The sequence below is a fragment of the Helianthus annuus genome, chromosome 15 (genome assembly GCF_002127325.2).
Source record: "Helianthus annuus cultivar XRQ/B chromosome 15, HanXRQr2.0-SUNRISE, whole genome shotgun sequence".
NCBI classification, from domain to species: Eukaryota; Viridiplantae; Streptophyta; class Magnoliopsida; order Asterales; family Asteraceae; genus Helianthus; species Helianthus annuus.
This window is the reverse complement of record NC_035447.2, coordinates 103,808,619-103,879,915: the sequence shown is the minus strand read 5'-3', so window position 1 is coordinate 103,879,915 and position 71,297 is coordinate 103,808,619. Positions and strand designations below refer to the sequence as shown.

At 34.6% G+C, this 71,297-nt stretch overlaps 2 protein-coding genes and 1 long non-coding RNA gene across 5 annotated transcripts; 2 read left to right on the top strand and 1 right to left on the bottom strand.

The window, feature by feature from the left end:
- Positions 1 to 19,904: 19,904 nt before the first annotated feature.
- Positions 19,905 to 20,591, bottom strand: LOC110913971. The gene is made up of 4 exons (XM_022158783.1): positions 20,519 to 20,591; positions 20,404 to 20,459; positions 20,223 to 20,300; positions 19,905 to 20,127 (listed from the first exon to the last, which is right to left on the bottom strand). Exons 1-4 carry the CDS (start codon positions 20,589 to 20,591, stop codon positions 19,960 to 19,962), a joined length of 375 nt encoding a protein of 124 aa, XP_022014475.1. The 3' UTR covers positions 19,905 to 19,959.
- A 9,682-nt stretch (positions 20,592 to 30,273) lies between these two features.
- On the top strand, positions 30,274 to 34,852 carry LOC110912085. Of its 3 annotated transcripts, XR_004882387.1 has the most exons (5): positions 30,275 to 31,799; positions 32,429 to 32,802; positions 33,773 to 33,973; positions 34,172 to 34,391; positions 34,509 to 34,852. It is a non-coding gene; the product is annotated as an uncharacterized LOC110912085 (long non-coding RNA). The 3 variants fall into 3 exon arrangements; XR_002577680.2 differs by having other exon boundaries at positions 30,274 to 31,799; positions 33,773 to 34,391; positions 34,509 to 34,814; XR_002577681.2 differs by having other exon boundaries at positions 30,277 to 31,799; positions 33,773 to 33,888; positions 34,172 to 34,813.
- A 3,501-nt stretch (positions 34,853 to 38,353) lies between these two features.
- On the top strand, positions 38,354 to 39,016 carry LOC110913972. The gene has a single exon (XM_022158784.1). The coding sequence runs from the start codon at positions 38,354 to 38,356 to the stop codon at positions 39,014 to 39,016; it is 663 nt and encodes a 220-aa protein (XP_022014476.1).
- Positions 39,017 to 71,297: the final 32,281 nt, after the last annotated feature.

Below are 71,297 nucleotides of genomic sequence, written 5' to 3'. Positions count from 1 at the left end.
TCACCACAAATGGTGCAATAATCTTCCCTACAATCATCCTCCTCATAGGTGTAGTTGTAGCCTCCTGAGTATTGATCCATAAGAATCACTCAGCAGACCACAACAGAGTCTCGAGACCAGAAAACATAAATAAAAACGGAAACAGAGGCTGGACACGGCCCCGTGTTCAGTGGGCACGACCCGTGTTTAGATTCTGTATCTGGGCGTTTGAATTAAAGTGACTGGTTTTGTGCAGCACGGGGGCGTGTTCAGTGAGCACAACCCCGTGTTCAGACTCTGTATCTGGGTGTTTTATGAAAAAAATGCAGCACGACCCCGTGTCCAGTGAACACGGCCCGTGTTCAACCTACTGTAAATGCAAAACTAACTAAAATGCAGAAAAATGTGCGCGCGTTCTTAAAAAGGTTTTGAAAAATTGATTAGGCCGTCGATTTTAAGCTTTCTTAAAATCCTTGTATCCCCGGCAACGTCGCCAAAAACTTGATGCGCGTGTGGTGTGATATATTTTTATATATATTTTTAGCCCTTTTTAACCACTTTAGTCAAGTTTTCAATTTGTAAAACACAATATTTCACTAACACCAAACACACATATGGGCAAGTGCACCCATCGTGAGCGTAGTATAGTGTTGGTAAGATACCGAGGTCGTCCAAGGACACAATAACTTTTAATACCGGTTTATCCTCAACGTCTAATCAAATCAAAAATTTAGAAAAAAGGTTTTAAACTAGAAAATAAAAACTAAAATGCTGAAAATAAAAATAAAAACAGATAGACAAGATGAATCACTTGGATCCGGCTCGCCTTTAGTGTAACCTTTGATTACTTTCGCACTTTTGCAATTTTTAAGAGATTATCTTAGTTATAGTGGTAGGCCCCTCTTTTGAAGGTGACGTTACCCTCAACCCAGTAGTTTGAGTCAGCAAGGATACAATCCTAAAGGGTTGGATTATTGAAAGATAATTAATTAAGTTATTAATGCGTAATGTGGTAGGCCCCTCTTTTGAAGGTGACGTTATCCTCGGCTAAGTAGTTTGAGTCAGCAGGGATACAATCCTAAATAGTCGGGTTAAAGTTTTAATAGTAGTTTACATATGAGGGGGTCAAGGAGTTCGGACCCCCGCCATCCAATACCAATGGGTATTGAAGGAGGTCCTACTAAAGTTGACCCAGGTCCTTGCAGGATCTATACACTGAACAAGGCAAGACTCTTACCAAACCATTCCCTTAACCCCCAACCAGATAGCCAACATATCTCCATATAGACCATGGAGATATGAATAGTGAAAATCTTTTATTTTATATAGACAGTAAAATAATGCCAAGACACCACGGACAAATGATAAGAAAGATTCACCTTCAATATAAGAAACTAGTTATTAAAGTCATTAATACATAACCAAATAAAAAGTGTGAAAAGATTAAAAATAAAAAGTATTACACTAAACATTTGTCTTCACCAAGGGATGTAAGAGACTTAGGAAAACATGGTCTTTGATTGTCAAGAACTCTTACGATCAATCTTGGATCCCGAGACTACTCACACACTCTATGATGGATGATGGATGATGGTGGTGGATGTGGGTTGTGATGGTGGTGGTGGTGGTGGGTGGGTGAAGTGTGAGAGAGGTGGTTTGCCAATGGATGGTTTACAAATGAGCCAAGCACCCCTATTTATAGTCTGCACAGAAACCCAGACACGGCCCCGTGTCCATTGGGCACGCCCCCGTGTCCACCCATCTTCTCTTTCTTCATTAATTGCAGTTTGTCTGCATTAGTTGACCACGCCCCCGTGTCCGCTGGGCACGACCCCGTGTGAAGAAGCGTATCTGTACTATCAAGATTTGCCTAGATTCTGCGAATCTTAGAGTTGACCACGACCCCGTGTCCGCTGGACACGCCCCCGTGGTGGGTGATAGAAGCTTCTACAACTTTGTCTTTTCTGCATACACTTGGGCACGCCCCCGTGCTCATTGAGCATGGGAAGTGTTAAACCTTCTGTTCTCTTGTTTCTGCTTGGGAGGATGCTGTCAAGGGGTCAGGCATGCCACGTTTATTCATTTTCTTGTATTCTTGTTAGATTTAGCTGGCTTTTTGCTTCTTTTGTTCATTTAAGCTCATTTAATCCTGAAAATATAAAAGGAAGACAAAAGCACACTTTTTCCAACATTAGTACTAAAAAAGGGTTAGTTTTATGCCACATTTGATGTAATTTATATGTTGCATTTTACGCACATCACAGTGGGTGTTGCCTTTTGTGCTTGTAACAACTGTTGCAGCATTGACTTAATATCTGCAACAGATGTGTCCAATTTGTCAACCTTCTCCGTCAATTCCTTGTACATTAAACCATCACCCAAGTTAATGGGATCATCTGATTTCCCACTGGCAATGGTTGTATCACCAGTTGACTTAGGGAAAGTTTCCCAAAAGTCATCCACAGATGCCCCTTTTTCTTGGTACTGGGGACTTCTTTCCTTAGCAATTGACATCCTTTTAATAGAACCAGTGGTTGGAATAAAGACACCAGCGGATATCACAGTTGCTGGAGAGGAAATTGCCTTCAAGGGAGTCTTATTGATGAAACAACTGGCCAGGTGTAGATCAGTGGATCCAACATCTGTAGTTGTTGCTCCACTTGAACTACTGACAGGAAGTACTTGTACGTCCTACAGTGTAACCTCCTTAGTTGTTGGTGGGTTAGCAATGATTGAGACACCATGCCCAGTCACTTGTTGAGGTATATTTTCATTAACAGGTGTTTGAGAAGAACTGGTTTATGTCTGAGCTAAATCAACTGCATCCAACAAAAGTTTTGTTTGTGGGGGAATTTGAGAAGTGAGGATAGGTGTAGAAAGCGAATTTGCCCCGGGCAGTAGGCTGTGGATGATGGAATCAAGTGATTCTAGAGCATCATAATTTGGTGTCCCTGTTCTTACAACCTGTTCTTTTTTAGAAGAAGCAGGAGGAGTTTGAGGCTCAGGTTGAGATCTTTCTTCCAACTGCTGTGAGGAAGTAGCAGTAGTGGTTATTGGTGACTTTTGTGTTGTCACCGGTAGTTGCTCTGGGATCTCATCTTCCAGAGTTGCCTTTGTTTTGGGTTTGGGGGGCTTTTGTGATTTTTTCTGTTTTAGTCTTTTGGTCGTTTAGGTGGGGGTTTCACAACAGTTGTTTTGCTGCTGTGATCACCTTGAGCAGTGGGCTCAATAGCAGGTGCCTTAGGAGCAGTGGTAGCTGCTGAAGTCTGCTCAGGAACCGCTGCTTGTGTTTTGGAAAGTTTTGACAGCCTTGTAAAGGTTTCAAAAGTGAGGCTCTTTATTGAAAAAAGGATTGCCCTGGATAAGCACATGGGCATTATCATTTGAAAATTTATTTTTAAAATAGTAACTTAAAAACCTTGGAAAGAGCAAAAATGCCTTTTTATTAACATTTGTAACAAGATAATTGAAGATTTCTGGGAATAGTTAAAATTCTCACCATGCAAGATGGCATAACCCAAATATTGAATCTTCAATGGGATTTCATTGTAAGCAGTGGTCTTGTTTGAGACACACATCAATAGGGCATGAAACAAAAACCTTGTGGCAGGAGGAAAACTGCCTTTTTCTAAAGTGTCTTTTTTCATTTCCTCTTCATAACCCCTTTGAAAGAAATTCGTTTGATACTTTTTTTAGGGAAAGATGTTTTACCTTGAAGATCATCGAGTTCAAAAACCTCCGAAATGGTTTGAGGTGTTATTGTGACTGGAACACCCTTTATAGAAGAATTGATGGCTAAGGGCTTTCTATCCTTAGTTTCCTACTTAGCATTTTTCCAGAATTCTTGCTGGGTATCCATGTAGATCGGAGCATCACAAGTCAACAAAGTTTTGTACTTTGAAGACGACAGAGCATCAATGATGGAATTGAAGGTTTCGGTGTGACTGGGTTTTTCAAGTAGACCCAAGTAGTTATATGTGGATTTGAGTGGGAGAGACATCGTGATTTGAGTATGATTGCGAGAGGAAGAAGACGATGAAGAGGATGAGTGATTTTGAGAGAAATGGATGATAACTGCTTTGAGAAAGGAATTTTGAATTCGATTCGACAGTAAAAACACTGTTTGGGGGTTTTAATCAGGGTTTTATAGGGGGGGGAAAGTGAATGCTGACGTGGCCGCAGTTACTAAAAGATCTGACCGCTATGGGTACTGTCCACGTGCCAACCTCTGATGATAATGGAGGACAGCTGGTAGGAAACCACTGATGGAACAATATCAGTGGTTTGCAACGGTTACAAATGAGAACAGTGACTGACTTTAAGCTTGCAGTGGATAGCCATCAGTGGATTAAAACACTGATTTTGAACAACAGTTTTTTTTTATTTTTTATTTTAACTTTAATTTTTATCACCAAAACAATATTCGAGGAACTCTTATCTCATTGGAATGTAACGATTAGGTAAAATTGTAATTTCATTGTAATTCTAGTTTTCATTTGATAATTTCATTCTATAATTAATTAACCACATCAACAATAAAAATGTGAGCAGTGGATGTTTTTTAGAAAAACCAATGATTGTCAATATCAGTGGATGTCATCAATAAAAATGTGAGCAGTGACTATTTTTTAACTATCAGTGGATAGCCAACAATGATTGAAACACAGATGTTTGGTCAATTAGTGGTCAACATGAAGAATGAAGAAACAGAGGTTGGCTTTCAGCAGTGGATAACATTTAACAATCAGATGTTTGAACCAAAACAGTGGTTGTAACAGACTTTTAAGGATTAATGAAAACTATCATTTTTAACTATTTTGAGGATGTTTGACCTTAAACAGATATTTGTCCTTAAACATCTGTTTGGACATAAACAGATGTTTGCGCTTAAACAAATGTTTGACCTTAAAAAGAAGTTGGCCCATAAACAACTGTTTGCAAGAAAAGACCAATTTCTAGAATACTATACCCAAACAATCAAAATGAGGAGCTTAATAATCATCCAAGTGTACTTCATTTTTATTTAGTAGTATAAAGATCAAACCACTATTCAATTTATAGTACAGATCAGTTAGCATGCTGGGGTGATGTGATAAATACAGTTACATATAAACATCTCAGTGATATGACATCTAACAATCTAACAGAGTATAAAACACTGATGTGATAAATACTGTTACATATAAACGCTGTTAACATAAACAAAGGTATAAAACCTGTTTGGAATTCGAAATGGCAGTTAAAACCCTGTTTGGGGTTTTGATCAGGGTTTTATAAAAGTGAAAAAAGGATACTGACGTGTCAGCGGTTACAAAGCGTGGACAGCTAAGAATTGTCCACGTAACAACCTCTAATGAAAATGGATGACAGTTGTTTAGGGAAACCACTGATGGTCAATATCAGTGGATGTCAACTATAAAAATTAATGCAGTGGCTGTTTTTTAACTATCAGTGGATAGCCAACAGTGATTGAAACACTGATGTTTGGAGTTAAATAGATGTTTAACCTTAAACAGATGTTTGCAATAAATAGATGTTTGGCCATAAATAGATGTTTAGCCTTAAACAAATGTTTGACCTTAAACAGATGATTGCCCATAAACAGATGTTTGGTCTTAAACCAAACATCTGTTTAAGGTCAAGATCTGTTTGACTATTGGTGAACCTCGGTTTGACTTTTGATGAACATCTGTTTGACTTTTGGTCAACAATTGGATGGAAACCCATGTTAGATTAAACAGTATGAATGAATAAACACTGAAGTATCATAAAACTTTGAATGAAAATCGTGAAAAGTTAAATGTGATACAATAGTTGAGAGGAGACCTTTGCATTTTAGGCTTGTTTCTTATTTTGATTAACTGTTGATGATGTTGAGAGTTTTTATTGACACTGACATTTTAAAATATGTTAAGATGGATATTGAGATTATTAAAATAAACTATTACATAGAAAAATAGAAATTTAATGAAATATTTATAAACTATTACACGCTAGAGTTAACACTTGTTAGGATTTCGTAAACTCTGGCCTTTCTCCATGTGATTTCATGCTCTCTTTTGTTTTTCAGATCAGTTAGCATGTTGCAGATTTTCTGATCCTGTTTTAGAAGTTGTGTGAGAAACTCTTCTGCATTTTTCTGGAAATCTGATGGAGGAGAGTGGAGGACTTCATCAAGCAATGCTATGCTGTTCCAGGTTTTCTTGTAATTAGTGTCATTGATTATGTCGACTTTCCTGTTTAGTTCTTCGTCTGTTCTTTTTTCTTTAAGTGACCACATCAAGAATTGGGTTTTAACATCGCTGGTGTCTGACCAGTGGTAGAAGCTGAAGTTTGCGATGTAGATTTTTGTTGGGTTTTCTGATGTGGAACAATCTTTCACAGACAGTGATTTGTAGGACAGTTTGTTGATGTTTTGAATCAAAAGTAATTATCGATCTTTTATAGAGTTTAAAAACGTGTCTACATGGTAAATGAAGAGGTTAATTGTAATTATGATAATCTACTTTTGTTCTTTGAACTTCGAAAATTTGTCCCTTGGGTTTCTTGGTATTTAATTTTAAAGTTTTCCCATAAAAGTTGGGGTTTGAAAAGGTTTTTGCATTAAAAGACTACTGCTTTGAAATATACATTAATATGTTTATATTAAATCTACACGTTTTGATTGATTAAGTATATAAAGTCATGACCACTTCACCTGTTTTTCATCACGATTTCCGACGAAGATATCATACTTACAGGAAAGTCGAGTAATATAGTTTATTAATATGGTGTCATTCACTACTGTAAAATCAGATGATTTAAAGCAGCATTTTGTCAAGCATAAAGAAGAACATGTGTATGAAGATAGGGCTACTCTTCAAGAGCTGAAGAGATGTTTTGATGGATTGCAAGTTGGCCTGTTCACGAGGGAGCAGGTTTCCAGAAATCTTATGTGAATACCTTCAACTCTAGTTCGTGAGCTTTGTGTTGTCAGCAATATAGAGTGCGGTGATAGAGACGTGGAGTTCATGGCGATGCTGAAGGACATACATCGAGAGGTTCAGCAATCGATGGAGCTGAAGCTGACATTTCTTAATTCTTATGGTTATTGTTAAATTTAAAAGTTTAGTTGTTCAGTATATTATGTAATAATTGGACTTTTAAGATCATGAATAAATGAATAAATTTTAATCTTATGAATCTATGTTGCGTTTGTAGGAAAAAAAGAGAGAGAATGTCAATTTTAAATTACCATTTTGCATATTTTGAATTTCAAAAGTTATGGATATTGTCAGTAATTACTGATTTGAAAGCAATTGTCATCATGACATTTCTAATTTTTATTTTAACTTTAATTAAGAGAAAATAACCGTCAATTTGAAATTCCCATTTTGCATATTTTCAATGTCCAAAGCTCAAGAAATTAACATTAATTACTGATTTGATATGCAACAAAATGTCATCAACAGTTATTTTTATTTTTTATTTTAACTTTAATTTTTATCACCAAAACAATATTGGAGGAACTCTTATCTCATTGGAATGTAACTATTAGGTTAAATGGTAATTTCATTGTAATTCTAGTTTTCATTTGATAATTTCATTCTATAATTAATTAACCACATCAACAATAAAAATGTGAGCAGTGGATGTTTTTAGGAAAACCAATGATGGTCAATATCAGTGGATGTCAAAAATAATAATGTGAGCAGTGGCTATTTTTTAACTATCAGTGGATAGCCAACAGTGATTGAAACACTGATGTTTGGTCAGTCAGTGGTCAACATAAAGAATGAAGAAACAGAGGTTGTCTTTCAGCAATGGATAACATTTAACAATCAGATGTTTGAACCAAAACAGTGGTTGTAACAGACTTTTAAGGATTAATGAAAACTATCATTTTTAACTATTTTAAAGATGTTTGACCTTAAACAGATATTTGACCTTCTATATCAGTTGTTTGGAGTTAAACAGATATTTGACCTTAAACAGATGTTTGGACATAAACAGATGTTTGCGCTTAAACAAATGTTTGACCTTAAAAAGAAGTTTGACCATAAACATCTGTTTGCAAAAAAAAAGACCAATTTCAAGAATACTATACCCAAACAATCAAAATGAGGAGCTTAATAATCATCCAAGTGTACTTCATTTTTATTTAGTAGTATAAAGATCAAACCACTGTTGTATTTATAATATAGATCAAACCAATGAGGTGATGTGATAAATATTGTTACATATAAACACTGTTAACATAAACAAAGGTAGAATATCTGCTGTTGATGCTGAACCACTGTTGTTGTTGGGCAGTGGTTCGTCTTTGGGTTTGTATAGGGTTTGTCTTGAGAGATAAACTCTAGCGAACCACTGCTATACTAAACACTGTTACATAAGAAACACTGATACATAAATACTAAAGTTGAATCCGCTGTAGACGCTCAACCACTGCTGCTACTGAGCAGTGGTTTTCCTTTGGTTAATCAAGCACTAGGTACATAAGTGCTTGTCTTTAACAGGGCTTTGTCTTCAACAGTGGATAGGCCTCATCAGTCTTTAAGTCCATCAGTTTTTATAAGGAGCAGTGGTTAGTTATAACAGTCCTTAGCATGATCAGCTGTTATAACCACTCCATAACCCTTTGAGAGGAAGCAAGTGTCGGTCTATTTAACTGAGAGGAATGATTGCAGTACATCCCTGTTGAAAAACAGAGTCGATAAATTTAGGGAAAATGAGATTGAAAGATGATAAGCCAAGAGTGGACGATCTCATTCTATAGCTTCGATAAATTCAGGGGTATTCTCAAATAATACTTCCTAGATGCTTCCAAAGAAGCAACACTTTGGACATTTGTCGGGTTTTTAAACATCTATTATCTATTATCTACTATCTATTATTTATTATCTATTATATATAATAAATGAAAGTTGATTGCTCCACATGGCCCAAAGTGGATCAATCAACTTTCATTTATTATATATAATAGATAATAGATAATATATATTAGATAATAAATAATAGATGTTTGAAGACCGACAAATGTCCAAAGTGTTGCTTGTTTGGAAGCATCTAGGAAGCACTATTTGAGAATACACCTGAATTTATCGAACCTGTAGAATGATATCGTCTACTATTGGCTTTTCATCTTTCAACCTCATTTTCCGTAAAGTTATCGACTCTGTTTTTCAACAGGAATGTAATGCATTATTACCTTATTTAAGATACATTCAACTGCATTTTCTGATAAATCAACATTCATTTCACTCAAAAGATACGTTCAACTGCATCTTCAATCATGAACTATTTAAAGAAATTGATGAAATCATCCAAAAATACCCAAAATAAAACTAATTCAACCATCCAACCATAAGATACTTGCCGTATTATAATGGCCATTTTTACCTTATTTCAACAGGGATGAAATCATGAACTATTAGAATAGAAATTTTTACCTTTTTCACAAATTTCATAATATGAAAATAAGTAAAACATAAAAAAAATGAAACCAAACACCTGATATTTGTCGTCCAAATCTTTTAGTTGGTCCTCATAGTCCTACAACCTTTCGAAGTCGTTGGAGTCGGTCGGTGATGTCAGTAGCCTAATTAACAAACAACAATAGCAAGTCACCAAACAATCGACCTGAAAATCATATAGAAGCCCAAAAATAAAACAAACCCTAACCTAAAACTCAAGATGGAAAAATGAAAAAATATATTTATAACTAACCCTAAACCTCAAATCTATTACAACATAACCATTCAATCGACCTCAAAATGATATAAAAGTCTAAAAATAAAATGAAAATTAGATAATTGAACATCAAAATTGAACAGCAAACCTGACCAAAAATTAACCAAGAGAACTGCAGGCCGCAGAGCCGACAACCTCCGATCATCTACGTCATCAAGTTACCAGCGGAACCCTAGCCAAAGCACAACAATAAGTAAAGAAGCATGAAGATCGAATGAGTGAACAATCAAAACAAAGATTGACACTTATAGAACAGAAGTTATTGATAATCTGACCTTGATTCGGAGCATTGATCTGAACATCGATCGGAATAGAGCAGAGCAGAGGGAGAAAGAAAGTGGGAAGCCCTAAATGAGTAAATGAGGGAGGAGATAAATAAAAGAGGGCAGTGGTACTGTTGGGTGGGAAAAGGGGAAAAACGATGCCCTCATCTACTAACACGTGGCTCAAATCACTTTCATTTATTATATACTAGTATTAAGCCCCTGCGTTGCAGCGGTTGTCATAAAATTGTGTTAAGTAGTAGCAATACTATACCATTGTCAGTGACCACCAACATCGGAAAAGCTCGTCTAAACAAAATAAATAAAAACGGGAAAAAATAACGTCGAGCGAAAAGCAAACGTAAAATCTTTGAATGACGCACGCTTGTTGCTGAGAAATTAAATTGAAACGTAAAACATAGAAAAAAAGTAACTAAGTCCATCCAGGACCTACGTGTTGGACGAACTTGTCAAACGCAGAAAAATAGATGTGACGCGACGGGCCAGTCAAACGGAAAAAAATATACGAAAAAATGTTGAACCCCACACGCACGTTGCGGTGCGTTAACTCACAAAATTTAGAATGAAATGACAAACTTGGGACAGATAAAAAGTATGGTGGACCAAAATTGAAAATAAAAAAGAGTTGGGATTAAATTGTAAAAGATGAAAAACTTTGGTTAAAAGTAAAAAAAATGGTCTAAATTGCAAAATTAAAGTTATTTATTAATTTTAGATAAAGATAAGGATAAAAATAAGTTATATCTATATATTGGTTATTAATTAATATTAATATTAAAAGAAATTTATTAAACAAATATAAATAAAATTTATAAGGTTGAAGGAGAGAATGCCATGTGACATTATATGGAGTCTTTTATTATAAGTTAGATTAGATTAGATAATAGATACAATATAATTAATATTGTTAGAGATCACAAGTTTTAATTTATATTTGACTAGGTTATAACCCCGTGTATTACACAGGGTTGAATAAATAAATTTTATATACTAATAATAAAACAATATATCTTTAAAAACCTCATTTCTTTAAAACCACGTGTATTACACGGGTTGAATAAATGTAATATTGTATACCAAATGATAAAATAATACATCTTTAAAAAACCTCATTTTATTACACGGGTTGAATAAATGTAATTTTATATACCAAATAATAAAAAAAATTACATCTTTAAAAATATGCGCATTACACGGTTTGAATAAATGTACTTTTCTGTACTAAATAATAAAAAAATATATAACCTTAAAAAACCCCATGTATTGTACGAATTGAATAAATCTAATTTTATATATCAAATAATAAAAAGTTATATCTTAAAAAACCTCATGTATTACATGGGTCAAGTAAATGTAATTTTGTATAGTGAAAATAAAAATAGTTAATATATTAATACAAAGTTTGGTTTTCGTGATAAAAATAGATTATTCTGTTGTTGCAAAATTTGTTGACGAAGTCTCAATAAATTTGACTCTTTATTTAAAACTACGTAAATGTATAAATGATAAATAATATTAGTTAATTTTATGTTAAGTTTCGTAAAATCTATTTGATACCAAACTAAACAAAACATTCAAATATAATTAGTTCAAATAAATAATATTATAAAGAGTAAATTACGATTTTGGCCCCTGTGGTTATATCACTTTTACCCTTTTGGCCCAAAAAAGAATCTTTTAACATCTGAGCCCCGAACGTTTTTTTCTAACCCTTTTGGCCCCTAAAAGTAAATGGATGAGGTTAGTGTTAGGGGCCAAAAGGGTTAGGAAAAAAGATGTTGGGTGCTCAGATGTTAAAAAAATTTCTTTTTGGGCTAAAAGGGTAAAAGTGATATAATCATAGGGGTCAAAATCGTAATTTACTCTATTATAAATGAGAAGGAGATTAAACTAAATAATAATTATCCATAAGATATTAAACTAATAATATTTAGGAGGGTTATCTATAATATAAGATATTAAATTAAATAATATTTAGTAGGAGGGTTATCTATAATTAATTAGAAGAGATTAAATTAAAATAATAATTATCTATAAGAGATGGCCTAATATGATGACAAGTGTCCCTAAAGTGGTTTCTTTTATTATATAGTACTAGCAATAAGACTCGTGTGCAAACACGTGTCGTTTCTTAGAAAACCATGCATAGCCCATATTGACAAAGAGTAAAAAAATAATTAGTGCAGACTTATAAAATTAATATACACTAATGGTCAATAGGTTTATTCAGCAGCAATTCCATTATGTTTATAGCAAACTACTGTTGTCTATTAACTGTTAAAAACTTCAGTTGCTTTCCAACAGACTTTCCTAAAAAATGTTATCCATGATCTCCAACAGAGCTTACCAGATGGATAGCTTAAAGTGAAACCACTGTTTTCAAAACCATCTAAGATACTATATTTTATTAACTTTAGATCGAAGACAATTCTTGCAATAAGAATGAGAAATATACGGTACTTGTAATTTAAATTCAAATAAAGTTAAAACCAATTTTTGCAAATAAAGTTGACCAATTCCATTGATGATTTCTTAAAGTGAAACCACTGTTTTCAAAAAGTCTGTTTGACCAAAGTCAAACCACTATTGGCAAAACTATGATTCTTAGTGGTTCAAAATCTGTTTGACTTTTGGTCAACATCTGTTTGATTTTTGGTCAACAACTGTTTGACTTTTGGTAAACATCTGTTAGACTTTTGGTCAACATCTCATTTAGTATTCAACAGAGAGTAAAAAAATAATTAGTGCAGACTTATAAAATTGATATGCACTAATGGTCAATAGGTTTATTCAACAACAATTCCATTATGTTGATAGCAAACCACTGTTGTCTATTAACTGTTAAAAACTTCTGTTGCTTTCCAACAGACTTTCCTAAAAACTGTCATCAATTATCTCCAACAAAACTTGCCAGATGCATAGATAGTAAGTATCAGATGTTAGAAAACCATGCATAAAACAGATTGATAGAACATATAGATATATGTATAGATATTGTACCAAAACGTGTTATCTATTATAAGTAAAAGACAACTATAAATATGCATCATCAGTTAATATAGAAAATACATATGAGTATTTCCATTGTCCTATCCACAAAAAAAAGTAGCACCCACTCATTGACAATGAAAGCTGTTTTTAGACATAACTACATATAGAACATGTCTAAGAAGCAAAATTAGTACCACTGACGAACCAAATGTACAACCACAAACAATCATGACATGAAACTAAGAGGACTTAATCTTTGTCATGGTATGCACAACTTTTTTTAACTTCAGCAATTGAGTAGACTTGTGAAACTCTAACGAAAGTTCATCACCAAAAGCAATATTGCAAGATCTCAGATAAGAAGACCATCCAACAACGGCGTAGTTGAATCCAGTATTGGTTTTTTGAGATGTTGTAAACAGTTCCTTGACTTCACATTTGAGATTCTGGATATTGATAGGCTTAGGATTATCAGTATGCAGATCCAACGCAGAAGATACATCTGATGGCAGATGCTAAAAACAGAAAATTGAATAGTGAATTTTATAAAATACTGATATATAACTGAAATTGTTGAAATAACGAAACAAAGCAACGACTGCAAAAGCTTACAAGTCTATCTTCAGCATGTATGGTGAAGTGTAACACTGATTCTGAAGTGGATGATACTAAACGAACCTTTCGAACTTTACATGGTCTATCAACAGCTTGGTTATCCTCTACAGTTGTCTTGCCACAAAGTTTGTGCATCTTATCCACCTAAGTAAACTAATTTAGAATATAACAACTCTAAATTCTTGAAATTTTATAACTTTCTTCATCAACACAAACTATCTTCTCAACTCAGCTTTGAAGTTTAAGACTCAATCATACAGAAGAATATCAATATATTGAGACAATAATAAAATAGACAATATAAAACTAATAAATGCGTACATTAGATACAACACTTGAAGAGGCAGAAATGTCACGAACAGGAAACTCTTTAGACTGTAGTTGAGGATCGTTAACATCATCAGCTATTTTTACAGAATGATCTTCAGGCTACAACAAAATTAAAAAAAACCTTCTTATTCTTATTATACAATAAAATATATGCGTAGAAAATTACAAAATTACAGCATTTTTAACATCTGACTCGTCAACCAGACGTGCAATCTTTGAATCAAATAGCCCATCATCAGCAAACTATATTTATAAGAAGGATCATATATAAGAAACCATATTTTAAATCATAATAATATATAAATGTTACATGTATATATATACATTAAAAATATCCTCAAAACTCGTAAACTGCTTAGAATTACCAACTGAAGCTCCAGTATCCTCATCATCCAAAGCAACTTCCCCAGAATCCAGAAGCTGTTTGTGTTTAGCCTACAAAATGAGATTTCAAAAGATATTAACATAATATAATAAAAGTTACTTATCACCGTCATGTTATCAAATAATGTATTTTATCATCAAAATTTTATACCGCAGCCAATAAATCAAACCCATCATCTCCATAAACTGAATCATCCAAAACAACTACATCAGCTTTCTTGAAGGAAACCTCAGTTCCAGTCTCGGAATGGAAAACGGAAAGCTCAAACGTTTTAGATGCAATCATGGTGAAAACCAACCAAGATTCAACTGGTATGGGAACTTCTTCAATCAACTTTGACCATCCATCAGTAAATCTGCATCCATCAGTCCATCCTTTCATCATCACATTCCAAAACCTTTCACCAACATAGATAGTTGCCATCCCATACTCGTAATTTTTACCATAGAATTGTTTCCAAAATTTGTCAGCAATTAGCTATAGAAGAAGCAAAGGAATATTTAGCGCAGACTTACAAATTTGATATGAACTAATGAGCAACAGAAGTTACAACGGATTAGTAAACAAAAATTAAAATGAGAATTACTCAACAGGGTTAGTCAACGGTAGTTACAGTATTTACACACAACCTAACCACTATTTGGCTATCAACTATTACATACCTCTGTTGCTATCCAACAGAGGTTTCCTAACAACTGTCATCCATTATGTCCAGTAGAGGTTACAACGTGGACAAATCTTAAATATCAGATGTTAGTCAACCGAGGTTAAAAGACTTAGTCAACAGAAGTTAAGATTATAGGGGAACATACGTTAAAAGGGCAAACAGATGTTAGCAAGCTGTTGAGCTAGCATAAAATATTTAGAGTAAGTAACAAAATAATACATCGTTACTTACAGTCATGCCAACTTCAGGGCTAATATTTGTTGAAATGTAAGAGTTCTCATAGACTTTTTCTTTAAAACATGAGACAACGAATGACAAACGTCCAATAGCTTTCACCAATATAGCATCTTTCGTTTTCAAACAACAATCTCTAACAAACTTTGTCCATCCATTCGTAAATATACAATGATCATCTCTCTTCCTTACTCGTACTAACCATGATTTGTCACCATCAAGTAACTCTACAATTCGCCCATACGGGACCTCCTTGCCCCACAACAGAGTCTGAAAATCAAGTGGTATATTCTGCAACAGTAGTTAAAAAATATCTTACATCAAAAATTAACGTAGAATCCTAATAGTAGAAGGAAAGTTAAAAAACATACCAAAAATATAAAATCATCTTCATTAAGGAATTGTAAAAAGGATGGTGTTTGATTGGATAGATTCATATCTGCAATAAACAATTTAAATTTACAAGTTATAAAAATGAACAGCATCCAACAAAAGTCATAGACAAACAACATTATAAAATTGACATCACTAACATCCCTTAAAATAAATCAGTACTTAAAAAACAAAAGTACCCAATATTAACCGGACTATTTGTATAATCACACACTTAAAGTATTATAAAAACAAAGCACAAAACGAAAATCATCATCTCTCACAACAATTAAGCAAATGAGCAACAAACAAAAATTATATAGTTGATTTATCAATCGTAATGTAGAAGACAACATCACGAAGATGCATTCACAAATTATCACAGAGAATGTTATCAGTAACTTCATTTAAGTTAATGTAGTACTTAATCGATAAAAATATACCGGATTACAGCAACTATTATTTGCTTCAAGAGAGAATATGAAACGCCGTTAATGACAAACACATACTCATAACATCAAATAATGATTAATCTAACATATATAATACAAACAATAAATTCAAAGAAACAATACTTGATTTTATAGCGTGTAATCTATATTATGCAATAGAACCTTGCCAATTTTGATAAGAAAGTTATTTGAGAAAACTTCCGCATATGTTTTCTGGAGCTTATATTCAATAAGGGAGATGGAAAGTATATTAAATTGAGTTAATATAGATGTTACATTTACACTGGTTGGTTGAAGTTAAGTTTTGTAAAATTTATATTTTACCCCCTTTACATTAAAACAGCGCAATTTTTGCACAGCTATAAACACTGTTTGACTATAAATTTAAAATGTTAAATACGAAAAACTTATCTATTAATTTAATATATTTATATTTATATAATTAAAAATAGTTTTTAAATCCTGATATTAAAGATTATTATAAGTTAAATAAATAAACAATTACAAGTTAATAGATAAATATTTTATTTTCAACAATCCCAATACAATCTCACCTCTTCTTCTCCGGCGAAAAAACTCTAAAGTTTCTTCTTCCTCAGACTCGATGATCAGAAGTTTAAAGTTTTAGATCAGGTATTTTTTTTTCTCTTGTGTATTTTACAGGTATACTTTGACATGTTCCTTTCAGTTTCCTCATTTCAAATTATATAAACATCAAAATCATAATCTACTGATGTTAAAATAGATAAACTTGTGTGAACTTGTTTTCTTTATTTTATAATAAGATTTATATCAACCTATTTAGTTACTTTTTGATTCATTCAATCTAAATAACAATCTGAAATATTATTGTTTAATAAATATTTGGTTGTAAATTTTACGAATGGTTTTAGAATTATTGTATGAACTGCCATGTAGTCTTGATACATTTGTTCTATCAATATTAATTTTCATAAAATATTCTGCAATCAGTTTATAGTACTCATATGTCTGATTTGTAAACGAATATAGCCGTGTTTGCTGAAAAAAACTGAAGTTTGAAGTTGACACAAACATGGATATTTGAAAAATTTATTGCCATATAATACTTTTTTATTATACAAGAATAAAAATTTGATCTTACACAATATTAGATTCATATCGTTGGTTGTAGGGACCATATTGAAGTACACAACATATAAGTTTAGTCCTACAGAGTGTTGGATATTTTTTTATACCTTAAATAGAATACTTTTCAGATACAATTGATTTTATATTTTAGTATTTAACTGTTATTGTATTTTTTACTTTCAGATGGAGTTTATGATAATTATCAAGGTAGACCTAAATGAGGGATTGGTAAGCTATATTCTTAGAACAAATTAGCTCAAATCACAATTGTATGCTAAAAACTGTATTTATATAATTAAAGATATATTAAATGTTGTGTATTTTATATACATAGATACTTCCAAAGATAATGGCTAACCAATTACCAAGAAAGTGTGAAGTGATAAAGTTGGTTGATTATACGGGTTTTAAGTATAAGATTACAGTAAAGAGCATCGGTCATAAAAGTAAGAGGATAAACGGGCCAGAATTGACTCGGTTTGTTGAAACTTATAGAAATAACAACATAGACAAGCTGTGTTTAAAAAAATTGAAGGAAGCAAAATTTGAGATAAATGTTTTGGACAATGAGGGATTGGTATTAGAAAAGATGAATCGAACAGAGATTATATTCATGGATGCTTGATACAGGCTGAAGAAGAAACATACTGCAAGCAGGTTAAAAATTCCTGATTATTTTTATATATTGCCAGTGTATCTTTTGGACTGTTACCAAAACTTCTAATTTATATTTTGTATCCTTTATAAAATCTAATATGACATTTCTAAAATTTATGAAAATTATAGCATTTACCACACAATTTGCTGAAGCTGTTGTCGCAAAGGAGATTAAAAATTGATAACTTGTTTGCCAAAAGTACATGGACCAAAGCAGAGTAGTAAAGTTGATGTCCATTATGTTTTCTCTCCTGAAAAAAAAAAGGATTAACTACTGGTTTTATGGGACCAGGATGGACAACTTTTTGCTTCGAAAATTATATTGAGGAAAGCTGCCAACTGATGTTTTAATGGATGGGAAGTACTCCTGAAGACGACTTTAACTTTACTGTGAAGGTTTTTAACAAAGATGGGATTGCACTTTATGGAGAGACAAAACATCACTGCAGCCTTACCAATCACCAACACCGCAAAAGGCGTCCACATTATAAAAACAGTTTGAATACCATGTTTTATAGACACACAGCTTGGTATTTACATATCCACTTTTTATATAGTTGATTTTACTTATAATCTTGGACTATCTGTTATTACTTAAAGTATATGCTGTTTTGATGAATAACTAAAGAAAAAATTTTCCTTTATAGGCAATACCGAGGAACTTTGTTCAAGAACACCAGCTAAATGTTTACCGTAGAGCTGTGCTGTCATTTGGTCATGTGAAGTTTTTGGTACAACTGGTTGTTAGGAGAGATCCTAGAACACCTGACGACAACAACCATCTAGTGATGCATACAGACTGGCAGCGTATCATGGATGAAACGGGAATATCTGTGGGGAAAAAACTGAGGTTTGAGATAGTCGAAGTAAAAAAGTGTAAGAGGAGATAAAATACACTTTGAAGTTTGTTTACATGATCTTTGAACACCTTTTCAGCCTTGTATAATTTATGTTTTAGTTGACATGTTTGATGGACAAATTTCTTGTTTGGAAACTAACTTATGAATGAAGTTATGTAGTCTTAGTATATACTTTCAAAACTGTGGTTTTACCTTTTTATATTTTTCAAGTAAACATTACTATATTTTGCACTTAAACATTACTATTTTCCATTACATTTCCCGATCACTCAACAAAAAAAAATATAACACTCAAAATTAATAAAATAGTATACAACTTGGAATTACAAATAACAGTGTTTTAAAAACTGCTCCTACCAAAGGGACAAACTCAACATCTGTTTCACTAAACTTTGCAAACCAAAACATCTGTTGATGACAACCACTGTTAAAAGAAAAGTCTGTTACATAAACGAAACAACCTCAGCACATGAGCCAAACAAACTTTGCTGATGAACCGAAAAGCAAAGGTCTGCTAAAGAGAACATCAAGCAAAATGTATAATGAACCTAAGTTTTGTTGTGCACCAACAGATATTACAGAATTCAACAAAAGATCTATAATATAAGATCTTTAACAGATGATGATCAATAGCTCATAAGGTCTGTTGAAGCACGCTATAACAGTGCTTACCCTTTAACAGATCTTTAACAGTGCTTAAGGGTTAACAGATGTTAGCATGTTATAGCACGCTATAACCTCTGCTGATGAAGCAAGATGTATGATGAACCTAAGTTCTGCTATGCACCAACAGATATTACACAATTGAACAAAAGATCTATAATATAAGATGTTTAACAGATGATGATCAACAACTCATATAGTCTGTTGAAGCACTCTATAACAGTGCTTAACCTTTAACAGATCTTTAACACTGCTTAGGGGTTAACAGATGTTAGCACACTATAACAGTGCTTAGCCTCTAACAGATGTTAATGTATCTCAGACCCCAACAGTTTTCCGACTAACCAATTGATTAAATTTTCATTCATCAATCTAACAATAATATACAACCCTACTACTTATCCAGTCCATCAATATCACCAAACATGTATAATAAAGGTTAACCTTACTTGATATTCAACCCAGAGACATTACATAACATATTCATCATTGTAGCCCTTACAAACAAAACTTTTAACCACAGTTTGTTAAAACAACAGTTAACATACATAAATAAAAACCACAAGGATTCTTCAAAAATAAGTGGTTTCTACTTATCTCTCATAAGAATTGTTTTTTTCATAAGCATCTAATTGTTAACCTTAGTCAGCTTCTTCCGGGTTCTTCTCACATTAGTGGATAGCTCACCAACGTTGGCAACATCAGCATCTTGAGCCATCCGCTTTCCATTGGGACTTGATCCAGAATCCTTTTCAACTTCAACGACTGAAGAGTCGGCCGTAACAGAGACAGCATCCTTCCAACAGATCATAAAACAACTATTGATCTCATTTAATAAAATAATGAACTCTTTTTAAACGTACTAAGCATACTTTAAAAATAAATACTCACCCTTGAAGTTCGTTCAGCAGACACCTGAGAAGAGTCTGAAAGGTTAACGTCTTTAACGTCAGCTACCTCTTGAGTAACCTAAAGGATCATAATATATGAGATCATATAAAAAAGTACACAATCCAGTGTTTAAAACTCAAAAGAAAAATAAATAGATTGAAAGAGTAATTTTATATGCTACCTCATCAGTATTTTCATCACCATTACCATCTCCACCAACCAACTCAACAATTATTACTGGATCATCAGTTGTTTTTTGCACAGTATAAACACAATAGTCATTTTTAAGATTGAACTCTGAAACATCAATCTTAAAAGCAGCCTTCTTATCAACCAATCGAAATATCTCATGAGGGAATCCAGTATCATTGGCCTTAACCTGCCTCTCTATTATGTAACTCGCCGCTAATCCAAGAAGCTTCTGAACATCTCTATCAAACATAACAAAAGAAACACTACCACTCTCATCCTGCACCCGCACTTGCACCTTGAACCTGAAAGATACACAACTAACTAAGTAAACTACAAAACTATATTCAAATATGAGTCTTAGAATGTTACTTATATAAATATAACGCTAAATAATCATCATTGCTTACTTTGTGGTGATCGATGTACATTCAGTATGACATCTGATACAAACCAAAGAAGTCGCAAGCAATCGAAGAATATCGTCTGAAACATTCTCAACATTCTGCAAGTATTCACTTTTACCCATCACCTTCTTGAAACACTTACGACAGGCAGCATAAAACCAACCATACTCTTCTTGCACAATCTTAATTGTCGCAACCACAACACAACACAAGACATTTCCTGTAAAAACACAAGACACTTCCTGTAAAAACACGCAGGTGACAAACCAAACAAATAACCAAACTATATACAAAGAAGTGAAACCTCTTCTATCTCGCTAATCTCATCAACATGTTTCTTCACACCTTCATTACAAATTCTTTATGTAATGGAAAAATACTCTGAGACGATAGTATCGTTTGAGAAGTAGAACTACTCCCTTGTCTAAACTTCAATATACGCCTTTTGAATACCACAAATGATTATAATTAGTATACAAATGACATGAAACCAAGTATTTGACTTGAACATCTATATACAATAGAAATTACATTGAGAATTACCTCCTCCTTAGCTCATCAACTTCATCAATTTCTTGATTCAGAAAAATTCGTGTTGCAAACTTATCACTTTGAATAGTATATTCACCTACATGGAAAAGTATATAAATATTTAATGTATACCTGTCTTTATATTGCCAAAAATAAACAGTATAGTTATGATTTGCAGAAAGTAACAAAAATACCTTTCCATTCCTTACACTTTCCATGTTGTATAACAGCCATCACATGCTCATTAGGTGGGACTTTAGAAATGAAGTCCTTAATCTGCAGAGCATAATCATTCCACACAGTACACCGCAAAACCTTACCACTACATGAAAAGAATATTCATATCAAAACAACATTGAATGAATAAAAATAGAAAATAAATCAGGAAAACTATAACATTTATTAGAGTAGCAAATGAGCCATAAATTAAGTACTATATTCACTAAGAATAAACTGTAGACCTTATTTATTACCATGATTCAGCATTACATACAAACAATATAAACATCATCTATTACCATTACATGATCCCACATTAAATACAAACATTCTTCATCTTATTTATTAACATCATTAAATATATTTTATGATCACTACATGACTGAACATATAAACAACAACGAACTCCAAATCTTCAATATCGAAATTCATCTTCTTAGTCTCCTTTGGAGGTCGATCAAAGATTTCAAGATCTCCACAAGAAATCACAGATCCAGCAACATCTATATGATCACATTATACAAGAATATAAGTAAAACTTTCTGATATTATACAAGCAAGACATGATTACAAAAATATACACTACCAACACTCAAAGCGTTTAACGCCTCTCCTTGAAGAATATCTTCATAAACTCTGAAATTGAAACCATACTCAACACCTTGCCAACCTCTCACACGAGTAACAGTTGTGCATCTATAAAAGTTGATTTTATAAGGCTGCACTACTACTTTATATAAATCTTTATTCTCACCAGCACCAAATTTCGACAGAATCGCAACAGCATCTTCTTGCAGCTGTCCATCAAAAACAGGTACCAGATGACTCTTAATACCTGCTTGAATCTTAGCACCATGAAGAACATTTAAAGAAATTATCTTCTTAGCATACAACACTACATTTTCTAAAATAAAACGGAAAAGCAGAGATACAAATTACCTTCTCATCAATGAAGATGAACTCCATCTTGTAACCCTGATTCCATTTTCGAATAATTCTCGCCTTCATGTTCCACATATCCTTCCCAGGATTCAAATCGTTAACAAAACTAAGATTATTACTGTCAACTGATATTGACATGCTTCTAATTCGGAATTCGGATTGTGATTAAATTTCAAATTTCAAATTTCAAAATCAGAGAAGATGAAAGCGTGATGAAATATGAAGAGGGAAATGAGAAGAAAAGCCTTATATAAGAAGGATGATTGACAGGAGTTTGAATCTGAGTGACATGCATTAATTGCTAATTACTTATTCCCATGCATATTTGAATTTGAATTTCCCGGTAATTAGCGTCAAACATCTGCTGATCTAAAAGTATTACGGAAGATAACAACAACTGTTGCTGCTAAGTATACGTTTGCCAAAGGAACCAGCTGCTCCTTTCTCGTAGATGGGTGGTGGTTTGCCCTTTAGAATGTGGGCCAAACCTTTAAAATTTGAAAATACACAAGGCAGTGGTTTGATAGAGCATTAAATGTATTTTAAACTGATTTATATATTAGGTATTATGATGTAATAATGACATAAGAAAAGCCTTGTTAGATATGCTCTCCTGCTGACACATCAGTTTTTCTTATGTCACTTGGATTTCTCCTTTTATAGAAAGTATAGATAGATTTAATGTTTATCTTTAAATAATATAAATGTATCAAATATTTTTTTGTATATATGACAACAAGTGATTTAATATATATTAATGTCACACCCCCAAAATCCACCATGCGGAGTATCACCGCTTGGAGGTGTGACATGACCAGGATCAAGCCACCAATCATATTGAACAACGTAATTAAGATAGATAAAATCCAACCTCACAATATAATTGGTGATCAAAATCTAGTTAACCAAGTTCAAATTAAACAGCGGAAGCATAAAACGTGAAAACCAAAACATAAGTCTTATAAGTTCATAAAGTTCAAATATTAAGCACGGGACATAATAGTCCATATCCCACAACGACCTCCTCCTCGTGCAAGCTCCATAAGGATCTAACGACCTGTAAGGCATGTAACAACGAGTCAGCAACAAAGTTGAGTGAGTTCACGGTTGGTTGTTTAGTTTTAAGTTGTTTTCGAAAACATGGTTTGTCTTTTGCTGGCTTACTTGTCGTGGGGGTTACCCCATAGTTGAAAATATGATTAACCAGTTCCTTCTTTATTACCCAAACCATATCCATGATCAGTGGGGGCTTCCCCATGTAAACCACTAGACCGTTACCATATCGACTACTAACGAAAGTAAGTTGTGCCCTACGTCAATGTCTATCATCATTGACAGTTTTCCATAGTCCATTAGTACACGCCCGTCCGACTGGCACGGTGTGAGGTTTGTTAAACCTAATAGAACTATTAACTAATGACCCGCTCGCCATTGGCCTTGGCGATTAAGTCGATATAAATTGAGGGACTTAATGATAGAGTTTTGTCTAGTAAGTTTTAAGGTTGTTGTCCTACCTAAGGAGGACGAACGTACGTATTCTACCCAAGGAGAATACGCAGGATTTATATTGGCATCCTACCCATGGAGGATGGCGGTACATATCCTACCCAAGGAGGATATGTAGGTTCCGTTTTAATTCTTTAACCCATGCCCAACCACCGGGAATCCCATGCTTAGTGAACTCACATTGGTTTGCTCGGTTAGATTAGTTACTCTAATAATCAGAAATCAAGCACGTCCTAATAAGGTACAGATAGCAATCAGTTTTTCGTGCATGCATAACACGTATCCTACGTACGGTTTAGCTACTCATTACTTCTATCACATACCACATAATTCTAATGTCAAGGTACTTTGTTAAGTTAGATTATTTTATCCTAAAATAATATAACTATCTCACAAAATAAACAAGTATCCACACAAGTGTTCTAGTATAAGATATATATTCTAAACATATATTTATCCATTTTTATTTACAAAACCAACCTCCGACACTTTGTATTTTGTTACAAAAATTATGGCGAAGTTTTTATTCGAAACCCAAGTTATAAAATATACTTGTAACGCTTGTTTAGAAAAATATTTTCTAAGTGTTGGAATTTTTAGAAAATTTCGCCAGAGTTTCCTTTGTAAACGGAGGTGTCCATGCTTATTAGCATATCATTTTCTTTTCAAGAATTCATCCAAACAATCCTCAACCAACAATATAAAATCTTTACTTATCAATCTTTGTAAAAAAAAACAAGCATTAATTTCTATATCATGAACTTGAAAGTTTATAAAAATGTGTACTAACTTACTAGTGTATTTAGTAAGTCTTGTACCCCTTTAAAGTGTGATTGCTTCTTTAAAAACTCCATTTTTAAAGAATATGGATCTTTACAACTTATGTTCATATTTTCTGAAAATGCTTCTTCAAGTATTTTTCTTGTTACACATGTGTTTACCAAAATGATGTATATTTATGTAAGAACCAAGATTTAGTAAAACTTGTATTTTAACTTGGTTTCTTTAAAAATCATTCATAAATATTTAGATCCATGTGTTTAACAACTTACTTTGTTTATTACTTTTCAAGAAAACAAGGTTGTTCTTTCAAGTTCAAGACTTTAGTGAGGATGATCCATAACCTTTAACATGTTCATCCTCTCATCTTGCTAGATTATGTTTCTAATCATGATCTAGCAAGACTACATGATGATCAACACCATTTCCACAAACAAACAATAATCAACAAGCATATCAACACTAAAATAACATGGTTTCTTCATGATTTAAGCTTATGTAAAGGTTTTATTCTTTTGATTCTTAGTGTTCTTCAAGTTTAACATCATGCATTCTACTTTAACCACTTTCATAAGATGTAAAATGAAGGGATTCAAGTTCTTACCACTAGCTCAAGGCTAGGGAAGTTCAAGAGAAGAAAAGTGGTGGTTAATAGCAAATAGAGAAGGTCATTCAACTTCCGAGAACACCAAGCTTCGTTGTATAACCCTTAACACCTTTGTATGGCCTTAGAATGGTTGAAGAAGATTGAATGATGGAGGATGTATGGTGGGTTGGTTTCAGCCGAGAGCTCCCAAGGGAGAAGAAGGATTTCTATGTGTTAGTGTGTGTGTGAGAATGAGCTTATGATCTCAAGTGTATTACTTATAACCTTCCTAACCTTTTAACCCTTGTATAACATGTCATTTAGGGGGGGAACAAGATCTATTAAACAAATGAAATAAAATCAAATGTGTAAGGGCCATGTTGGCCGTAGACTAGGTGGGGGGGTCTAGCTTAGGTGCTAACCAATTTGGTTACAATCTAGTTATAAATCAAGTGTTAGTTACATACTTTAGTTAGTAGATATTTTTAGGAGGTGTTATGATGTTCGGGAACCATAACTAGTTCAGAAAAATAAAAACAATGCTTTTAGCATTATTTTGGTGTTCCGGGTAATGTCCGGTTGTTCGGTTAGATATCGGTTCGTTAAGGTGTCAAGTTATTCTGTTTTGTGTCCTATATATATCTTTTTGTAACATTTTTAATTCCCAACACTCAGGAAGGCATACATGACTATTTAGTAACTTTTCTGCACAAGACTAGTATGTTAACAAGCACATGTAAGTATGACACAGAAATCAGAAAGCAGTTAAGTAATTCAGCACAGACATCAAGGACTTTAATTAACATTAATGAATCGTACGGATACATGTAATTTTGAGGGTTGTCACAATTAAAACGTTGTTTCTCTTTTTTCGTTTGATTAGTTGTTTGTTTTCTAAAGAATGGAAAAGATCAAATAGGAAGTTTATTTTGGCTAGGAAGGATAGGAAGCCATAGGATTATGACATGTGGTAAATTTTAAAATAAAGAGAAAGGGTATTTTAGTCAATCTCATCCTTTCTTCTTCCTTCTTCTCCCCAGTTACTTCAAAACCCACCATCTCCAACCTTTTCTTCACTTACTATCTCAATAATCACTACATTATAGTGCGATTTTCGTCATCAATCAATGATTCAAACACCCGATCAACGTGTTCTTCAGTTTTTTTTGAAGAAAACCCAGTTTAATTTCATTCAAAATCTCGTTTTTTCCCGTGATTTTGAAGATAATCACTCGATCTGTTCGATTCAATCGCTAATAAGTGTTTCTATCATTCAAATTTCGTCAATTGATGAAGAAATCGGCTTCGATCCATGTAAGAAATTCTTTAATTTCATTTTCACGATCTGGTTTTTGATTTAGTCATTGCGTTTTACGATCTTGGCGGGGGTCTGGGGGCGGCAGCCCCTGGCGGGGTCCAAGGGGCAGAGCCCCTGGCTGGGGTTGATAATTCAGAAAAATTCGTAGACAATTCAGACAGTTCACAGACAATTCGTAGACAATTCAGACAGTTCACAGACAATTCACAAAATGCATCAGAAAAAATTAATTTTCCAGAAATTGGCTCATTTCGAAGACAGTAATTCGTAGACAATTCAGAAAGTTCACAGACAATTCACAAACAGTTCACAGACAGTTTTATGTGTCCATTGCGTTTTAGAAATAAGAGAATTTTATGTGTTTTCTGTCTATTGCGTTTTAGAAAAAAACACATTTTAAGTGTCTTTAGTCATTGCGTTTTAGGTAAAACACATTTTTGAAGTGTTTTTAGTCATTGCGTTTTAGGTAAAACACATATTTAGGTGTTTTCAGTCCATTGCATTTTACAGAGAACACTTTCTTTTGTTTTTTAGGCTATTGCGTTTTAGAAATGAGACATTTTTAAGTGTTTTCTGGCCATTGCGTTTTATAAATAAGACATTTCTTTGTGTTTTTGGTGCATTGCTTTTTAGGTAAAACACATTTTTATGTGTTTTCAGTCCATTGCGTTTTAGAAAACAGACATTTTAAGTGTTTTCTGGCCATTGCGTTTTAGAAATAAGACATTTGTTTGTGTTTTTGGTGCATTGCGTTATGTGTTTTTAGTCCATTGCGTTTTAGAAAGTACATTTTCTTTTGAGTTTTTAGGCTATTGCGTTTAGAAATAAGACATTTCTTTGTGTTTTCTGGCCATTGCGTTTTACAAATAAGACATTTCTTTGTGTTTTTGGTGCATTGCGATTTAGAAAAATGTCATTTTTTAGGTTTTTTTTTCATTGCGTTTTACGTAACTGAGTGTTTTTCTATTGCGTTTTACGTAACTGGGTTTTTAAATTTTTTTTTGAAATATAGCAATAGTATACTCGTTTTAAAGATAAAAAAACGCTCGTTTTTTTGGTGAAATTTTTATAAAAAAATAATGTCGTATGAAAGAGTTATTAACGTTTAAAAAATTGGGTGGAATTGGAGGAGAGAGAAACCATTGGCTTGAATTGACTAGAATGCCCCTAAACAAACTCAAACGCCTCTTTTCTTCCCTTCAATTTCCATCATTTAATCTTAACCATTGATTAACTAAATGGATGGTCAAGATCACTTGCTAGCCTTACTAGCCAAATAAACTTCCTATTTTATCTCCATCCTTTAGAAATTAAAACAATGTTTCGTAATATTTAATTTCACATCTAATCGTTCTTTTCAATGTAACCAATTTGAAATTTTAAATACATAAATAATTGAAATTTAGCGAACTGATTTATTAGGTCAAAAATTAAATATAAAAATGTAGACGGTTGCAGAGCATATTAAAAAATTGTATACCAAAAGCAAAAATTTTGGGTTATTTAGAACAGCGGATGTGGTATAGCGTCCTTTGTCACCTCATCCTCTTTGGCGCCCTTTCCCAATTTCTTGGGCGCTATGGGAGTGTTATGGGCAATTTCATTACCCCAATGACGAGTACTATAAGGTATGCATGTGGGACCCATTCATTCCCACCAATCATATTTCCCTTTTTTGATTTTTTTATATTGTTTAAAAGGGGTGTTATCATGCACCGTGCAAGTTAACCGGTTTGCATTATCTTAAGATTTGATTTCTTAATTTTAATAAAATACGATATTAAGATAATATTGATGTTCCATATTTCCGTTAATTAACCTTGTGTCTTCTATTCCAATATTTCATCATTGTTGTAACTGTTACTCACATCGTACAATGCAATATTGTTTATAACTAATAAAAATATTCTTAAAATGCTTAATATTTACAATAAAAATAGTTGTTTTTAGATAAAACTATGATCAGTTACATAAATCCTAGTTGAGATTGGATTGTTTTTTGGATGAATTTGTATTTTATGGAATTTATAGGGTTAACTAGTAACCCGGTTCAACCGCCCGATACAACCTGGTTCAACCGGTTTAACTATTTTAGAGTCCAGCCCGGTATGACTTAAAAACCGGTTTTTTTATATATTTAAAAGTATAAATAAACAAAGGTTTTTTTATACATCTATACTACTTTATTAAAGAAACTGGGTTTTCTACCCTTGTGGTCATTTTACACACGTATAAATTTTGAAGCATTACGTACAAGAGAGTACAAGCTGTTTTAGAGGGGTAATATTTGACAATTGTTCAAAATTTTAAGACGTTTTAAGGGTAATATAGGGATTCCATCTAGGTCATCTCTACCCCTGCTCGTTGTTGAAGATGAATAGCCGTTGTTCAATGCTCTAGGTTGTGAATGGAACCTTTCAGTATCCATTGTCCGCCAGGGAAATTCACCTTTCAATGTGCATGTTTGGCTAAGCTTTTCCAACCAACTTATTGACTTATTGGCTTAATCAAAAAGCCAATAAGGAGTTTTAGTGTTTGGCAAATACAAAAGTCCTTTTTAAAATGTCTTTTTGAATAGAAGGAAAAGGAGTTTTTGAGAAGTTAACATGTTGTGACTTCTTGATCAGCTTATGACTTTTCAAACATCAAATTACCAAATTACCCCTTATAACACCCCATTGACTTATGAAAGAATGTCCCTTTTAGTCATTTTACATCAATAAGCTAAGCCAAACACTTTTTAAAAAACAACTTATTGACTTATTGGCTTTTCTCACCCCATAAGCTAATCCAAACACTTTTTTTAAAAACTCCTTTTTAAAAAGTAATTTTCTCAAAAGTCATTTTCCCAAAAGTCCTTATTAACTTAAATAAGCTTAGCCAAACATGCCCTGAGGGGGTGTTTGGCCTAGCTTTTATTTTTTTGGCTTATGCTTATATTTTAAAGTAGCTTATGCTTATTTTCTTTCATTTGATAAGCTATTTTTAAGTGTTTGGATTAGTTTATATTCTACAAGTTGAGTTAATCCATTGTGTATTATGAGAATGGATATAATACCATTGTGTGTATCATATTTAAATGAGTTAATCCACCATTTGAGGGCAAATGAGTAAAAAACCATCTTGTTCAAATAAGCTTATTCAAATAAGCTAAAAAACCATCAACCCATAAGCTTCTTGAAATTAGCTTATATAAGCTAATAAGCATAATCTTAAAAAGCTAAACCAAACATCCACTAATGCTTATTTTGTAAAAATAAGCTAAAAAAGCTATAAGCTTAGATAAAAAAAGCTAGGCCAAACACCCCCTGAATGCTGCCACTCAAACATCTCGCCTTGAATCCACCCCAAATCTTTTACACTGTGTTCCCGAGTTAAGTTAAGGAGAGAAAAGAAAGGATTCTCTCCTTTTCTTTTTTTTCTCTCCGTTTCTTTCCAAATTGGAAAGATTAATTTTAGGCAAAAAATCTCTCATTTTCTCTTCTTTTCTCTCCTTTAATGAAACTCTGGAACACAACTAAAAATTATTTTCTTTTAAATCTTTTCTTTTCTCTCGTTTAATGAAACTCAGGAACAAAGTGTTAATCCCCCCTCTTTTCTCATCCCCCTTCATACACAAACACGTTACAGAGAAAGAGAAACAGAGAGGGAGAAAACAGCGATCATCATACCAACCAAGAAATACATATAACATCGATCCTTATTGCCCCAATTCATCCTTGATTTTGCTCACTTTGTTTTCACATAGATGAAGAGGTTCAACCCAACGATTGCATCAAAATCTACACGGGTAACATATTATTATACATCCGTGTTTTCGCTATAATCCTTATTTATGTTGGGGGTTTCATTTAGTACAGAGTTCTTGATTCATTTTGCATGTACTGTTTTTGTCATACTCTTACTTACCGGTTTGTTTTATGATTCTGGGGTTGAGTTGTGGTTTCATAGTCCGAGTACTGTTTTTGTGCTTTATACTTCAAAATAAAGTAAAAACTCTATAAAATAATACACTTGCACCATCAAAATTTATTAATTAAAAGAGTTATTAATTAATCGATAAATTAATAATTATTAATTTATATATTAATTAATATTTTATTAATTTATAGTAGAATACTTAGTTTACAAACACCTTTCAAGCTTCCACTTAATTATTGTATACAATGCATGTATATCAAATGAACGGCCCAATTTGAAAGAAACCTTCAATCTCCCACCTTATTATGCTTCTTGTGTTCAATGTATCACTTTATGGACATTAAAAATATTTTCTATATAAATACAAGATCAAACTAGGTTAACACAAACAAATCATACACACAACATGGCTTCCCATCTTAAAGGTGTGAAAAAAACAACAATGACAGACGAGATTCGAAGAGCATTATGCAAGCACAACAGGGATAATCCAAGTCTCACTCAAAAGCAATTGCAAGAATGGGTTCATAGTAACTATGGTTTGCAGGTGAGTCAAGCGACAATATCGAATACAGTTAAGCGGTTTTTAGAGTATCTCTCAATTGAGTCATTTTTCAAGAAACCTTCATAAATCATTCATGTAATATGCTATATATAAGGAATTATTAATTTATATTTTATATGGGGTCTAAAGAAATTATCAAAAATGTATTATCTTATAATTTTAGTGAATTATTAATTTAGCACCCTATCCCCGAGTCGGAACCGGCAAAAAATATTATATTAGAGAGTTTATTAAATAATCGAGTATTAATTTATCGAGTTTCTACTATATATAAATAAATGTGGTTGATAAAGCTAATTATAAGTCTTCACTAAAGTTGATTCCACAAAATTCAATTTCCCCCAATTATTGATTGGTAATTGATTGATTAATTTGTTGATTGATCATCTAGGGTTTGTGATTAAAGGTCAGATTTTTATTGCTATTTTGGTTATGCTTTTGTTGTTTTTGTGTTTCTTTACTGAGCTTATCAAATGGGGTTCCAAGTAAAGAAGTCAGCAACCAATCTGCTGGTCAAACTAAGAGACTTCTTCGTGTACGGAAAAAAGCTTCAGGTGATTTGACTCCAACAACTCCAAAAGCTGTTAAGGCAAAACATGCTGTGCATGATGAAGTAAGAAAATACGGATTAGGTTCTTATATATTATCCTTTTTCAAGTTCAGATTTTCATGTACATTCTTTTAAATCAGTAACAAGATGTTTCAGTGTATACACGTTAAGAAAACAAGTTATTACCATGAATCATTATTGCATCTGGGTTTGTGATCCTTTTTAGTGATGAGAGAGGAATTTTAAAGTTCTCCAAATTGTCAGATTTGAGAACTTTGGTTAAGACCATGTGTAGTGGTTAAGAAAAATAATGCCCCCACCATGGGGCATTATCCGACACGTGGCAACCCAGTTAGCATGGGGCGTTATTTCAAAATTGGTGTAGTGGGAATAATGCCCAAATAATGCCCCTTTCAATCCTTAAACAAAAAAAAAAAAGTGATTTCTCATTGGTGGGTTAAGGTCAACCCAAGTCAAACATCCAACAAGTGCAAAATGGCGTTTTAATAATAACTCCACATTCATTTTTTTTGAAAAATAACGCCCGGTAACGCCCTGTGTAATGGCGGCCGGGGCGTTATAAAACGTTTTTTTTTGAAAAATTTTTAAAAATCACGCCCCACTACGGGTGGTCTAAGTTTGTTGGCAGTTTTCCTTTTGCTTAACTGTTATATTGGGAATTCTGTGATTAGGTAAATTTACATGTCTGATACACATGTTAAGCTTCAGAAGACATTGGAACGAATTTTGATGCACCAAAGTTGCTTTTGAATGCATTGCATGGACTACTTAGAGGAGTAAATTTTTCTGAGTGTAACTTTTAATAGTATTTCTTGATTTTGGTAGGAGGATGATTGTTTACAATCTTAAAAGTGAGGTTTTTGTTTACATACAATATTGTTTATCTTTTTTACCTTGTGTAAAATGTATGTTGGAGATTCTGCGTTCAGCTAGCTTGCAAAAAAAGAAATAAATAAATAACTGTCAGTTTGTCTTGTTCTCTACCAAAATAACTTAGTTTTGACAATGAAGAGTGGAGAGCGAGCTGCAAATATCGCACTAGCAGGTTTTGTTTCTTTTCCTAATTAAATTACGCCTACGATGTAATTATTTTTCTGAACGACCGTTGTTTTCTGTTGTTTCTTTTTCGCTTTGCTTTTGGCTTCCGACTTTCTGTGTTTCGGCTGACAAGATTACCTTACCCTAAATAACAAAATGAAACAAGTTTTTTGAGGATACAAACCTATGCTGTCATTAGTGTGGACTGTGGAGTAGCATCATTCTTTTATTGTGATTTTTGCAATCTATGCCCTAACTTTAAAAAATCAGCAGTAAGGAGTGGTATCATCATTTAGTTAAGTTTTTAGATTGAGTTATGTTTCAATAGAACATTTAGACATACACTCAACTTTTTATATTTCGATAATGTGCGGATATATTTTGTGATATTACCATTTGTGTTTATGCCTATATTTGTTGAATTCTAACACATATCTAGATATCACTCAAACTGTTATACTATTTGAGTATTTGCCCATTAACTAGATTGACCCATGTCACTTTCAAAAACACAAAGAATCATCGTTGGACCCTCCCATTGTATTGAACATAATCAATAAAATTGACTATGTATACTACTAAATTAATTATCATACCAGCTTTGTTGTGCTGTAGGGATGAACTTGGTACCGGTATTTAAGGTAAAAATTAGTAAAATACCGGTAATGTACCAAGCGGAAAGTAACAATCACGAAAACACCAAAAGTGGGTATGAGTAGTACTACCAAAATTGATTTGGTACAGGAAACTCGGTAGTCAATGCCGGTACCTGGTACCATATGATCATTCCTATTTTGTTGTAATTTGGCGTTTTCAATCACTAAACCAGAGACCTTATATCTCCATGTTATTGTTGATGCTTTCTCCATTCTGTAGCTGCCCTCACTGGTTATATTATGTGTGTGTTATATGTTTTACTTTGTACCTTTTACGATTTTGAGCCTGCCGTAACGGTGGAACCTCCGGTGGTGTATCAGAGTAAACAGTCAAATGTGGTTTGGAGGCTGCGACAGGATTAAAAGAGAAACAACCGGTCAACCGGTGATTTCAAGATTTGCGAGTAGTCGGAAGACGGTGAAAGTCAGTCTCGAAGGTCAGTTTTCTGATTAATTAATTTTTACCCACCGGTTTTCAATACGGACCCGCGGAGAACCCTAACCTTCGTGTTGTTGTTTACGGTATGCTCTTCCCAGTTCTAATAATGTATCTCGCGATGTAATTTTGTTCAAATAATCATGAATTGTCTGTTGTTGTTCATTTGTTATTGTCATATTGATCGTGTATCTAACTATCTAAGCAAGTAAGCATGCAATTTTGTTAAGAAAATAAATTGGCCTTGGTTTGAGAGTGAACATATATTTGATTTGAAACTGTAGGGTTTTTAATATGTGAAAGATATGGGATGGTTAAAAATGCTTTCTTGATGTTCATCAATCACCGGTGGATGCCGACGAGGAGTTCATGACCACTAATACCACCTCAACACCGAGGGTTTTTATCAAAGAAATGGTCATGAAGAGCAAGGATGCTAATGATAGTACTGAACAAGCTTTGCTTGATGAATTGAATGCATTAGATGAACACCTCAAGAGTAAAGTATGCTTTTTTTTTTCAAAATGATTGTTTTTTGTTCAATTTAGTTGATACAAAAAGATGTGTTTTATATGAATAATAACTAATCTGTATATCAACATTTTACGGGCCTTATGTTAGTGGAGAAATGATCTCAGCCGTTGATTTGAGTCTGCCCCAAAGCTTTACCATCTTGAGGTGGCTCTTGGTCATTTTTGGTCAGATTGTTTGAGAAGTCACTGTAGTATGTGAAGTATTTCAGTCGTTACAAGAATACAGTTGCTGTTTGACAAGTTCGACATTGATTACAATTTTTTTTATTAACGAGAAATTAAGTGGGTCAGTATTTCCAATGGTTACAACGATTTTGTAGTGGAACTTATCAAACCCGGAACATGTGATGATATAGTGATTTGTACCAAGTGCATTGGGATACTGTACCTTTATCATATACTTGTTCTATTATGACTATATCAGTTGCATGATTATTCAGTTTCACAGTATCAAAATATATATCTAGAGTTAAATGCTTGGTTGGTTCTTGTGGTTTGCAAAAATTTCATACTTGGTCCTAGTGGTTTACTAATTACACGTGTGGTCCCAAAAGTTGTCAAAAATGAACTCGGTTGGTCTCCTGATGAAACCTCTGTTAAATTTCTCAGTTAACTATGTGTGAAATGACTATATTACCCTTGATCAATTAAAAGAAATAAAAAAAAATACATATAAAGAACATGTAACTAACTCCATCTTCTTCCCTCTCGTTTGCTCTTCCAATTCGATGTAAAGGGACCGACGATGACGAAACCCAATGTAAAGACAAAGAAAACGGTGTTGAAAATTCTAATCGGCACAGAAACAGGGGTGAAACGGTTCTTACGTGAAGATCCGAACCCATACGAATCGATCTGCAAGTTATAATGATACAGTATCACATTGAATGCTCATGGGCTATTCTCAATGCAGCACACATTTCGTACGGTTACAATTTCAAATTCCAAATCCCAAATATATCCGCGCCTCTCCCACATCTCAATCCCCAAACCCTAATTCCCCAAATCCACCATGGAAGACAAATACGAAAAGCTCAAAAAGGTAGGCGAAGGTACCTACGGCAAATTTACAAAGCCAAAGACAAAAACACCGGCGAACTCGTCGCCTTGAAAAAAACCCGACTCGAAATGGACGAAGAAGGAATCCCACCCACCGCACTTCGCGAGATCTCGCTTCTGCAAATGCTCTCAACTTCAATCTGTTATGTGCTACACCGTTGGTTCCATGCATAAGTTTAATTTCTTTATAAGTTTATGTTAATTAGCATGTGAATAAAGAGATAGTGGGAATGCCCATATTCTCATGTTATGTAGGATTAGGAAGTAGTGGGGGTTAGTTATTTTGTTTCCTTTAAAAGAGGAATATTGGTTTGGAGAATGATATGCAGAAAATTAATCAAAAAAACTATCTCTAAATTTCCAAGTTCTCTCTAGTTTCTTTCTTTTTGCTTTGGCCAACAATTAAATTGTTGGAACCACATCACAATCTAGATCGTTCGTCTTCTTTGTGTTCAACACATCCAGTACAAAGGGAAACCTATACTTTACCTCGTGTTTGAGTAGATCTGGAGAAGTTTATTATGAAAGAGATGGTTGTGTTAGTTTTTTTTAGAGAGAGAGAGAGGGGTTGAAGAAGACGGAGGTTCTTTATATATTTTTTTATTTCTTTTACCTGTTCAAGGGTAATATAGTCATTTCATACATAGTTAACTGAGAAATTTAACAAAGGTTTCGTCAGGGGACCAATCGAGTTCATTTTTGACAACTTTTAGGACCACGCGTGTAATTAGTAAACCACTAGGAACAAGTATGAAATTTTTGCAAACCACAGGGACCAACTAAGCATTTAACTCATATATCTATATAACCAAAGGTTTGAGACGGAAAAGTCAACTATATTAAAAAAAAATCTATGTGCACCTGTAATCAAATTCTTAAGTTGACCCCCACTTTGAACTAGGGATGAGCGTGGTACCGGTACCGAAAATTTCAGTACGAGAAATTTGGTACGGCTATCGGTACGGTACCGGTACCCAATACCAAATGTCCATCCCTACTTTGAACCACTCACTTGGAGCCTCAATTTTATACCTCTGTGAGGTGGGTAAAATACATGGAACCCGTCGCAAAACGTGTAGCCAAAAAATTAAATACCCGCGATAACGTGAGGGTATTCCCACTAGTATTTAAACTATATAAACCCAACCCGAAATAAACAAAGGTTTTTTTTATATATTTAAACTATATAAACTCAACCTAATTTAAACAAATTAGTTACTTTAATTTAGTTTATTTTTAAGTAAATGTAATTTTAATTATTTTTAATTTAATGCAATGTTTTTTTTAATTTAGTGTAATTTTATTTTGTTAAAAATATGTTTCATTTATTAATTAATAGTTTATAAAAAAAGGAAAAAAAATAGTTTACCTCTACTCAGTTGTGGTGACTTTTGGGCAAGAGGAGAGTTACAGAGGGGAATTGACATGACAATATATGATTGGATTGATAGAAAGTTTACCCCCATCCTATAAGACCGTGGGGTATGGTGGGGCTTGGGTTGGGGGCATGAGTTGACACGTGGAGTTCGAGCTCCCCCACCGGTGAGTGACGTGTCTGTGGGGTATGGCGGGGCTTGGGTTTGGGCGTGGCTTGGCAGTTTATTAAAAAAAATTACAAAAAATTAAAAAAATACACACAACATTAAAAAAAAGTCTAAAATTTTATTAAATTCTTAAAAAGATTACAAAATAAAAAAAACCTAAAAACGAATACAAAATAAAAAAAACCTAAAAATTACAAAAAAAAAAACTAAAAACGATTACAAAATAAAAAAAAACCTAGAGCGTTAGGTAAATTTCAAAAAGCGCGAGCTTGTCGAATGGCTTTTGCTCCTTGCCCCGAAATTCAATGTTCGTCACCGCCACCCGGTCCTCGTGGCTTAACTCACCGCTTGGAACGGCTTCGTAGTAGGTTATATTTATAGTGATGTTGATGGGTTGGGGTGACCGCTTGGCTTGGCCACACGGTTACAATTTAAATTTTAAAATTTAAATACCCCGCTATGATATGGCCACCAAGCGAATAGGAGCCCGCCACATAGGATCGCTAGCCCGCCCCACGCCCGGCTTTAAACTCCCGCCCCTTGGGCCACGCCCCAACCCAAGCCCACCCGGGGTGGTGGCTTGGGCGTTTTCAGCCAACCCATGCCCCAACCCATGCCCCAAGGGGTGCACCGCTTTCACCCTAAGGCTGGAGGGTGTGGTATAAAGCCCATATGGGCTTTATCACACCACATTAACGCCACTTCAGTGTCATGTCACATAGAGGGTTTTAAAACTCCTCCCTTTAACTTGTATGCATTGGTTTAAAGCTCCTTTAAAGCCCTCTATTAAACAAAATACAAAAAAAAATAAAGAGAAAATATTTGATTGATTGATATCACATGGGCTCCACCAGCTTTTCCTTTTAACACTCGTTAACATGCTGACGGGGATGCTATAGCGCCCCCTTGTTAACAATGGTGGTGTGGTTGATAGCGCCCCAACACGCTAAAATGGCTGACATAGCGAGGTGGCGCTAAACCACACCATGTGGCTAAGGAATTTTTTTTCTTTTTATCTTGGATACAAGGAATTTTTTTCTTTCTAGAAAATGTATGACCCCTTAGATATTCTTAAAATAATTCACATTCATATCCAATGAACTTGTTAATAAAATCCAATCACAGACACTAAAACGTACGACCCTTCATGCACAAGGTACAACTACCACAACACACATTCAACAGTACAACCATTCATGCACAACGTACAACCACTGACATATTTTGACTCGTTACAACCTCCAATATCCATTTCTCCATATCCCCCCTCTCAAAACCCATAAAAACTCACAAAAAAACTTCAAAAATCACACAAATTCCGATCAAATCAATGCCGATCATCCTCATACCAATCATCCTGATCACAATCATCATCTTCATATACCTACTGATCACCAAAAACCTCATCAAAACCTTCCGATACAAACACCTACCGTGTTACGACGCAAAGCACCACTTCATCAACGGCGCACAGTTCTTATCCAAATCCAGATCCACATCCGACCGTACGATCGCCATCAAGTTCGCAAAACAAGCCGCCGATGAAGCCGATCGATCAATCGCACTGGATCCAAACGACGCCGCATCACACGTGTTAAAAGCGTTAGCTCTCGACGCACAGGGTTACACTACGTCAGCGTTAACGGCGCTTGACGTCGCGTTATCGCCGTTAACGGCGAAGTCGTTGAGTGATGCGGAGAGAGGAGAGGCGTTGTTTAAAAGAGCGGAGATTAAGAAAGTGAGTTGTTGTAAGGAGGAGCGAGTTGACTCAGTGTTTGAGGATTTGGTGGAATCGGTGAAGTTGTATGGGGAGAATGCGGAGGCGTTTTGGATGCTTGGAGAGTGTTATGAGAAGAAAGGGAGGAGAGAGGAGGCGGTTCGAGCGTACGAGAAGGCGGTCCGGATTGATCCGGTGTGTGGGGCGAGAGACGCGTTGAAACGGTTGGGTTCGGGTTTGGTTTTGGATATAGAAACACCACCGGCTAGGGAATAACTAACGACATGACATGAGCTGTTACATAGTGTTTTTACTTTTTAGTGTTAAAAGCTATTACTGTACCTGAGTATAAATTGTGTTTTATGCTCTTCAGGCACCTACCTGGTACGAAGGCACGGAATAGTTGGTGCCTATCGGAGACTGGTGTTTGAGTTTAAAAGTTTATGTGGTTAAAAATTACTCGTTAGATGACTTTTATTATTATTTTGAACGGGGATAAAGTTAATTGCTCGAAAGAGAAGTGAATTAAAGAGAGAAGAAAATAGGTAAAAGAAAAATATTAATTAACTGCTATGTTCTCGGGTTCAAAGGAAATGAAAATAAAAGTAAAAAATTTTATGTATTAAAAATGTTTTTCTTTCAAATCTCTCCAATTTGGAAAGATTTAAAATGAAGGAAAAGGATGTAAGTTTTCATTCCATTATTCTTCATTTACTTTCTTAAAAAAAACTCTGGAACACGTTTTTTTAACATCATTTTAAATTCTTTTTTTTCTTTCATTAAATAAAACTCGGGAATACGGCGTAAATGTTTATTATTTGACACTCAATCTTTGATATATTATAATAGCCGATGTATAATTTTAGTACTTTCAAGTTACCAGAAGAAAAAAAAATGGAAAATAAGACGCTTGATGCTTTGGAGCGGGTGGTTTTGATGGACTCGTGTTGGGTCAAGTTGGGTTGGGTTGGGTTGTGGGTGGTTAGGATTGTATCGTGTTAAGTTGGGTTGTGGCTTGGTACATGTTGAAGCGGTTGGGTTCGACTTTAACACAATGAGATTTCCACACTTATTTTTAACTGATCTTTCGACATCGATCAAACATCACGCTAGAGCTCGTGGAGTCACGACGTTGGTGGTTGTGTATGGAGATTTCCATAAGGAAGTTGAGTATTTTGAATTAAGAAATAATAATAAATAACTACTTTATAAATAGTTGTTACAAGGTAACTTTTCTAAATATATATATTTTTACACATTACTTTAGAAAAATATAACTTTTCTAAAGGATGGTGGATTGGTGTCAGTCGGTGATGATGAAGCTGGCTTTGACTGATGGCGGCAGTGATGATAGAGGTATAGTTATGGTGGTTGCAGGGGTTTAAGAGATGGAGATGGGGATGTTGACTTTGACTTGATATTATTATTTAACAGTATGGGTATTTTGGTTATTTCACATCCACTTAACACCAAAAACTAACATCCTTTCGTGCTAGGGACTATCCGGGAACGAAATTGCAAAAGTTAGGGACTATAGCTATAATTTTAAAAATTAGAGACTAAAGGTGAAAAATAGGCAAACCAGAAAGACTATCCGAACATTTTTCTTTTAACTTTATATATACTTTGATCCTATATAAGAAAAAATATTGCTTTACTTTGTACTTTTTGTGTATTCTTGATGAGGAATGTATGGTTAGACTTGTTTATGTCATAAATGATGTTGACGACCAACTTTTGTTTGTTCAAAATATAATATAATTAAAATGATAACTTGTTTGACCCTTTAGTTGGTTTACGTTTTTTTTTTTTTTTTTTTTTTTTTTTTTATATTTACTAGGTTATAACCTTGTATATTACACGGATTGAATAAATAAATTTTATATACCAAATAATAAAACATTATCTTTTTAAAAGCCTCCTTTATTGCACGGGCTGAAGAAATGTAATTTTATATATTAAATAATAAAATAAGTTATATCTATAAGAACCATATGTATTGTACGGGTTGAATAAATGTAATATTATATACCAAATAATAAAAAAAATATATATTTTTAAAACCATTGTATTACACGGGTTGAATAAATGTAATATTGTTTACCAAATAATAAAAAAAATATATTTTTAAAAACCCCCGTGTATTACATGGGTTGAATAAATATGATTTTATATACCAAATAATAAAAAAAATATTTAAAAAAACTAATTGATTTTTTTATATTTAAAGTAGGATAAGATTGAATATTAATCTGAACTAATGGATTTTTTTTTATATTTAAAGTAGGATAAGATTGAATATTAATCTTTATTTATTTAGTTAATATAAGATTGAAAAATCATATGATTGAATAGGTGGGAGGTTGTATGATGATAAATCGGTTAACCGTATTGAATGATAAAGATAATAGTGATTGTTGAACAAATTAATTAATCGAACTTAACAGAGACATTTGTGATGTTAGGTGGATTTTTTTTAATTATTTGAAAGTTAATATCAACTTTGAAATTCGTATGAATTCTTTTTAGATTTGATTAAATATTATTGATAATAAAAATTTGTATTAGATTAGATTTTAGATTTGATTAAATTATTAATAATAAGAATTTGTATTAATTTAGATTAAATATTATTATTATTAGTATTATTAATAAATTTAATCAATTAAATAAAAGAATGACAAGTTTCTCAAAACAGATTCCTTTTATTATATAGTATAGAATAGAAGTAAAGATTACCTATGTAAAAATTATTATGATAATTAACAACAACAAGAATTCGGATTCGTATAGATCCGATCCGAATATCCAAATCAGATTTTGGATCGGTTTTTTGGGATTCAGATTCGGTTCAGATTTCGGATTCGAATTTTCTGAAGACCCCCTAATTAGTCATTTAGAATTTCAGACGCATCTACTCATGGAGATCACCTTTGCTTTCCGTTATAACAAATGGGCCCGACTACTTTTCTGAAGCAGATAGCCCAATTTTAGAACTATTTGGGCCCAAAAACATGTAATTTATGTGAAATTATTTCATTAATTTTAGAGAAAAATATAAATAATTAGCTATCATGTTTCAACCCGTACATTGTAAAGGAGATGTGACAGGAATATAATTTTATACATGACATTATTGACACACGCTATAACAACCAAAAATTCTAAAAACAAAGTTCTATAACCAAAAATTTTAAAAACGAAGTTGGGAAATGTATTATCATTAGATCACTCAAGTCTTGATACCCATCCCCACAATATTTTCCTAAACATCACAACACCTCCAAAACCCACTCTTTTTCCTCTGTCGGCAGAACCATCTTAGCCTTTATCAAGGAGGTTATCCCACTTTGGTAACAGTTGTATGGGTATAAGTAACTGAATCAATTCACATTAAAACAAAATTATATATGTTTATTTATTATTAACTAGGATTACGACCCGCCGCAATGCGGCGGGGATTCTTTAGTTATAACTAAGTGGATCTAGGACCCGCACGTTATGTTAAACCTGTCAAACGGGGAAAAATAGACGATGTAAAAACGTTCACCCACACACGCACGTTGCGTCGTGTTAACTCGCAAAATTTAGAACGAAACGTAAAAATGTTAAACCAAAGACGCACGCTGCGATGTGTTAAGTCACAAAATTTAGAACCAAACATAAAGCGAAAAATTTGCGAAAAATGAAAACTATAAAGGACCAAAATTGAAAGTAAAAAAAGTTATGAGGCTAGATTGCAAAAGATAAAAAATTTTGGGTTAAAAGTAAAAAACAAATAGTTTTGGGTTAAAAGTAATTTATGAAATACTTTTGGGTGAAAAGTAAAAAAAAAACTTTTTTTTTTGGAAAACCCTCAAAAGCCAACGTTACGAAAACCATATGCATAACCATTTTTTCTTTGAAAACCCCCAAAGCACACCCCGCGATGCGGTGGGGCGTAAAACGGTATCAAATAGTACTAATGTCACACAACTGTCATCGACCACCAACACTAACTTGACCTTGGATATGCGTGTTGCGACGAACCTGTCAAACATGGAAAAATAGAGGTAAAAATGTTGAACCACACATGCACGTTGCGTCGTATTAACTCGAAAAATTTAGAACTATACGTAAAACGAAAATTTGCCAAAAATGAAAAGCATAAGTGACAAAAGTTGCGAAGCTAAATTGCAAATAATGAAAAGTCTTGTGTTAAATTTAAAAAAAAAACAAATTATGTAGGGTTAAAATTGAAAAAGGTAAAAACCTTTGGGTTAAAAGTAAAAAAATCAAATTTTTTTTTGAAAAACTCATAAAGCACAAGTTACAACTAATGATGCATAAAAAACTTATAGGAATAATAATATATAATGTACTATATGTTGAAAAAAGTTATTATAATTTTTACAAATCAGATATTAGTTGGGACTTCTTTTCGTTAATAAATTAACATTATTGCTAATATATTGATTTACCATATTGAATGTAAAAAATTGAAATTACGTTGAATATAGTAATGTCCAAAAAGCTTTGGTTAACTAATGCTTAACAATTGAAATTAGCTTGATATATTCTTATACTTGGTTAACAATCTCTTGCTGGAAAGTTAAGAACTTACCATCTAAGTAGTACTTGTTCAATTTGATTTGAATCTTTCAGGTCATATAGTAAGTTTTCTTCAACTATTTAAGATATATTCATGTTTTGAAAGTCTTTAAGTAAACATGAAGTTATATGGCTCATAAATGATAAACCGATGTGGCTGCAAACCAAGAATGTTTTGTGTATAAACAAAACAACATGGTTGCCACACCATAACAAATTTACAACTTCATCATAGCCGCTCAACCTTTGAAATCAGATTAAATAGGATATCCGCTCAACTGACATTATATAAATATAAGCTTTATGGTATAATCATGTTTTGAAAGTGCAACGAAACATGAGCTTTTGTGGCTCAGATATGCGAAAGCGTTTTGTGAATGTTTTGTATACAGGAGAAACATGCAGGTTGCCACGCCATAACATGTTTTCCACTTCATGACAGCCTCCTAACCTTTGAGATCAGCAATGTTTTGTAAACAAAACATGCAGGTTGCCACGCAATAACATGTCAAAGACGGGTAACCCCAAATAAATAAAACTCGGGATGTATGATCACGGGTTTACTTGAAACTATTAAAGCTCCAAAACACATCTCAAATTTATGAGAGTTTGTGGTTAACTCTATAAGATTACCAACAATAAAATATTCACACAACTACTATCATCGAGTACCATCAACCATGAATATAACCCAAAGAAGCATAAATACCATAATTAGATCTAACATGAACACAACTCATTGGTGAAACACAAAAAAAAAAAAAAAAAAAAAAAAAAAAAAAAAACAACCAAAAGCAACCTCTATCATTGACAACCATCAACAAAAAACAACAGTAACATAATGTTACCAAAATGAACTCGCCAGCACTGAGAAAGACTAAAACATCGCCGACGTTGAGAAAAGACTACCATCATTCACTGCCATCGACAACGGATCCAATCAAAAACATAATAAATAACCGAATCAGATCTCAAATGAGCATACGCCCACCATCATCGACCTTTTAAAATCAGTTCTGAACCCGAATAACATAATCAAGGGTATCGAGAAAAAGGTACAAGATGCAACCAAACTGTGGTCCAAATCAAAGCTCACAAAATCAACTTTCTCATACTGTGCAGTCTCATCTTCATAATTTACATTTAAAAACAGTCTCTTCTTATTTCTTTTATCCAACACAATCAAAATCAAACCAAAGCAAAATTAAAAATAAAAATGAGAAGAGAAAATGTTTCAGAATAATTAGGTTCAGGTGAGACTTGTCCATCATCATCACCACAACTTTGTTGATCTCAGATGATTTTCCATCATCCTCATCGACATGGCAACCAAAAAAGACCTCAGACGATTCAGCGCAATCATCAACGGCTCGGCAACAATTATTCGACACGAAAAGAACAAAATGGCTAAAACAATTAGGGCTCAAGAACAGCCACCATCATCGAATGGATTTCACATCGGCTTAGACAACAATAATTTAAAGTCATAGCACCGATGCAACCCAAATAATGAAGCCGAACAACCATCATCATCAAACCAACAAAAACCGGCGGCTACATAGAGGCTACCGCCTAGGGTTTACATCCAAGAACATTTGTAGTAGTTCATATGACATGCAACTAAAGCTTCACACCAAAAAGATCCAAACACTAAAGATAGAGATATAGAGGGTCGCACAGGTCCGCTGCCGCCATAGGCGGCCGCCGGCAACAGCGGGGCAACACCCCTCTCTGTGTTTGAGGAAAGCTCAAATAATATGAATCACCGTCATGGCCCGAAACAATGATCAACTAAGCTCAGGTGAAAGTCAGATTAGAGAGAGACATTGTGAGATCTGAGAGAAATCTAAGAGAGAGTAATGATGGTTTCAATGCAGAAGCTGGCTTGAAGAAAGTTATAAAACAACCCACATCAGCACATGGTTGCGTAAAAAACCACTGTCCAACATTAGTAGCTGAGAGTACAACTTACATTGCGCCAGAATGTTGTAAATTTATATAAATATATAAATATGGTTATAATTTTTTTTAAATAGAAAAAAATTACTTGTCTTCCGTGTAGGATTAGATAAGGAATATTTAAATGTCGATAACAATAACTTAAATTAAATAAGTAATTTCAATTTTGACAGATAACTTAAAAATTTGTATTAGATTAGATTTTAGATTTGATTAAATATTATTAATAATAAGAATTTGTATTAATTTAGATTAAATATTATTATTACTATTATTATTAATAATAAATTTAATCAATTAAATGAGAGAATGACAAGTGTCCCAAAACAGGTTTCTTTTATTATATAGTATAGATACTCGAATGTACCTCCGTTAAGGCAATTTTAAGCTCTCAAATATTGTTAAAAGCACAAATGCTACGAAATAATTTGAAAATGGTGTTTTTGAAAATAACAAATTATTAGTTAAAATACGGATTAGTTGTAATATAGTTTTTGGTTTGGCGTTTATATTTATAGCATCTTCAATGGATAACAACCCGTAGATAGGAGGGTGTTTGTCTTGGTTTTAACATGTGCTAAACATAATGATGTTAAGTATTTAATCATGTGAAACCAGTTTACTTTGATAATTGTTGATTTGTAGGTGCCTGGAGCTTAACAAATGCTTTCGAGACCTAAACGAAAGTTTGGTAGCATGTGGATGGCAAGGGAATTTAACATACAAAGAAACGGAAGAATTTGGGTTGGGGTGCACATTACGCTCCCTAGGGCGCAATATGCACCCACAACAACTCAAATAGGTCGCACATAGGGGCGATATCAAGGTGTTTCGGGAAGAATTCGTCAGACTTGGATGCAATGTGTGCTCGTATGCTGGTCAATTACGCAAGTTTAGGGTTTCATACCCGATTCAAACCACAAGCCTCTCAAACGAAATTTATTCATCCCCCATCAGTTTTTAGGCATCCAATGGGAATTTTTATGCATTCTAACATCTCTCAAGCACACCATTTTATAAATTCGAGATTTCTAACAACCAACGAAGATTCAAACATGCCGATGATAAACCACCTATGATCTCCTCCAGGTGTAGAGTTTGTAATTGATACTTTTGATTCAAATTTTTACCTAGGTTTGGAGATTGAATTTGTTAACCTCTTAAGTTTTGATCAGATTCAATTTTGGTTTTACATATAAAAGCTTTGGTTTTGTTGAACATTAAATCGATGAGCTTGATTTTAATTTGTATATTAGTTTATGTTTCTCAATTATCGGGTTGATGCTTGTGTGAATGGAACCCGTTAAGTTCGGTTCCATATCCATTACTTGTTTAACCATACATGTCACGCCCTAACCGATGGCGGAAACATCGGACTGAGACGAAAACGAGATTTCAAGAGACTTCATAACGACTATTTTTTACAAGTATTTAAAGTAACGACTTTCATTTCATGCTAAAAGAAATACATTGTTTCAAAGGAAATTACAACAATTAGAACATAAGAATTTAAACAACAAAAACATAATTTTAACCAAGTGCATATCTAGTCCATCCTACTAGATTTCTTTTTCAACGCATCAACATCAAGCTCCTACAATATATATTAAAGTAACATGTCAACACAAAAGCATTGGTGAGCATACAAGTTTGGTGTACTAGCATATGTATAAGAATAATTTAACGAAATCCACATGGCAATAACTTATACTAAGGCATAGTATAACATGAACTAGCATGCATCACATAAATGTCAGCCCAAAGATTCCACTAGCGTAATCTTGTCGTCGCAACGACAAGACCGTTTTTGTATTACTTAACATGACCACAAGAATACGGACGGTGTGCTACTCCTATAGCGCTATACATGTTAAGGGAGGCTTGTACGAAGTTAATGACAAAGTATAGTGCAAGAATGGCTTTCTAGCTTGCTGTATTTCTAGAGTATAAACGTATAAAGCCTGTATTAACGGATTCGTTTGTATGAATAAAGTATTTGCGTATGTGTGATTGTGTGAATTTTAATACGGTATATATATTGCACCCAAAAGTGTGAAAACGGAAAGAGGGTCATGTATACTCACGGTTTACGTATAAATTCCAAGAAAGTGAGTTGGATGAGTCTTGAGTTTATGGAACAACGAAGTTACCCTAAAAGGGAAACAAAGGTGTGTGAGTTGTGGTTTTGTTCAACGGATCAAATTCGGAAATTACAAGTTAAGGTGTTATGAATCAAATTAAAGTATCATAAAAATGGTCATGCAAGGAGGTAGGATGAATTCCATCCATTTAACCTCATTATATGATTCACCAAAGCACAAAATCATCAACTTTGATGATGATTTCGATTGGTCATGAATATGAAAATAATAAGAATGTAAACCTACTAAATCTACAAACAACCAAGTGAGCTAACAAGATGCATGCATCCCAAACATGGAAAGTGTTTGGGGACGTGATGTAGCCTTGTCCCTTTGATGGAAATTGTTTGAGACTTAGTGGTATGGGGTTAACAAATCAACAAGTGAGGTAGTGGAACAATATTGGAGAGCCAAAGCTACCATGGTTCACACTTTCACCAAAACACAAGTCTCGCCATATGGAAGATGGTGAGCTTGGATGGTCTCAAGACTTGAAGGTTGTCAAAAACCTTGTTAAAATAGAAATTTTAGAGGGTGTTTGCACCTCTAAACTTATAGCAATGTACACAAGTTCCATAACCATAGGTTTGGTTAGAAGCAAGGTAGGTACAAGATTGTGCAAGTTTAAACATGTTTATAGAAGTTTAAGTAAAAACTTCTCCAAAACAGAAAGTTTGGGCCTCGAAATGATGATGTTCCACCTTAGTTTATGATGGTAAACTTGTGGAAACACTCCTAGAGGTGTTCCAAGCTTACAAGAAGGAGAAGAAGTAAAGAAACTTGAAGAAAAGTGAGATAGAAGCTCACTTTGGAACTTAGAAGAATTCTGCCCTAACTTGAGTTTCCAGCTGACTAGTATCGTGTACGTAAAAACGATGATTCAAGTGTATAATAAGTCTTGGTTTACTTATAAATGTGTATCAATAATTATTGATGTATAAGCATAGGTGCAACAAGCATAAGTATAAAAGTGAATTTCCATTAGATCGAAGTCTCGGATTACAAGTTTGGAAGTGAAATACGACTACATTATAAATACAAGTTTCCAAAAATAGAAATACGAATACAACTTTCTAAATAAGGAAAGTACATAAATGCGAAGCGTTATAGTACACATAGTCACCCTTAATGACTTCCCATTAGGTTAACTAAATAAACTGTGTTTTACCAAACCTAAACCCCGAAGTATATTAACTTCTCTCATAATTGTTTTCACAATTATTCTTTCAATCATATCAAAAGACAATAGTTTTAAATTAGTTAATCAATGAAACACATGAACTTTGTTATTTTCCACTAGTTTCCCGTGGTTCAACCCCCTATTTACCCTTACTAGTAAAGGTAGCTAGGAACTGATTTTAACTTTATTTTTTCCCAACCTTTCAACATCGATTAACCTTCCTCGATCAAGGAAACTACCATCTTAATATTGTTAAAAAGTATAAATGCTATGAAATTATTTGACAATGGTCTTTCTGAAATACAATAAACTACTAGTTTAAAATCTAGATTAGTTGTAAAGTTATCATAAAGTTTTGGGTCTAGTGTTTATGTTTAAAGCATCTGCAACGGAGAGCTCATGAACCCTCATCCCCTTTCTCTCGTCCACTTCGATCATAGGAAGTAGGAACTGTTACAACCCCCGACCCTACCCTGGGCGTGAGCCGTGAGCAGATACAAGTGGTACCGGTGTTTATTAAAAATTATCGCAGTGGAAAACTTATCAGGACCGGGTGTCAGGAAAAATATCAGAGTTTCAAAACACCGACTTTTCATTTCATAAACTGTGGCATAAAACCCGTATTTACATAAAGGAGTTTCACTGGGATAAACTCATGATTACAAAACACGTTTTATTCAGGTTTACATAGCTACTTATTTAAGCTTGAGTGCTTCATAGAACTTTTCTTCTCTTCACAGTAAATCACCTGAAACGCGTTTTAAGAACATTTTATTAGCAAAAAATACTGGTGAGTTCATTCAATTGTATGGAAGCACATTATTATAATTACAACATTAATGGTTGAGAAAAATGCCCGGATAGTCCCTGTGGTTTCGCCTTTTTTCACCTATAGTCCCCAACTTTCTAAAATTACCTGAATAGTCCCCAAGTTTTCAATTTTCGTTCCCGGATAGTCCCTGGTGTGGATGGAGGTTACTTTTCTCAGTTAAGTTGGAGTAAAATGACTGTAATGCCCTTACTATTAAAAAACAACAAATAAAGCATTAAAAGAATAAAAAAAATACATGTGGGCCCTACCTACCCACCCCACCCCAGCCTATCTTCTTCCCCATTCTCTCCTTGACCTGCAACAAAACATCAAATAACCATTCAGTCATCGGAGATTCACTCCGACCGGCGACAAGCTACGGCCACACCTCAGGCCGATCGGCACACCCCTTTTCTTACCCTTTTTCTTACCCTGTTTCACACCCGCACACCCCTCTTTCTCGTACACCATTTCCCCCAAGTTCCCTGTACCCTCTAGACAACACACACATACAAACTCAACCTTAAAATGCTAGAGAGAGAGAGAGAGAGAGAAGGGACGACGCAGAGATGGGAGCATCAACGGTGGTGGTGGCAGCGCGCGGCGGTAGTGTCGGACCATAGCAGTGACTTAAGCTGGTGATGGTGGTGTCTCCGGTTAGCGGCAGAGGTGGTGGCTAGTGAATCCGAGTCTCGGTTACCCACATTCTTGTCGATTGCTCATGAATTAAGGTTTGACTAATTGGTGATTTAAGGTTTGACTAATTGTTACGAACTACACTGTTGTAAGGGTTAATGAAGATAATGTTGTTACGAACTATACTGTTGTAAGACTAGAAAAACTCAACTCACCCTCAAATTATCTCAGCTTAGATATGTATTCGTCTGAAACCGGGGAATGGGTTGATGATAGATTGCCTTGTCCAAATCCAATTGCATTCCCGAAGCACGGTGCAGGTCCTATAAGCTTTAATGGGATTCTTCACTGGTTTATTAATGATCATGGTATGGTTGCATTTGATCCTTATAAGGATCCCAAATCTAATTGATGATTTAGTTCTGATGAAAATATGTTCTTTTGTTGTAATAATTCATCTTCTTTATTTCTAATTGATTCATAAGGTGTTCATGATGTATTGTGATTAAATATGTTGACAACTCGATCAAATGATTTTGATTCATTGGTTCGATGAAAAAATGGTTATTTGATGTTTTGTTGCAGGTTAAGGAGAGAATGGGGAAGAAGACATAGGCTGGGGGTGGGGTGGGTAAGTGGGGCCCACATGTATTTTTTTATTCTTTTAATGTTTATTTGTTATTTTTTAATAGTAAGGGCATTATAGTCATTTTACACCAACTTAACTGAGAAAAGTAACCTCCATCCATGCCAGGGACTATCCGGGAACGAAAATTGAAAACTTGGGGACTATTCAGGTAATTTTAGAAAGTTGGGGACTATAGGTGAAAAAAGGCGAAACCACAGGGACTATCCGGGCATTTTTCTCTTAATGGTTTTTACATTTGTTTATATTTTTCAATTACTCAATTAGTATTTGTCACTCGGTGACAGTTCATGTGACTATGGTCATATCACTATTGGCCCTCAATTGTCCAATAGCGAATCTTATCAAGTAGTGTATACAAAACCCCACATGCCGGCAGTAATTCCAAAATACAAAATCTTAATCACTGTAAATACAACTTGGAAAACAAATAGGGTTTTGAAAGCATTTGATAAAAATAGAATGACTCACATTACAGATTTAGGGTTTGGTACTAGCCTTCTGGTTTAATGCTTGGATTCCTAATTAAACACACACTGCACACGTATTAGTGTATTAACTCAATTCAACTTTAACGATAATCACGAGATCAAAACCCACAACGAATGACAAAGTATAGCCCTATTCAGGCAACACTTAAACATCTGTTGGATTGGTTTAAATCGATCGGATAGAGTACCGTACCAGTGATTCGAGTTAGTTCTCTGATTACGGGTAGAGGTTTAGCAACTTCGGGAATTTGAGTATAACAGCAGAATTACAAAGAGAAAGAAAGATTTTGAGAGACTGAGAATGTCCTATGCACGTCCAATTTATAGCTGGACTTGGACCTCGTCGCGTTGCAAACGACCAACAATGTACAACCCCTTCGCGTAGCGCGACCAGGCTAGCTAGGGCATAGGTGGCATGAGTCACCACGTAGCCTCGCCACGTGGCGCCATGTGTCAACTGGTAATCATAGGGTTGTCGCATCACGCGACCGTATCTCAATTCCACCGTCGCGTAACGTGACGTGGCCAAAGTCAGGACTCCTTCGTTTTTTGTGCTGGTTTTCATCGTACACGTTTGGAGTTTCAGTTACGAGTCGTTATGGTCTTTCTCGAGGGTTGTTACAGGAACCACCTTCACAGACCCTTAAAAAGTCTTCACTCTCACACAGAAAACTCAACTTTCCTCCAAGGGTATCAGTAGAGAGGGACCTTTGCCTTGGAAATCGGGGACGTCTTAAGCCTTTTCATGCAAGGCATAATCCACGTAGGCTCAGAAACTTTGGAATTTGATTATTGAAGGCCTTAGAATTATAGTTTAATTATGTTTGAAGTTTACAAACAACTATTGATATGAACAGATTGTAATTACTTACTTACATCAACACGTTGTTGAGTGTGAAAAGGAAGAGAATCAAGCAAGTGGTGAACGAGAATCAAGCTCACACAGGATGAATTGTGAATTTTGAGTTTTAAATCAATAGTTTTTTGCATTTTGTCATTTAAAACCCTAGAGAATTTAAAACATGATAATTCAACTTAGCAAGATAAGCACCAATTCTTAAGATAATTATCAAAGTTATAAAAAGTTATATATTTAATTTTTCATATTTTCATTCATCTCTTATCTCCTTCAAATAAAATCTTGAAAGTCCTAGATTTTTTTACCAACTAACAATATAACCACCAATCTTAAGATAATTATCAAAGTAACAAACTTCTATCTCTACCCCTAAGATTTTCAACCCTCTCCCCAAGTCTCTCTCAAAATATAATTTTTTTAATTGATTTAAGTTTATCTAAAACCCAGTTTAAACCTTAAATCCTAAATATAAATACCCCCTCCCTCCAACTCTTTTCTTCACAATTTAAATCAAATTTCACTTTCAAATCTCCACCAAAAATCTTGTCCCTTTAGTTGTAGAACTTTTGCTTCCAAGTAAGTCTCATCATAACCGTTCTTCGTTTATATTCGTTTTTGTACAATTCTTCATTGTTTTTACACTTTTTTTCTTTCTCTTTGCACTTTAATTCTTTATTTATCATACTAACATATATTAATACATATTATAATAAAAAATCATAAAACATGTTGTATATTTCATTTATGCATAAAAACCTTAAAAACAATCAACGGAAAATCATAAATGTTTTTTCTCGTTTGGGACAAATTTCTATGTTTGACTTTGAACGACTATAACTTGGTCAAAACTTATTCAAAGCAAGTAAACTCTTGTTTTACAATTTAATACACTAAAATATGGTTAGCAATACAAAAAACGCCTAAAAACACTTCCGTTTGGACCCCCAAACATCTAAAACAAAACTGATGCTCGAAACCAAACAGTCTGTAAAGATCCATGGTTTTGACCATTTTTTGGGTTTCAAACATAAAAACTTTCTAATTGAAAGTTGTAGCACACATTCTAATTTAGTATGGTGATTACAATGTTTTGAAAAGAAAAAAAATAAAGGAAACATTCGTCCAACAAAAGCAAACAAAATAAACTATAGTCTTGATTATTTGATATGTAGGCCATCCTATGTGATCTTGTCTTGAATCCTAAACTTGAGCATTTTTACCTAAAACATGTAAGAAATCCGTCAACTACAAGTTGTTGGTGAGAACATAGGTTTGCAGTTAATGAAAAACTGGACCACACAATTCATAACAATTATGCCTAAACGCAATAAAAAAAAACAATCACAAGACTTTTGATGATCACAATCAAACCTAATGATATGCTAGCATGAGGCACGCTCCCACAAGGTGTTTTATGATGTATGATGTGGGTTTCACGCTTGTAGGTCCATAATGTACTAACCATCGACTATTACGAGTTGATGATTGTGAAAAAGTCAGATGTGGCACACATCCACCGGGTGTCCAATGATGAAAGCATGGTTTTCGCACAGGGTGAGGGTGTGACACAAGACAAGTAGTAAATATGATGATGGTTAAAGAAGGTGAATAGACCGCAAAACGATGAAAAAACATTGAATATCAAAGGATTAGGCGGTGTTGACAATGAATCAGTCTTAATGAAAACTTCCTACAGTTTGGTCGGTTGTTATGGATGGGAAGTTGGTGACAGTTACTACTAATGGAGCTCTATGGCAAGAAGTTACTGTTAATGACAGTTACAAGTAGGGTTGTGCATTGGTGGGTCAGGTCGGTTTAGAGCCCCAGCCAAAACCAAAATGTTTGGTTATCAGAGATTTTAATCTGATTGTTTTTTGATTATTCGATTTTTTATCTGGTTTCCATACAGTTATGGGTTTGTTAACCGTACGGTGAAAGTAGTGTAAAAGGACTTTAGTTACTTAGGGCTATTGAGACTATTTTCTTTGCTTTTTAACTATATATTCTTATTTCATATATTAGCATAATATTAAAGAGTACCGATATTGTAGATTCCCAAGATATAATATGTGAAAAGGAATTCCTTTCTCTGGTCGCGAGTTAGGAATCGAGTTGCGATTGGAGTTGATGATTTTGGGCTTAGAAGAATCATCCTTGAAATCGAATGTAGTTTCTTTTCTCTCGGTTCAAACAATCACATGCGATTTGGATCCACTGCCCTTCTAGATTTTGTTAATTCCAAACTGTGATTTCATTGATTTGTGATTTTAATGGTGTTAGCAAACAAAAATGCAGGACTTCGTTCTTCTTCCTCGACTTATCCAAAATTTGTAGTCTGTGTTTTTAGTGAAGAATTCATAGTCCTTCGGCATTTGTATATCTGAAATGGTCTTGATTCAGAGTGTAGCATTCGATCTGGAATTTATGCAGCGATTTTTTTTTTGCGATTTAGGGTTAGCATCATGATTTTTTTTTCTGCTTGGCTACTTTAGCCGATAGGCAACAACATGGTTGTTATTTATAGTTCATTGTTAGTTCTTACCACTAGCAACGTGGTAGTTGTACTGTTGAGCACAAACCATTGTAAAACTTGTCATGATGTGAATGACAATTTCGGTTGACCACATAACTGCATATTGATGCAATAATTCTTGTAACAAGATTAAGTTTGTGTGTCGATTTCTTTTTGTGAGAAAATAAAATGAATCTACAGGTTAACTTTCAGATGATGGAAAAAAACCAGACCTCATACAGTTCATAAGTTAACAAGAAACCTTTCAAACAAATAAAGATAAAACTTATATAAAATGATTCCATTCCATGCTACTAAATTTTCTTTTCCACAGACAATAGAACATTAAAAGGCACAATTCTAGCTCGGACTCACGAGCTTATCTCTAGTGGTACAACTAGTATTTTCTGATAGCGATGCATCGCCTCATAGGAGATAGAGAATCTCTTTTGAGAGACACGTGTTGAACGTGAATCCTCAACCAATGCTAGCGCTTTTGCTTGTCATCTTTTTTTCGTCTAACACACTATTACAATATTTGAAGAATTTTGTTTGAATTCTTTAGTTTATGTAATATATAATTTGTTTTTTACTGATATTCTCTTACCTTCCACAAACAAAGAGAGTTTATTTATTTTATACCAGGTTAGAACCCTATATATTACACGGGTTGAATAAATGTAATTTTAAATACTAAATAAAAAATATTTTTAAAAACCTCTTTTATTACACGTGTTGAGTAATATAATTTTATATATTAAATAATAAAAAAGTTATATCTTTAAGACCCTGTGTATTGTGCGTTTTGAATAAATGTAATTTTATATACCAAATAATAAAAAAGTTATGTTTTCAAAAAACCATATGTATTCTGTAACACCCTTAAATTTATACTAGAATTAATTACTAATTTATATCAAAAGATGATAAATTAACATAAGTTTCAGAAGTATTATACGCCTTAGTCAACAAATGACTAAGGTAGAACATACAAAGTCGTTTGAGAATTAGTTTACAACCCAAGAACAACTATTTAATAAGTTCAAAACATAGCGGAAGCTTCAACAAATCGTGTTCGGTTCTTCTACATCGCTTGACCACCATCCGTACGATCCATCTAATCACCTAGAATCAAAACCGTTAAATATTAGTTTTGACTTTATTGAACAACACATAAACATGAGATCCAACATCAAATAATAAAAAAAATAAAAGATTTGTTTTCTGGTTCCACCGTAACTTACGGTGTCACCGTAAGTTACGGTGAGTCCTTGAAATTTTTGGGGCCACCGTAAAACAGTAGTAAACCACCGCAAATCCCTGACCTCTACCGTAATTTACGGTACCACCGTAAATTACGGTAGCACCTGGAAATTTATGTTTTTGTTTGGTTTGGTTATTACACCAAAACCCAAACTCTCGGATTTAGTTTTCTAGGATACCAATACGTTAAATCTCGAAATTCTAATATGTTATATGATATCCAATATCAACAAATCAATCTATCACAATCCGAAGCATTAACCATGCCTTACTTGTTTATCCGACCCGTTTGGCTCGTCTACGGAATTTCTTCCTTTTGACGACTACCAACGAGTTCTAGCCAAGTTTTGACCAATTATTCAATATAGCGATATCATCGCCTAAATTCATAGCAACCTTTATTCCAAAATTCAACTATGCATATTATGATGATTCAAATTTACTTAATGTAACGGGTCGAGTTACATACCTTAGCGCACGCCCTTCAACCGCGAATCACCACCAGCTTGTCCACTCGACGTTCCGGTATCTTGTCCTATAGAGTTCAATTCAAGACATGTTTAGAACTCTCTTTAGACCTCACTTCGCATATTATACCGAAACATCATAATTATGCGTTAAAGCTTTACATTTCTATTTTTAAGCCTTCTTTGAGGCATTTCTACAAACACTATGAGGGCAGAATTTCTACATCATTTGCAATTAAGTTCATAGTTTGCTAGCTAATTAACTTAACCACAATAAGGCCCTCATATAACATTATAATCATCACCCCTTTCCTGAAATCACTTTTCTATTATCAATTTACACTAGGATAGTCATCTAAACCCTAGTGTTCGTCATCATCATGGAAAACCCACAACCCACCTTCAAGGTGTTCATGGAATTTTCCTGAATTTGGTCATGAATTCGCATGAAATTAGCTAGGTTTCACTTCTAAACACCTTATCAATTTTAATCAAACCAAATAACACACATGCAACATCAATCTTCAGATTTTCCAAAATCATGAGAAATTCAGGTTAAGAGATTTTATTAGATTTTACATACCTTACAATCCTCTTGTGATGAGGATCATGATTCTAAGCTCAATTTTTGATTTTGGCTTGGATTAATCCTTCAATTTGCAAGATTAGTGAAGTTTTAGGGTTTTGGAAATTTCCCCTGGTCGCCCTCTCCCTCTGTTCGATCGATCCCCCCCCTCAATTGGGTGAACTTTGTGTTTTAATCACTAATTTAGTACTAAACTTTCAGTTTTGGCTAGTTTAGTCCCTCAATTTACCATTTAGTTTTAAGTTTAAGTATAATGACTTTAGAGTAAGTTATTTCAAGACTATCAACTAACTGGGTTATAATTTCCTAGTTAGTCAATTCTTGTTTAATTAACATCACATATTAAACACGAGGTTTTATGTTTTTGGGGTGTTACAAGTCCACCCCCCTTAAATAGGGTTTCGTCCCCGAAACCGTAGTACGTACCGAATAACGTAGGGTGAAGACGTCGCATTTCCTTTTCGGACTCCCACGTAGTGTCCGAACCCTTCCTATGCTCCCATTTGACTTTGACTTGGTCAATTTGTTTATTTCGTAAAAGTTTGACCTTCCGGTCTAAAATCTCCACCGGTCTTACCGCATAATTCAAACTATTATCCACTTCGATGTCATCGTAATGGATATAGGTCGTTTCGTCTGCTAGGCACTTTCTTAATTGTGACACGTGGAACGTGCCATGGATCCCGGTTAGTTCCTCCGGTAGCTCGAGGCGATAAGCTACCTTGCCAACTCTTTCAATAATTTTAAACGGCCCGATAAACCTCGGACTTAGCTTCCCCCTTTTTCTGAATCTAATAACACCTTTCCATGAGGAGACTTTTAGCATGACCATGTCACCAACTTGGAATTCAATCGGCCTTTTCCTTTTATCGGCATACGCCTTTTGCCTGTCTTGAGCCGCTTTCAAGTGTGCCCGAACTTTATCGATCTTTTCATTCGTGGCTCGTACTATATCTTGGTGGGCGAGTTCACGTGGACCCACTTCACCCCAACATACCGGGGTTCGACACTTCCTACCGTAAAGCATTTCGTATGGTGCCATCTTGATGCTAGATTGGTAACTATTGTTATACGAAAACTCGACTAACGGTAAGTGAACATCCCAACTACCTCCAAAGTCGATTATACACGCCCGTAGCATGTCCCCCAATGTTTGTATCGTTCTTTCACTTTGTCCATCCGTTTGAGGATGGTACGCAGTGCTAATGAACAATTTGGTCCCCATTTGCTCTTGGAAATCTCTCCAGAAATTCGAAGTAAACCGGGTATCCCTGTCAGACACGATAGACACCGGCACCCCATGACGTGCTATTATTTCATTCGTGTAAACCTCCGACATCTTTTCTGACGTATAAGTCTCACGTATTGGAATGAAGTGAGCACTTTTTGTCAATCTATCTACCACTACCCATATGGCATCGAAACCACGACTCGTTTTAGGCAACTTGGTTAGTAGGTCCATTGTTATATGTTCCAATTTCCAAACCGGAATTTCTAACGGTTGGAGTTTGCCGTATGGTTTCTGATGCTCTGCCTTGACTTGTAAACATGTCAAGCATTTTTCCACGTACTTTGCCACATCTCTCTTCATTCCGGGCCACCAATAGTTTGTTTCAAATCATTGTACATCTTGGTCGCACCCGGATGAATTGAATAACGGGATTTATGAGCTTCATTAAGTAGAAGTGCCTTCACTTCACAGGTATGTGGGACCCATATCCTTCCGGATCGAGTCTTTAACCCGTGATTCCCATCCGACAAATCCTTCAACTGACCAATTATTCTTTCTTTCTTCCAATTCTCTTCTTTTATTGCTTCTAATTGCGCCCCTCGAATACGTTCAAGTATACCCGAGGTTACCACGAGTTGCATCGATCTTACTCGTATCGGGACATAACCCGTTTTTCTGCTCAAAGCATCTGCCACCGCATTAGCCTTCCCTGGGTGATAACGGATTTCGCAATCGTAGTCTTTCACCGTTTCCAGCCATCTCCTTTGTCGCATATTTAACTCCTTCTGATCGAAGAAGTATTTCAAACTCTTATGGTCTGTGAATATGGTGCACTTTACTCCATACAAGTAGTGCCTCCATATTTTTAATGCAAACACTACCGCCGCCAACTCGAGATCGTGTGTGGGATATTTCTTCTCGTGTATCTTTAATTGCCTCGAGGCATAGGCTATTACCTTGCCCCGTTGCATCAACACGCAACCGAGTCCCGATAGTGAAACATCCTAATAAACCTCCATGTCTTCGACTCCGTCCGGCAATGTTAGTACCGCAGCTTGAGTTAACTTTTCTTTTAGTGTTTGAAACGCTTTCTCTTGGTCAACACCCCAAATGAACCTTTCTTTCTTTCGTGTTAGTTTTGTTAGTGGTGACGCAATCTTGGAGAAATCTTGAATGAATCTCCTGTAATATCCCGCAAGCCCCAAAAAGCTTCTAATTTCTGAAGGGTTCTTCGGGGGATTCCATTTTGACACAGCCTCTATCTTTGACGGATCCACCAATACTCCGTCGGCACTTATAACATGGCCAAGAAATTGTACCTCTCGTAACCAAAAGGCACATTTGGAGAATTTTGCGTATAGCTTCTCTCGTCTAAGGGTCTCTAACACTTCTCGTAAGTGATGTGCGTGTTCAGCTTCACTTTTCGAGTATACTAATATATCATCGATAAACACGATGACCGACTTATCCAGCATTGGCTTACAAACCCGATTCATGAAGTCCATGAAAGCCGCGGGTGCGTTTGTTAGCCCAAATGACATCACGAGGAATTCGTAATGTCCGTATCTCGTGCGGAAAGCCGTTTTCGGCACATCTTCTTCTTTGACCTTTAGTTGGTGATACCCCGATCTAAGGTCAATTTTGGAAAACCAGTTCGCACCTTGTAGTTGGTCGAATAAATCATCTATCCTCGGGAGCGGGTATCGGTTCTTTACCGTGAGTTTGTTTAACTCCCGGTAATCGATACACATGCGCATGCTCCCGTCTTTCTTTCTCACGAACAATACCGGTGCGCCCCAAGTAGACACACTCGGCCTTATGAATCCCTTGTCAAGCAGGTCTTGGATTTGGGACATCAATTCTTGTAATTCCGACGGTGCAAGTCGGTACGGGGCTTTTGCTACGGGTTTCGCGCCCGGAATCAATTCGATCCCGAACTCTACTTCCCGTTCAGGCGGTATCCCCGGTAAATCTTCCGGAAAAACATCTTCATAATCTCGTACTACCGGTACATCTCCAATCTTTCGTGATTCTTTTTCGGGTTCATTAGCGTATATCATGAATGCCTTGCATCCTTGCTTCATTAGCTTGTGAGCTTTCAACATTGAGCATACTATGGGACTGCCTCCTTTTTCGCCATAAATGGTGACGTGTTTCCCGCTCGGAGATGTCAGTTTTATCTCTTTACGGAAGCACACGACCTTTGCATGGTGCCGAGATAGCCAATCCATCCCAACGACTACTTGAAATTCTCCCATCGACATCGGGATTAGATTTATCAAATATTCTTCATCGTCAATGCTCAGTTTGCAATTTTCACATACATCGCAAACAATAAAGCTTTTATTATTACCTATCTCTACTTCTAAGGGCACAGGTAATTTAGTTAAAACAAATGAAGGATGTCGAATAAATCCATATGAAACAAAGGATTTATTCGCACCCGTATCAAATAACACACGTGCAGGAATCGAGTTTACAGTAAATATACCTGAGACCACGTCAGGTCAATCTTTGCTTCTGCGGCGGTTAGTTGAAAAGATCTTGCCTTTGCTTTAGGGGCTTCACCTTTCGGTTCCTGCCCATCCTTCTTTTCAACCAATTCCGGGCATTCAGACTTCTTATGACCCGTTCGATAACAATTGTAACAAACCGTCACTTTCTCCGGCCATGATATAGCTATATGTCCCGTTTTCTTGCATATGGGACAAGGCTTATCCTTGTAACGACATTCGCCTTTATGACCCTTCCCGCAGATTCTGCAACTTGGCGACCCGCCTTTTGTATCGGATTTCTTCGCGCTTTCGTTTGTTCGTGCCTTCTTAGTAGGGCTTGGATTCACATCTTGCGCTCTCCGTTCACCCCTTTCAATGCTCTTTTTCAATTCGATCTCCCTTTCCCGAGCAGCATTTATAATCTCGGTAAGGGTCTCGTATTTGGAAGGGGTGATAAATTCCCTATATTCGGCGCTTAGCATGTTATGATAGTAGTATATCTTTTGTTCTTCGTTCATCACTAGATCGTCGCAGAACTTCATCTTATCCATGAATGTTGCCGTAATCTTGTCTATGGTCTCGTTTTTGTGCCTAAGTTGCATGAACTCTTCCTTGATTTTATTCACAACCGCTTTGGGGCTATGATGCTTAAGAAATGGCGCCTTGAATTCTTCCCAAGTCATAACCTTAGCAGCTTCAATATCGATCTCTCTCTTTTTGTTATCCCACCAATCTTTTGCTTGATTTCTTAGTTGACCCGTACCATAGGCTACATAGTCTTCTACATCACAATGGGTCCTCTCGAATACCCCCTCAATATCACTTAGCCATCTTTGGCACACTATCGGGTCAACCTCTCCATTATATATTGGTGGTTTACAAGCCATGAATTCCTTGTATGAACAAGGCTTTCGTCCTCCATGCTTTTCCTTTGTTATATTTGAGTCATCTTCTAGTTTCTTGATTCTATCTTCTACCATTGATAAAACTGTGTTTTGAATTCTATCAATGAAGCCTGTCAAACTGTTTTCGATCGCCTTTCCAACCTCTTCGGCAATCACTTCCCTCACTTGTTCGGTGACTCTTGGCACCGCATCATCGTTACCTTTATCAGCCATCTCTATTTCTGAAATGTTTACACAAATTGTTAAAACATTCCATTTATAACACATGCTTTACTTGTTTGATTCAATCAAGTTCATAACTTGATTTAATCGCTCTTGCTTTGATTCAATCAAGTTCACAACTTGATTTGATCGTTCTTGCTTTTGATTCAATCAAGTTCACAACTTGATTTGATCGTTCTTGCTTCTGATTCAATCAAGTTCACAACTTGATTTGATCGTTCTTGCTTCTGATTCAATCAAGTTCACAACTTGATTTGATCGTTCTTGCTTTTGATTCAATCAAGTTCACAACTTGATTTGATCGTTCTTGCTTTTGATTCAATCAAGTTCACAACTTGATTTGATCGTTCTTGCTTTTGATTCAATCAAGTTCACAACTTGATTTGATCGTTCTTGCTTTTTACATTTCTTGTATTTAAATGAGCTTACTTGCTCTTTTCATGCATATTTGTTCATTTCTCATTCTTTACGTAATATAAAATTTATTAACAGAAGTTAGTTCTTACCGGACGGTCGATCAAGCTTGAACCGAACACTTTGTAGACAACCTTAGGCTCTGATACCAACTTGTAACACCCTTAAATTTATACTAGAATTAATTACTAATTTATATCAAAAGATGATAAATTAACATAAGTTTCAGAAGTATTATACGCCTTAGTCAACTAATGACTAAGGTAGAACATACAAAGTCGTTTGAGAATTAGTTTACAACCCAAGAACAACTATTTAATAAGTTCAAAACATAGCGGAAGCTTCAATAAATCGTGTTCGGTTCTTCTACATCGCTTGACCACCATCCGTACGATCCATCTAATCACCTAGAATCAAAACCGTTAAATATTAGTTTTGACATTATTGAACAACACGTAAACATGAGATCCAACATCAAATAATAAAAAAAATAAAAGATTTGTTTTCTGGTTCCACCGTAACTTACGGTGTCACCGTAAGTTACGGTGAGTCCTGGAAATTTTTGGGGCCACCGTAAATCCCTGACCTCTACCGTAATTTACGGTACCACCGTAAATTACGGTAGCACCTGGAAATTTATGTTTTTGTTTGGTTTGGTTATTACACCAAAACCCAAACTCTCGGATTTAGTTTTCTAGGATACCAATACGTTAAATCTCGAAATTCTAATATGTTATATGATATCCAATATCAACAAATCAATCTATCACAATCCGGAGCATGAACCATGCCTTACAAGTTTATTCGACCCGTTTGGCTCGTCTACGGAATTTCTTCCTTTTGACGACTACCAACGAGTTCTAGCCAAGTTTTGACCAATTATTCAATAGAGCGATATCATCGCCTAAATTCATAGCAACCTTTATTCCAAAATTCAACTATGCATATTATGATGATTCAAATTTACTTAATCTAACGGGTCGAGTTACATACCTTAGCGCACGCCCTTCAACCGCGAATCACCACCAGCTTGTCCACTCGACGTTCCGGTATCTTGTCCTATAGAGTTCAATTCAAGACATGTTTAGAACTCTCTTTAGACCTCACTTCGCATATTATACCGAAACATCATAATTATGCGTTAAAGATTTACATTTCTATTTTTAAGCCTTCTTTGAGGCATTTCTACAAACACTATGAGGGCAGAATTTCTACATCATTTGCAATTAAGTTCATAGTTTGCTAGCTAATTAACTTAACCACAATAAAGCCCTCATATAGCATTATAATCATCATCCCTTTCCTGAAATCACTTTTCTATTATCAATTTACACTAGGATAGTCATCTAAACCCTAGTGTTCGTCATCATCATGGAAAACCCACAACCCACCTTCAAGGTGTTCATGGAATTTTCCTGAATTTGGTCATGAATTCGCATGAAATTAGCTAGGTTTCACTTCTAAACACCTTATCAATTTTAATCAAACCAAATAACACACATGCAACATCAATCTTCAGATTTTCCAAAATCATGAGAAATTCAGGTTAAGAGATTTCATTAGATTTTACATACCTTACAATCCTCTTGTGATGAGGATCATGATTCTAAGCTCAATTTTTGATTTTGGCTTGGATTAATCCTTCAATTTGCAAGATTAGTGAAGTTTTAAGGTTTTGGAAATTTCCCCTGGTCGCCCTCTCCCTCTGTTCGATCGATCCCCCCCTCAATTGGGTGAACTTTGTGTTTTAATCACTAATTTAGTACTAAACTTTCAATTTTGGCTAGTTTAGTCCCTCAATTTACCATTTAGTTTTAAGTTTAAGTATAATGACTTTAGAGTAAGTTATTTCAAGACTATCAACTAACTGGGTTATAATTTCCTAGTTAGTCAATTCTTGTTTAATTAACATCACATATTAAACACGAGGTTTTATGTTTTTGGGGTGTTACATATTCACGGGTGGAAGAAATGTAAATTTAAATACTAAATAATAAAAAGGTTATATTTAAAAAGAACACAGTATATTGTACGAGTTGAATAAATCTAATTTTATATAGCAAATAATAAAAAATATATCTTTAAAAACCCTGTGTATTTTTAAATTAGCTTAATACTATTTAAATTTTTGGTTTGATTAATAAGTTGTTTAATATAATTTCTCATAGTTAACAATAATAACATTAACAATAAAAATATGCATGTTTATCTACTCTTAAGTGAAACAATGCTTTTTAGTTTAGATAAGATTTTACGATTTGAAGTTAAGTTTATTAATTTAGAGTTGATAAGATTTATATTAATATTTAATAATTTAAATTAAATAATTATTATCTGCAATTAAGGATTGTCTAGAATAATGACAAGTGTTTATTAATTTAGAATTGATAAGATTTATATTAATTTAATTTAATTAATGTTTAATAAATTATATAAATAATTATTATATGCAATTATGGATTGTCTAGAATAATAACAAGTGTCCCTCCATTGGTTTCTTTTATTATATAGTATAGATATAGAGGGAAAAGATAAAATAGGAAGTTAATTTTGGCTAGGAAGGATAGGAAACCATAGGATTATGACATGTGGCAAATTTTAAAATAAAGAGAAAGGGTATTTTAGTCAATCTCATCCTTTCTTCTTCCTTCTTCTCCCCAGTTACTTCAAAACCCACCATTTTCAAAACCCACCATCTCCAACCTTTTCTTCACTTACTATCTCAATAATCACTACATTATAGTGCGATTTTCGTCATCAATCAATGATTCAAACACCCGATCAACGTGTTCTTCAGCTTTTTTTTTAAGAAAACCCGGTTTAATTTCATTCAAAATCTCGTTTTTCCCGTGATTTTGAAGATAATCACTCGATTCGTTCGATTCAATCGCTGATAAGTGTTTCTATCATTCAATTTTTGTCAATTGATGAAGAAATCGGCTTCGATCCATGTAAGAAATTCTTTAATTTCATTTTCACGATCTGTGTTTTTATTTAGTCATTGCGTTTTACGATCTTGGCGGGGGTCCGGGGGCGGCAGCCCCTGGCGGGGTCCAAGGGGCAGCAGCTCGGAAAATTTTTTTCGATTAAATTGCTGTACTAAAAACGCATCAGAAAAATTAATTTTCCAGAAATTGCCTCATTTCGAAGACAGTAATTCGTAGACAATTCAGACAGTTCACAGACAATTCACAAACAGTTTTATGTGTCCATTGCGTTTTAGAAATAAGAGAGTTTTATGTGTTTTCTGGCTATTGTGTTTTAGAAAAAACACATTTTTAAGTGTCTTTAGTCATTGCGTTTTAGGTAAAACACATTTTTGAAGTGTTTTTAGTCATTGTGTTTTAGGTAAAACACATTTTTAGGTGTTTTCAGTCCATTGCGTTTTACAGAGAACACTTTCTTTTGTTTTTTTAGGTCATTGCGTTTTAGAAATGAGACATTTTAAGTGTTTTCTGGCAATTGCGTTTTACAAATAAAACATTTCTTTGTGTTTTATAGTCATTGCGTTTTACAAATAAGACATTTCTTTGTGTTTTTTGTGCATTGTGTTTTAGGTAAAACACTTTTTTATGTGTTTTCAGTCCATTGCGTTTTAGAAATAAGACATTTCTTTGTGTTTTCTGGCCATTGCGTTTTACAAAAAAGACATTTCTTTGTGTTTTTGGTACATTGCGTTTTAGAAAAATGTCATTTTTTAGGTTTTTTTTTTCATTGCGTTTTACGTAACTGGGGTTTTTCTATTGCGTTTTACGCAACTGGTTTAATTTTTTTTTAAATATAGCAATAGTATACTCGTTTTAAAGATAAAAAAACACTCCTTTTTTTGGTGCAATTTTTATAAAAAATAATGTCGTATGAAAGAGTTATTAACGTTTAAAAAATGGGGGGGGGGGAATTGGAGGAGAGAGAAACTATTGGCTTGGATTGACTAGAATACCCCTAACAAACTCACGCGCCTCTTTTTCTTCCCTTTAATTTCCATCATTTAATCTTAGCCCTTGATTAATTAAATGGATGGTCAAGATCACTTCCTAGTCTTCCTAGCCAAATAAACTTCCTATTGTATCTCCACCCTAGATATAGATATAGATTTTAATTTAAAAAGACCCAAGTTCAATTCCTGCTTCTCCCCACTAGTTTTCAGCGGCACCTGGTGATGATAGGAGACTAGGCGAGTAGGCGGCGTTCACTAGTTTGATCCTTAAACTGAATGGGTTTACCTCACCGTACTGTTGTGCCTTTGGGCGAGTATTCACGGGCTTCTACCCTAGGTGAGGGTTTTCCCTAGTTCGGAGACGAGTGTATCCCGATGTGGTGAATTTCGCCAGTAGCCCATTTGGAGGATTCGTTGGCAGTTAAAACAAAAATTAAAAAGACCCACGTTATCTATAATTATAGCAAGATTAATGTTTTATACACATAGTACATTACTAACTTTATCGTCATAGTGTGTTCCGGAGGTTGTGTCATCATCTCACCTTCTAACAACATGCATCCCAAATATTGACTTGGGAATTATCTAACGATGGTAGATAATGTGTATCCCGACAACAACACAATTACACTACATGCATCCCAAATATAGACTTGGGAATTATCTAACAATGGTAGATAATGTGTATCAATGATATTGAGGTTATAAAATAGCGTTCCTCTTAATTTTAGAGATAGACATGAGATTTAAAAGAACCATTAGAGATGAATGTACTTTTAAATATCATCTATACTTAAAAGAGGATACGTTAATATTGAACATGGACAATAACGAGTCAATGGCGGATGCAGAGATTATTTTCTGCAGGTTCGGATGCGGGGTTTAATCATATTTTTAAATGGTGCGATCGGGTTTTTTGCCTAAAAAATACACTAAATTATATTTTTCAAGAGGTGCGCCCGCCCATCCAACCATCAACACGGGTCCGCCCTGTAACGAGCTGGGTGCGGTAGCATTTATCTTATATTTAATTATAAAATTGTGTATTATACATGATCTCATATTCGGTTGCATCTCGGTTCTCATTACTTGTTAGGTTTTAAACGTTAGATATACTTGATTTGTTATTTTGTGTTTAAAACTTGTTGGGTTTTAAACATTAGATGTACCTATTTATTATTTTGTGTTTAAAGTTTACTCATAGGCATGTCCATCACCCGAAGCTGATATTAAACTAACCTAAAAAACTACGTAAAATACAAAAAACATTTAAATACACTTCTAACAATTTCATAAATTGAATAATTTCAAGTTTTTAACAAGTTTGAAGTATTATTTTTCATATTATTAATATCAAACAATATATAAATATATTTAGTTTTGTCCTGACAAGTTGGTCTACTGGTTAGTCAGTTGATTTTATTATTAAGGTCACAAGTTCAACTCCCACCAGCATCACTTTAAAGGACATTGGTTGTGGCAATAAAATTTAGAACTAGGCCCGTCTGAAGCATCATAAAAAAAACGCACACACGTATCTCATCACCAATCTCGAAGAGTTTTTTTGTCTTTGGCAGTTGGCACACATATAAGTTTAGCTGGCACCTATTGGACTAACTGGTTAAATGGTGGATTATATTTGATTAGGGTCTAAATATTCACCCACTCAAGTGGTTATTCACACACCCTCATATACATCTTGTATAGTTCTATACATCACGTATAACCTTTTTTAATTTCCAATAATCTCTGATTATGTCATATTTTGTCTTATATACCCCGTATATGCCTCGTATAGGCCTATACGGGGCGTATAGACGAAAAAGACCATTTTACCCTTGATTTGAGGTTGTACGCATGGGTAAATTGGTCTTTTTTTTGCCTCTCTTATATGCCTAGTATAGGCCTATATGAGGCGTATGTATATAAAGGGGTTTTAATAAAAAACTTTTATAAATGGCAAATTGCTATTTTATCCCTGAGTTAGGCCTAGACTGGGGGTGTCTCAGGGCTAAAATGGTAATTTGCCATTTTATTTTTAATTTTTTAATCGTTTTAGCAAACTTTTAAAAAGAGAAAACAAAAAAATTAAAATATATGCCGCGTAAAGGGCTAGACTGGGCGTCTAGGGTTGTTTAAAAGACTATTATAACCCTGCGTTAGGGCTAGACTGGGGCAACACATGCCTATAATGGTCTTTTGGACCACACTAGACGCCCAGTCTAGCCCTGTATGCGGTATATATTTTTATTTTTTTGTTTTCTCTTTTTAATATCAATTACACTAATATTAAAAAGAGAAAACAAAAAGAAAATATACGTCGCATACAGGGCTAGACTGGACGTCTAGGGTTGTTTAAAAGACTATTATATCCCTGAGTTAGGGCTAGACTAGGGGCAAAATAGAGCTATAATGGTCTTTTGGAGCAGCCAAACCAGAACTGACATGAGTCAGACACTGAGTTTGATGTAATCCTGTACACCTCGTATAGGCCTATACGAGGCAAAGGGTGTGCAAATAGACAAATAGGGTGTGTGGATAGTTTAAGCCTTAATTTATCTATGAATTTATATATTAACAAAAATATATGTTCATCTAAATATATCCACTAATGGGGTGGTGGTTTATTTATAAATGTAAAGCCTTTAAACACCTTGAGAGGAGAAGATCTTGAGTTCAAGTTCCACCAACAACGGGAGTAAAGAAATTTGTGGTTCAAAAAAACTTCTAAATATATCCAATAACAAAATCATATGTTCATCTAAATATATTCCCACGCAATAGTTTCAGTTTAATTAAAACCAAGTAACATAGATTCTACAAAGAGTAAATTGTCATTTTAGTTCCTGTGGTTTGGGCATTTTTGCCATTTTAGTCCAAATCTCAAACTTTTTAAATCTGAGTCCATGTGGTTTCACTTTTGTTGTCATTTTAGTCCAAAATTCAAATTATCTCCTATTTGACTATTAAAAACTGGTTATTTTGTCTTTATCCTTAGGGGCAAAATGGTCATTTACATTTTATAAATAAATACAGACCTCTCAACCAGTCAACCATCCCCATCTCTCTCTCCCCCAGATATGCACCATCTCAGCTCTCTCTCTCTCTCTCATATCTCTAAACCTAAGTCTTAACATCCACAAACCACCATCAATCTCCTCTATAATCACCGCAACATCATCAACAACCACCATCATCACCCCCGTCAGTCACACCCACCACCGTCACCGTCAACAACCACAACCGTCACTGCACCCATTAAATGCCACCACCGTCGCTACTCGAAAACCCTAAACCTACCACCACCGATCTGAAAGAAAGGTAGAGACAGATGGTGCATATATGAGATGGTGGCAGGGGTTGTTTGTTTGTTGGATTTTGCAGCGGTGGTGGTTAATCAGAGCGTCGGTGGTGGTTGCGGACGTTTCACCGCAAAGCTTCACCGAAGGGTTTTCCGGTTTTGTTTTCTTCTCAAATGTTACAAAATCTGTGAAAATCGATGGTAAAATTTGAGACCTGTGAAAAACTTGAGTGATTGTGTGATTTTAGGGTTTATCATGAAAAGGGGGAAAATATATAGTGGTGGTTAGGTCAGGCGATAGTGGAGATGGGGGTGGTGCGGTGGTCGCCGGATACGATGTTGGGGAATGGAAGTGGTGGTGGTCATCTGTATTTAGAGAGAGAGAGAGAGAGATGGATGGTGGTGGTGGTCATCTGCATTTTAAGTGGGTCACTGTGTGTTCTGTGTGTGTGAGAGAGAAACATAGCCAATTTTAGAGAGAGGTGTAGAACACATCAGGGACGCCTGTCAAATTGTGGTAAATCTTCACCGACTCGCAGTTTGTTCAAACCCCTTTTGTTTTCTTCATTTGATTTAGTCCCTTTTAGGGTTTATGTTACTTCAATTCTGTTATTGTTTTGTTGTTTCAAAGAAGAAGACCAGAAGTGGTGGTGGTGGTGGTGGTGCCGTGGTGGTCATCTGTATTTAGTGGAGATGGGGATGGTTGACTGGTTGAGAGGTATGTATTTATTTGTAAAATGTAAATGATCATTTTGCCCCTAAGGATAAAGACAAAATAACCAGTTTTTAATAGTCAAATAGGAGGTAATTTGAATTTTGGACTAATATGGCAACAAAAGTGAAACCACAGGGACTCAGATTTAAGAAGTTTGAGATTTGAACTAAAATGGCAAAAGTGTCCAAACCACAGGGACCAAAATGGCAGTTTACTCTTCTACAAAAAAGAATATAGTAAATTTTTGTTTTCGATAAATGAAAACATATGATCCTCATCCTTACCATGTAATCTAAATCTCATTAAACCTTTCATATTTTTATATATAATTATTCGTATATATGAATTGTAAAATTGTCTAACAAAGTCTCTTAAATTTAATAAGTATCTAAAGACACAATAGATCACAAAATATAGTATTATGTCGAGCAAAATATAACACAATATCAAGGAAAAAAGACACAATGAGTCGTAAAAAAAGACACAATAATGCAAATATAGAAAAGATACAATTCTAAATAAAAAACACAATGATATAGACAAAAATTCCAAAATTTGCAAGCTATAAATCCAAAATTGAAAACCTAAAATCTCATATCGTAGAGTTCGATAAAACGATTCCAGTGCCGCTTAAATAAGGTCAATCGAAATTTGTTTGATACCCTTTTCTTACAACTTCTTATTTCTGAGAGGCTTTGTATTTTAAAATAATACATACCAACACATTTTAGGGGGTGTTTGTTTTTTCTTCAAACATCTTCAAGGGGGCTGATGTCTGCAGGCGCGCAGACATTACCCTTGAAGACTGTTTGTTTTTTTTTCTTTAAACATATCTGAACTTAGCTTTTTTCATCTTAAAAAATAAGCTATGGACCCCTTACTTAAAACATCTTCACACCTCCCTCTTCTCCTCCGTCAAACATCAGCCCCTCCACCGCCGCTCCTCCTCCTTCTCCGACCTCCCTCTTCTCCTCCGGCGACCTCCCCCTTCTCCTCCGGCGACCTACCTCCTCCGGCGACCTACCCCTTCTCCGACCTCCCCCCTCATCCGGCGACCTACCTCCTTCTCCGGCGACCTCCCTCCTCCTCCGGTGACCAGCTCTTTCTCCGACCTCCCTCTTCTCCTCCGCTGGATCGAAGTGGAATGTGAATGTTTCGTCATTTTTGATGTGCTTCAGACCGATATCAACTTGTAA

Bases quoted from the DNA above. Each gene is read 5' to 3' on its own strand.
- LOC110913971 (XM_022158783.1), bottom strand. From the start codon at position 20,591: ATGATACTGGATTCCCTCATGAGATATTTCGATTGGTTGATAAGAAGG. The intron at 20,301-20,403 runs GTAGCATATAAA...ATGATCCTTTAG, and splicing joins GTGATGAAAATACTGATGAG to GTTACTCAAGAGGTAGCTGA. The intron at 20,128-20,222 runs GTGAGTATTTAT...ATCTGTTGGAAG, and splicing joins CTGCTGAACGAACTTCAAGG to GATGCTGTCTCTGTTACGGC.
- LOC110913972 (XM_022158784.1), top strand. From the start codon at position 38,354: ATGCCGATCATCCTCATACCAATCATCCTGATCACAATCATCATCTTC.